Source organism: Citrus clementina, unplaced genomic scaffold (assembly GCF_000493195.1).
Source record: "Citrus clementina cultivar Clemenules unplaced genomic scaffold, Citrus_clementina_v1.0 scaffold_3, whole genome shotgun sequence".
Taxonomy (NCBI): Eukaryota; Viridiplantae; Streptophyta; class Magnoliopsida; order Sapindales; family Rutaceae; genus Citrus; species Citrus x clementina.
Genome location: NW_006262339.1, coordinates 20,723,064 through 20,791,218, shown reverse-complemented (window position 1 = coordinate 20,791,218; position 68,155 = coordinate 20,723,064). Strand labels below are relative to the sequence as shown.

Below are 68,155 nucleotides of genomic sequence, written 5' to 3'. Positions count from 1 at the left end.
GCGAGGGCGAAGCAATGTGTCGTCATCGTTGATATGCCATGCTCTTTCTTGCCTCCTGTTGCCCTTGTTTACTTTCGCTTTCATTTCGTTATTTTTTTCGCTTAATATAGTTTTGTTAGCTTTGATTCAGGTTGATGGATGCCGATGATGAAGGAGAAAGAGCTGATCCCAGATGCTTATGCGTATTTTGATCATATATTTACGATATAACCTATCTTTTGTTGATCAAATTATTAAATTCTTTAAAAAAGAACTCAAAATATTTTCCCCCTAACCAAATACCTCCATAAAGACATAGAGTAATGGTGTATGGAGCTCTTTAACCACTTAATCTTCTGACTTCTTGTATATGTTTTTCATCCTTCCATATGCATTCCATCCATGTCAGTAACGTCAAGTTCTTTTAATCATTAATTGGGCATGTAAACGATTTTCTTTTTGTTCGACATGCCTTTCTTTGTTAGCTGGAATTAATGATGGAAAAAACTAAGTCACAGCCTTACTCAAACGCAAGGATGGATGAAAAAATTTTACTTGCAGGATCAATTAATGTTTATCCTGGCACATGGATCTTTGGTTTGGTATCATATTGTGTACTCAATTTAATTATGAAAATAGGTTTCGAATGCGAAGATAAGGATCTTTGAACTTCTAAATTCTGTTGGAATTAGGATTTCTCTCCCTTGGGTGCGGAAATCAAAATTTTTATTATCAATACTTTTTATTATTTATATATTAATAAGAATATATTATTAAAATTAGTTAATATTTAAAAAAAAATAAAGAAAGGGAGATTTTTTTTCCCATACTAAAAATGAAAAATCAATATACACCACTTAGAATGGCAAATTGTGGGCTTGAGTTGGGTTTCAACTTTCCATTAAGTCTAAACAAAATTTTTAATAAAGTAAAAAAATTAAATTAAAGATAATTATCCAATACATAATAAAATAATAGTCTAATACATAAAATATTAGTAATATAACATAATAAATCACAAATACTAATATATAAAAAAATCCAATATTTTGAGTTTTTTAATTTGATTTATTTTTTATTTATAAATTAAAAAGATTGGGCCAAGCCCGAGCTTTTTCCTAGTCCCATAACATGCCCAATTTATGAGGGTTTTTATATTTTTTCGGCCCATAGCAGACCCAATCATGCAGGCCGAGCTTTTTTTTTTTTTTTTTTGCCAACCCTATTACCACTTTCCTCCTTTAGTTTTCATAATAGCTAATAATTTCCTGGCAAAATATTTTTTCATTATTACATTTATTTTTTAATGCACTTTTATTCATATTTGTTATAAATTAAATAAATAATAAAAATAAAAATAAAAATGAAAATAAAAATATTAAGTACTAAAAATGATAAATATATGTTTCGATGTGAATAAAAAGTTAATAATAAAATATTTTTCTTGTACTTTTCTTTATTTTTAAATATTTTTCTTAAAATAAATATATATTGGGTGGAGCTATTTGAATCCGCAAAAATTCTCAACTGTGTCATTTTTTGAATTAAAAATTTTGTTGTGAAAATATAATTTGATCAATTACTTATTTACCTCACTCTTTTCCCTCATCTCCTTATCAAAATTTATCATGATACATGAAGTAAACATTGCATTCAACAAATGAAATTGTTCAAAATTAACAAATTTAGCCCATATTGTAATGTATACAAAATGGCATTATCAATACTCATCATGTAAAAATAAAATAATAAAAGTTTCTATACTATTTTGAATCTATTAGATTTTTTTTTTGGGCCAAATCTCTGTAGCATAAACTCTAAATGATAAAAGAAAGTAAATTTAACGATGTTATAGTGAAAACTAAAAGGAAGATAAAATTGATTTAGCAAAAAAGAACGAAGAAAAAAATTGAAAGAGAGAAAAAATATATTAGTTTTTAATCATTGTACAGAGAGAAAGTAATTAATTAAGGGTAATTTTGAGATTTTTGGGAATTAATAAATTAAAATAATAATTCAAAATTTGATGTTTATTTTATTTAAAAAGTGGATGTTAAAAGGAAATTAGTGGGTTCACATAACCTCACCCATATATATTTTATATTATCAAGATAAATTATTAAACAAATAATTTATTTATCCATTTCTTCCTTTAAATTTTTTGATTTAGGAGGTGTTTGAATTTTATAAAAAAAAATGGTATATATAACTTCAATTAGGAGAAAATCAGTGATCTCCCAAAAGAGAATATTACAAAAGAAAGATCTTGGCAGCAATCATCAAATTGTGCAGCGGTTGCTGCAGCAGCAGGCAACGAAAAGATGAGAGAATTATCACAATTTCCATCACTCTCACAAATACTCCACCAATGATATGTCGTCACGACAGCCTGGACTTTCACGTGCAGAGAACAAACTCGACTTCATCCTCTGCGACAACAACGCGAAACATGTCCTCGTCGAGAAAATTCCCGACAAGAAGAACGTCCCCTTCAGGCACAAGAAGTTTCTGGCCACTTCATCCTAAACTGCATGCATAACAACCTCCACTTGTCTTTCCACCATCACCATGTGGCCAAGTCTTTGCTAGACGTCCTGGTGTCATTTTTCGCGAAACCCTCGATTCCCAAGTGGATGCAACCGTATGAATCACTAGGTTTTCCTTGCTTACCTCTATGAAGCCTTCTGGTTGCGTCATATAAATCTCTTCCTCTAAATTTCCACGAAGAAAGGTTGTCTTTATATGTAATTACGTAAGATATAAATTCTCTACATCTATAATTTTTAACACTAGTCTGTGAAATACTAGTTATACAACTTAAGAGGGGGTGAATTAGGTTTTAAAAATAAAGCTAATCAAACCAAACAATAATTTAATCTAATACCTAAGTGAAATAAAAAATAATAAAATTTAACAATACTAAAAAATAAAAGAGTAAGGGAAGAGAGAGCAAACACAAAGATTTTTACATGGTTCGGCAATCTCCGCCTACGTCCACGCCTTCAAGCAAACCAAGGTCAAGGGTTTCACTATCTAAGCCTCCAAAGGCTTCAAATGTTCACAATTGACTTTCAAGGTGTCAATGGATCTTTACAACAAGAGATTATCTCTAATCTCTTCACGCAAGTGTTTCTCACACATACAAACTCACAAATTTTACAATGACTTCAAGAATTACAACAAATACTCTCTTTTAGAGTAGATATACAAATAATAGCTCAATAAATATTTAATCTACGATGATTTGCGAATTGGAAGCTCAAAATATGTTGTTTACACTTGTTTATGCTTGCAAAAGTCTTTAAAAATGAATTGAATTTAAGTTTATATAGTTTGACATAAAAAATAGCCGTTATGCATAAAATTAGTAAGCAAGCGGCTAGCCTTTTAATTAGTCGACTCACCGCTTAGTACAGTACAAGTTACCATTGCAATTTGAATTTTTCTACAGTAAAACTATTTTCTAAAATTATGTTTTTGCCCAAAATGTTCTGTAATTTGATTATTACCCAAAACGTTATAAAAGTTTACAAACATATCCAATTTCAGAGTTTTTAAATAATGCTCGTTAGTTCATAAAACTTTTTGAAATTATGTTGTGTCCCAAAACTTTATAATACTTTACAAAGAGGATCTTTTTCATAATTCTTACTAATTTCAAAGTTCTCAAAACATTTTAAATTTAATCCAAAATTTGAAAAATACTCAAATCCACAAAATACTTCTCTTATAAATATAATATAATACCTTTTGGTTTATGAAAAGTAATAATTTATTAAACAAAATCTTGAGCTTCTCAAATGCTAAACTATGCATATATTAAATCATACCGGCTTTACAAGAATTTGTCGCAATAATGATTCCGTTAAGCTAAACTTTGTTCTTGATCAAGCCGTTGTCCGTTGAGTGTCTTGAGCTTGATTCACTTGCATAAATATTTTCCTTCAAGAACTAGTGAAAATGTGAAATACAATATTTATTATATCATTTAAGAGACATATTTGTTATCATCAAAATTACAATGTGTGTAGCCCTTGAGGCTAATAGTCTAATTGTAGTCAGGTTTATGACTAGAGAGAAAACTCATTGTAGTTAATACCTTCTTCTTGTTGAAAATCTCTAACCAATTTGAAGGTTCTTGCCTTCTTCAAAATGTTAAAGAAGAATAAAAAAGAACTGGTGGCTCAATTGCGGCAACAACTTTTTTTTTCTGGGTTATTAGAGGATGAAAATCCGGGTGCTGGTATTCCAAATGTTAGCCTCAACTTCAGAAGTAAAAGACTTAGCCGTCGGAAGATTATAATTGCTTTTGATGATGTTACCTATTCCAAACAAATAGAATTCAACATCGTAATCTCTTATGTTGCACTAATGTTGAGAGATTGCTAGACGAATTTGGAAACTTAGACGCTTTGAAGGGATTGCAAGCTGATGGAACGTCTTTAAGAGAGGGACCGCTGTCATTGTACACTTGCACAACCTCGATTCGTTAACTTTTGATAGATGTAGGGGTTTGCAACTACCAATTTTCTTAAGTTTTCACAATTTGATAAATCTATGTCTTACTGATTGTGGTATCATGGAGTTACCCGAAAGTCCTGAGCAGTTATCCTCGCTAAGGTGTTTGGTTCTAGATAAAAGCAATTAGGAGAGAATCCCAACAAGCATCATACAACTTTCAAAGTTAAGCTGCCTCGAGCTAAGCTATTACGAGAGGCTTTACTCCATCCCAGAGCTTCCATACAAACTAAGCGACATCGCAGCACATTGTTGCACGTCACTGAAAGCATTACCAAGTTTATCTATTCTATTCAAACCAACATTATTGATCATAAAAACATTTAGCTTAATAAATTATTTCAAATTGGATGGAAATAAGCTGAAAGAAATTATCGATGATGCCCTGCTGAAAACTCAGCTTAAGATGTCTCGCCCTCACTGTCTCTTTTCGTATTACTATTGTATTCCCTTGGTACAGTTGGCAGAATTCCCTAAATCTCAATTGCAATTTAGGGTCCTGGCTCATTTGACACGGAATTTGGGACAAAATTTTATCCTAATTTACTATTTGGGTAGGGGATTTGTGATCTCGACTTATTTGGGATAGAATTCGGCACAAAATTTTATCGTAATTTACTATTTGGACAGGGATTCAAGACATTTGAAAATCCTAGTTAGAATCTCGAATGCCTTGAAATCTGAGTTTTCAAAAATATATGACAAGTCAATTTAATGAATAATTAGATAGATATGGCATGTGAGTATTTGCATATGACATCTTATTTAGAAAAAATGACATGTCGATTATATGCAAATGACATGTTGGTTATAGGAGTATGATATGTTAGTTGTATGAGTAAGACATATCGTTTATGAAAAAAGCTATAGCATATGATAGGAAAATGTCATTCTGGACAATTCGGGATCTCAATTGACGAGGGATAAAGGCATATTTTTGTCCCGATTTATTGTTCGAGACGGGATAAGGATTGGCGAATCTTGACCCATTTTGTCCCATTGCCTACCTTGTCCCTTGGGTTTGTGCAATGGGCACAAATGGTGCATTGCAATGAGTTCCCAAATTTTGCCAAAAACATCCTCGGCAATAAATTAATGAGAACAATGGTTAAATACCGTATTATGCTACGATCCAAACACACTTTATGGAATTAAGGGCTCGAGTGGAAGCTATTAAGAATAAGTGACCATATTGTTGTTGCTTTTGTAAGCTGAAAATGATGATCTATTTTTTCTTGAATCCAAGGACACTTGCTTATTATGATAATTTCATTTATAAATTGCTAATCAGTACATTTTTTTCTTTTTTTTGTTTAGGATATTTGATCGATGAGCTTTATTGATGAAGAGAACCAGCAGAGACCATTCCCAGGATAACATGCTTAGCTCTTTCTACGTACATGAAGATTTTTTTTTTCCTTTTTCAATCATATCATTTAATTTATATTTAGGTGTCCATTAGTTTCAATGTTTTACAAATTACATTGGTCTTAATAGGTATGGATGCTTAGTAATTAATTTGCAGCTTGGCCTACAATTTTTCTGGTAATATGAAATGATGCTTCTCGATGCTATTCAATTTTTGTTTATTTTGTCTTTTATCATTGATCTAATTGTAGCGGCACAAACTTTGGCTTTGAACAGGTCTTTAACTTATTGAATGCAAACACACGACGGTCACTTGGATGACAAAAGATTGATCACCTTCAATTCCTAATACTCTCAAAGAAGCCTGAATTTGAAATGTATAGGCAGCGTTTACTTCTCGGATTATATTGGAAATCTTGAGGAGTATTAATTTTGGGATTAGGAGAGTAGAGTGGAAGTGGGAGTATATTACTTACTTAAATTGAATAAGAGTGTGAAATAAGAATCGGAATCTCATTTATGTGTTTACATTATCTTGTATTGGGAGTGGTTTATTTCAAATTATAGTTTTTCTTGGATTGGGAGTAGTTTATTTCAAATTACAGTTTTACTCTTATTTAAAAAATTCTAGTTTTTAATTACAAAATGAATAAAAAATATATTTGTAAAATAAACTATTTATTTATTATTAATTTTAATTATTAATAATAATTATTAATATTCTTAATTATGTAAATCATAATTTTTTATTAATTTTAATTTTAATTTTAATTATGTAAATACAAAATATTAATAAGAGCAATATAAATGAAACATTATTGTTAATAATATAGTACAAAATTATATTTTCTTAGAATAAAGTATTTATTTAATATTAAATAAATATAATAATATTATATTTTCAAATAAAGATAGTATAGAGTAATATTATCAATTCTTTACAAATACGATAATATTATTTTTAGATAATTCTAACTTAGATTACATAAGTTATTATTTTTAACTAAATATAATAATATTATATTTAAATAGTTTAATATTATTATTTTAATAAATGTAATATTATTAAATAATATAATAATTTTAATTCAAAAAAATATAAGATTATTATTTTTAAGTAAATATAATATTATATTATTTTAATAAATATAAATTATATTATATTTAATAAAATAAGGATAATAAAGGAAGAGGTTGGAGTGGATTCCCATAGGAATAGGAATCCCACTTCTCACTTTAAAAATGAATAGGATCTACAAAGTGAAACTTCCACCTCCCTCTTTAAATAAGTAAGAAAATAATGAAATGAAAGGAATCTACACTCCCAATTTCCATTCCAACAAATAAACACTACAATGATGGACTTTTTATGAGTTATCATTTTCCATTTTTCTAATTACTTTTTGCTGAAATTTCCTTGTTCTTTAAGATTTTTCATTTTGCAATTTTCATATTTGTAAGGCCTGAATAGAGATGGCAAAACCCCGGGCCGGGTCCGGGTATTGCCATGACCGGACCCTGCCCGGATGCAACCGGTCCGGGTCCGGGTCCGGGCCGGGTTTTAATCCGGGTACCTGGATTTTATATTTTTTAATATTTTATGTGTATATATTTTTTATTTTTTGATAATTTTATAAGTTTTAAATTTATTTCAATAAAATTTGACATGAAAATATAAACTTTAAGTGTTTAAAACTTTATATATGTATAATAAATAAGTCAAATAAATATAAAATATTTAAAATAATATATATTTTATAATTTTTTTTAATAAAATCCGGGTTCCGGGTTTATCAAGTGATGCCCAAGACCGACCCGGCTTCATACCCGGGCCGGGTAATACCCGGCCCGCAACACCCGGGTACGGTCCGGGTCCGGACCGGGCGGGTATTTTTGCCACCTCTAGGCCTGAATCTCTACTAATAGAGAAAATTGTCGGAGAAATTTTGAAGAGACTGAATGATATGTATCCAACTGATAACAAAGACCTGATTGGAGTAGAATCAAGCATACGGCAAATTGAATCATTATTAAGCACAGGATCCAAAGATGTTTACACTTTAGGAATTTGGGGAATCGGTGGTATAGGAAAGACAACACTTGCTGGTGCCATTTTCAACAGAATCTCTAACCAATTTGAAGGTTCTTACTTTCTTCAAAATGTTAGAGAAGAATCCGAAAAAACTGGTGGCCTGTCTCAGTTGCGACAAAAACTTTTTTCTGGGTTATTAGAGGATGAAAGTCCAATTGTTGGCGTTCCAAATGTTGGCCTCAACTTTAGAGGTAAAAGGTTTAGCCGCAAGAAGATTATAATTGTTTTTGATGATGTTACTTGTTCCGAACAAATAACATTCTTGATCGGAAGCCTTGATTGGTTCGCTTCAGGGAGTCGAATAATAATAACAACAAGAGATAAACAGGTGCTTAAAAACTGTAGAGTGGATGGAATATATGAAGTTGAGGCATTGCTTGATTATTATGCTCTTCAGCTTTTTAGTCGACATGCCTTTGGACAAAACCAGAACGCTGATCCAAGTTATAAGGAGCTGTCAGATAGGATAATAAAATTTGCTCAAGGTGTTCCATTAGCACTTAAAGTTTTGGGTTGTTTTTTGTTCGGAAGGAAAATGGAAGATTGGGAAAGTGCTGCAAATAAGCTGAAAAAAGTTCCTCATTTGGATATCCAAAAGGTGCTAAAAGCAAGTTATGATGGGTTGGATGATGAAGAGCAGAATATATTTCTAGATATTGCGTGTTTTTTCAAAGGAGAAGATAAAGATCTTGTAGTAGAGTTCCTAGATGCTAGTGGCTTCTCAGCAGAAATAGGCATAAGTGTTCTTGTTGATAAGTCTCTCATAATCATATTAAAGAACAAGATAACAATGCATGATTTGCTACAAAGGATGGGTAGAGAAATTGTTCGACAAGAATCTATCAAAGATCCTGGAAAACGTAGCCGATTGTGGAATCATGAGGATATTTATCATGTTTTGACAAGAAATAAGGTAACACATCCAAATTTACAAACTGTTAGACAAACTAATGTGTCACAAATGCAGTGCTAACTTGTGTTCTTTTCAGGGGACTGAAACAATTGAAGGCATCTCCTTGGATATGTCAAAAGTCAAAGACATAAACTTAAATCCACAAACTTTCATAAAGATGCATAAATTGAGATTCCTCAAATTCTATAACTCAGTTGATGGAGAGCACAAGAATAAGGTGCATCATTTTCAAGGCCTGGATTATGTTTTCAGTGAGTTGAAGTACTTTCATTGGAATGGATACCCATTGAAAGCAATGCCATCGTATATTCATCAAGAGAATCTTATTGCACTTGAAATGCCTCACAGTAGTGTTGAAAAACTATGGGGTGGTGCTCAGGTACTGTTAATTTCTGAATTTGGGTAAAATTTCGATGAGGTCCTTAAAGTTACTGATTAATATTATCTTATTTCGTTCCTTCTTGCAGCAACTTCTTAACTTGAAATATATGGATCTGAGCCACTCCAAGCAGCTAACTGAAATCCCAGACCTTTCACTGGCCTCAAATATTGAGAAGTTGAATTTAGATGGTTGTTCGAGCTTGCTTGAGATTCACCCATCGATTAAATATTTGAATAAGCTTGCTATCCTGAGTCTAAGGCACTGCAAATGCATTAAGAGTCTTCCTACAAGCATTCACTTGGAATCTCTGAAACAGCTTTTTCTCTCTGGCTGCTCAAATCTGAACACGTTTCCAGAGATCGCTTGTACGATAGAAGAATTGTTTCTAGATGGAACTGCAATTGAAGAGCTACCCTTGTCAATCGAGTGTCTGTCAAGACTAATTACATTGAATCTTGAAAACTGTTCAAGGCTCGAGTGTCTCTCAAGCAGCTTCTGTAAGTTGAAATCTCTTCAGCATCTTAATCTCTCTGGTTGCACTAAAGTTGAGAGATTGCCTGACGAATTTGGAAATTTAGAGGCTTTGAGGGAAATGAAAGCTGAGCGAAGTTCTATAAGAGAAGTACCATCATCTATTGTACAATTGAACAACCTTTACAGATTATCTTTTGAGGGATATCAGAGTAAGTCACACATGGGTTTGCGACTGCCTACTATGTCAGGCTTGCGCATTCTGACAAATCTAGATCTCTCCGATTGCGGCATCACGGAATTACCCAACAGTCTTGGCCAGTTATCCTCATTATATATACTGTTTCTAAATAGAAACAATTTTGAGAGAATTCCGACAAGCATCATACACCTTACAAATTTATTATGGCTCGATTTAACCTATTGTGAGAGGCTTCAATCCTTACCAGAACTTCCATGCAATATAAGCTACATGGATGCAAATTGTTGCACATCACTAAAGGAATTATCAGGTTTCTCTATTCTATTCACACCAACAATATGGAATTCACAGGCACTCAACTTCATCAATTGTTTCAATTTGGATGGAGATGAGCTCAAAGAAATTGCCAAAGATGCCCAGCTGAAAATTCAGCTTATGGCAACGGCTTGGTGGAATGAATATCATAAGGTGTCTCCCTTGCAGTGACTCTTTTTGTATAATCTTAATTTTTCTTTTTTGGTATATTTTTACTAAATTATTTGTTATCGACAGGAATCATATGAAACACCTTTGGGTTGCATCAGTTTCCCTGGTAGTGAAGTTCCAGACTGGTTTAGCTTTCAGAGTGCAGGATCTTCCACTATTCTCAAGCTGCCACCAGTTTCCTTCAGTGATAAATTTGTTGGCATTGCTTTGTGCGTTGTTGTAGCGTTTCGAGACCATCAAGATGTAGGGATGGGTCTTAGAATTGTCTATGAATGCAAACTCAAAGCCAGAGATGATACCTGGCACGTCGCAGAAGGCTCTTTGTTTGACTGGGGCGATGGTTATAGCAGACCTCGTTATGTGTTGTCCGATCATGTATTTTTGGGGTATGATTTTGCTGTGCTTTCTAACAATTTTGGTGAATATTGTCACCATAACAAGGAGGCCATCATCGAGTTCTATCTCTTGAATACTCATGATTTTGGACGTAGCGACTGGTGTGAGATAAAAAGGTATGCAGTTCATTTACTGTATGCCCGAGATTTTGGGGAATCAATGGAATACCCTAGTGAAAGTTTCAGATCCAGCGAGGGAGACGAGCCACACCCAAAGAGAATGAAATTTTTCAAAGCTCCACAAGCAGATGTTCATTGGGTAGTGCCGATGTTTATATAGGCCTTGTTTTGCTTGTACCTGTGTTTATATTACTCCTTACCTCAGATTTACAAACTAGTACATTGGAAAATTTGCAATGCATCCATTCCATTGAAAATTTGAGGTTACAGAAGTTAGTACACTTAACTTTGATACTAATGGATGCTGCATTTGTGCAGTATATGAATAGTACCTTTCATTTTTCATATCTTTTCCCATTCATTATAATCTCCACACCATTGGCTGAAATCCTAGCTAAATTTTTTAAAAGATAACACCCAAAAATGAGTACCCATATTAAAACTATCATGTTCATATATATATATATATATATATTTATAGAACTAATAGAGACAAAAGATCAGCTATAGAAATTAGCAGAGAAGATTTCACATGCCAAAGACTAGCCTCAGCTATTATTGTGGAGTTCAAGGCAGCGTCAGAAGAATTTTATTTTATATACATTTTGTCCTAATTTTATTTGTAGATTATAAACCTATAATGTTGTGAGCAAATTTTTGAATTATTGCATTCAACATAATATGTGTTTATAATTTCTCCTTTAATTACAATGAAAAATCATTCATCCTTTCGCAGCTAAAACTATTATGTTATACAACAAATATATACATTTGCAAACAAATGATAATATAGGAGGTTCCAGGAGCTTACTTGATGATTCGGAAGATAAGAAAAATGTCTCTGTTATGACAATGACGAACTCATTTCTCTAAATCTGTGAGCCTCTTCAATGCGACCAAAACGTGTAAGAATTTCAATCATTATCAAGTAATGTTCTTCCAATGCCTCAATTTTATACCCACGTGACATTACATTGAATATCCGGCAAGCTTCATCTGCAAATCCAGCTTGGTTACAAATTGATAGAAGAACTTTGAAAGTGAAATGGTTTGGTGTAAAACCACCATTTCTCATCTTAACAAAAAGACTAAGTGCTTCTTGACATAAGTCATTATATCCATATGCTTCTATAATGGCAGTCCAAGTTATAGAACCTTTGACAGGGACTGCATCAAACACCAGCTTTGCACATTCAAGAAATCCACACATCCCATACATTTTGATATTTTCAGCAGCAACAAAAGGAACCGACGCAAAATCTTTCTTCAAAACTTGTCCGTGAATTTCCTTCCCAAGCTTCAAAGCTTTAAGTTGACCAGAAACACTCAACATTCTTGCCATTGCAACAGAATCAGGCCTGTGCTTTGACAACTGCATTGACCTAAACACACCAAGTGCATTATCCAAACGTCCATTTTCAATGCATGAATCAATCATGGCAGTCCATGAAATCACATTCCTCACCTCCATCTCATCAAACAATTTGAGAGAATAGTCCAAGACACCACACTTAGAGTACATTATCATCAAAGATGTAATTATTGACACATTGGGGAGGAACTGATTCTTGACAGCATAAGCATGAATCTCCTTCCCGTGATTCAAAGCCTTCAACTGAGAACAAACCGGGATAACAGTAGCAACTGTGACAACATCAGGCCTGAACCCTTCCTGCTGCATCCAAGCTATTGATCTCAAGGCCTGCCCGAGCCTCCCATTGGAGACATAACCCGACATCAAAGCAGTCCATAAAATTTCATTCCTCTCCTCCGTTTCATAAAACACCCGCCTAGCAGAATTCATATCTCTACACTTACAATACATATCAACCAAGCTAGACCGAACAAACAACTCCTCTGAATATCTCTCATTTTTCAACACATAAGCATGAACCTCTTGTCCTAGTTTCCGCACCCAAGCTTCCCCAATCACAGGGAGTAATATAGTTAACACAACAGAATTTGGATATATCCCTTCACGAATCATCCACCTGGCACAATCCAAAGCTTCCCAGCGCAATCTATTATGGGCAAAACCCGCAATCATGGACCCCCACATAACTATATCTCTGTCATCAGTTTCATCAAACACCCTCCTAGCGAGCTTAATTTTGCCACATTTGAAATACATATCAATCAAACTGGTCCTAAGAATCGAATAATCAAGAAAACCATTCTTGATCAACAACGCGTGTGTCTTCAAACCTTGCATAAGCGCAGACGCACCCGCGAAACTCTTAATCACACAAGAGAAAGTATAAACATTCAATTGAACACCCAACTCACGCATTTTCATATAATTGAAAAGAACATCGCGATACCTCTTTTTCCCGGCAATGACAGCACCTCTAAGCAAAGCATTCCAAGGATAAACACTCTCACTAGAACTTTCATCAAACACTTTCTCTGCATCCTCAAAGGACCCACAAGAGGTATACATTTTCACAAGTTTCGTTCGCAGAAACCCATTATTCTCCAACCCATTAATCCAAATATGGGTATGAATTAGTCTCCCTTCCACTAACGATCTAGTTCGAACACAAGCAGTAATAAGAGCATTGAACGTGGTGACGTTAACAGGGATACCTTGCTGGTCCATGTAGTCCAAGATGACAAGGGCCTCCTTGAGCTTGTTTTGCCTCGCGAATCTTTGAATGTCCTTGTAAATGGCACGTGGGTTCTTTTCGTGGAGCGGTAACGACGATGGAAATGCATCTTTTTCAGCGGATTTTTTGGTGTGGTACTTCTTACGTTTTTGGAAGTACGTTGATTCGGGTTTTGTTGCTGAAGCTTTGAGTTTGAAGAATTGGTGGTTGTTGCTGATAGGATTTGGAGGGAAACTGTGAACACAAAGAGACAGAGAGAGAGCTAGCGCCTGTGTGCTTTCCATGACTGACTTTCTTGATTAGTAAGAATAAAGCTAATGTGAAATTCAAATTACCAACTTCTTGAGATATTTTTTTTTTTTACATATTTTTTTTAATTTAGCTATTAATTTTTAAATTTGGAGAAATTATTTTAAGAGAACGCATGAGATTTTTTTTAAAAATTTTTTTAATTTAGACACTAATTTTTTAAAATTCTAATAAATATTTCATTTCATGATATTAGGTATTGAGTAGTTGTCTGCTAAATATAATACTTAAAGTTTATAATTAGTAGAGGCTAAATAGTGTATAATGAATGAATTAATGAAATAAATTTGTGATTCTACTCACAAGAACAATAGATTTTTTTTCCTTTATAATTGCAAAAAATATGATAATGTTTTTTTATTACTTTCTTTTAATATTTAGGATTGGAATTTTTTTACAACTGAATTTTATGAAATTAATGACTTCAAATTTTTCTAATTTAAAATTAACTTGGAAACTCATAAAATACAACAGTGCAATTCCAATGCATTAGTTTTAAACTTTTTAACAGTTTCCATTTTTCATCTCATACAATCACTCAATCAGCACTTCGGCAGCATTATCGACCATGCTGATGACGTCCAGCATATCATCATCCTCCCTCCGCACTTCTCCTTCTTCCCTTCTCCCTTGCTTAAATCAGACAACGTTTTCATATTCAAATTCAACAATCTCCAGTCACTTTATCTCAACACCTACAACAAGAAAGCGTTTGGCCCCACTGAGCAAGCTGAGGATCTCCTCATCAGAAAATAATCGGACCGCTGTCGACGTTGCATCTCCACTGCCGACGACCAGCAACGTCGATGGCGATGACGGTGGTGGAGCGGTTGTTGTTAGGAGATTCTATGCTGGTATCAACGGCCGTGATCTTGCCTCTGTGGAGGAACTCATTGCTGACGACTGTGTCTACGAAGACCTTATCTTTCCACGTCCATTCCTTGGCCGTAAGGTAACCAACGCATGTGCGTGTCACGTGCGCTGCCCAAACTGATCATGTTATTACTTCTATTATCACTTTTTCACGGCGATTCGCAATTTAGTCCTTAAAATACCATTTCAGTCCTTGATAAATTTGTAATGTGTTACTTCATCTCAGCCGTCAAAAGCAATAACAAATACACACACACACAGGGTTATAATACAAATATAAAAACAATTAATTTGTCTGGTAAATGTTACATTTATACTTTAACGGTACGTGTATTCTCCACTAATGTTTTAACATTAAGAATGAAAATATTAAAAAAATTTATCAAGATCAAAGTGGTAAAATAATTCATATGAAGGACTAAAGGGTCATTTTTGTTCTTAACATTGATAAAGGTTTAAAATTTATTTTGGCGCTTCTCTATAGCTTGAGTTCCAAGAAAATTTAGATAATTTTTGACTAATTTGTTGAAAAAATATGTAATGAATCCACTATATAAATATGCAACATTGAAAAATTGAAAGTAGTTTGAGACTTTTTATAGGATTGATGAATTCTAGAAAGATTATTACATATTTTCCAGCTAATTGGCACAAATGTTTGTGTAAGAGGAATTTTCAGTACTAAACTAGAAGATCATAGCAAAGACAAAGATAATATTGAAGTTGGAATAAAAGAAAATCAATTTCTGAGCTCAAAGAGATCACAGGAACTCGATCTTTTATCTGCAATTTATTCTGCTTTTTGACCTTCAATCTAGGTATCAATTTTTGATCTCTCGGTCTAAACTCAATTTGTCTTCAATCTGTCTGTAGGCAACTCTAGACTTCTTCAAGAAGTTCAGTGATTCTATCAGCTCTGACTTGCAATTTGTTATTGATGACATTTCTGCTGAAGATTCTTCAGCCGTTGGTGTTACATGGCATTTAGGTATTTTAGAGAATATATTTTGTTATATAAATCTTGATTGATGGTGCATTTTAACTTCTTTAAATGTTACTTTTTTCCTTGATGAATTTAATAACCAAAGGAAATATTGACAGAATGGAAAGGAAAGCCATTTCCTTTCAGCAAAGGTTGCAGCTTTTATAAACTGGAGGTTGTGAATGGCAAGAGACAGATAACGTGAGTCAAAGCTTTTGTGTTCAATTAATTATAGTTTTTGGTCTCCTATTTTTGGTTTCTTAGCAAAAGGTAAAGACATTTTTCAGTTGCCTGTTTTCTGGAGTTGCAAATCCAGTAGCCTCTTATTCAAGCCTTGAGATATATGGCCAAGGGATTTCTTTTCATTTGAAAATTATGATCAGTTAAAACATGTAGTTTCTACTTTCAAGCTTTAACAAATTGAAATTACGAATTGTTACTGGCGATACTCACGTTGTCATCTAAAATCAGCTATGGACGAGACATTGTTGAACCTGCATTCAAGCCTGGGGAGACAGCTTTGGTATGTACATACATCAGCCTTCATTCTATAACACAATCTCAAAATGCTTTTAGTCCTAATTCACCAGCTATTGGAGAATATGTACCAAATCCTTTAACTATCTGGTTTGTTATTTTTTTTCCTTGTAAAATATGGATAAATGAATTATTGTATCTATCTCAAGGTTTCCCAGAAATTAACTACAATGATCACCTGATCGATTATCAGATTTTTGTCAGAGATTGTATATAGTTAATGAGACAGGTATCAAATGTATGGTAGTCATCTGATGAGAATTGGTTTATCATGTTCCCCTTGGATTGAAAGTTGTAAAATTTGGCAAGTTACTTTTCCATTTTTCTCAAGTCTGTCAAGATGCTAGTGAAAGTTGAGTTGCAAAGAGTAATACTAGAAGTGGATGAATTATGTATTCACTTTTATGCTTATACAGAGTATTGATCCTCCTCAAACTCTTTTTTCTGAGTGCAGGCTGCTATCGGGGCTGTAACTTGGCTGCTGCAACAATTTCCCCAGCTAGCGGACCGGCTGTAATTGAAAACACTATTTCACTTCAGTCAAATTAGTAGGTCCAGTTGTATACATTACTACCTATATCAGCATGAAGAAAAAACTAAATCTCTGATCCATATTTTGTAAGTACCACCAAATGGTCTTTAACAACGTTAGCTATTTTTTATGTGTATAAAGTACATCTTTCCCATGTAATTCAAGTTAGCTGAATGAAATGAGCAAGTATCAATGTATCATATTTTCACCTGCCAATATATTTCTACATTTACAGTTGCATAATGTATTGAGCCATATGATACATCACAAAGGAGAAAGAAAATCATAACGGATATCGACTACATGTGGCATAATCAGTATAAAAATACTCTTCTTCATCTTTTGCAAATCATATCGTTCTATAATTGTTGTTCAATTATACATTATGAATACAAATGCAATATTGAGCCTGATCAGAGATGCACCTGTTTTCATAAAGGAGTGCCATTATCATTTCCTCTCCGCGCATGGCAAAAGCAGCGAGAAAAAACTGAGCTGCCAAAAGAATTTGAGATTCAGAGGGATGGAATTTCGATAGTTCTATTTGACAAAAGCTCTCCCATGTTGAGCTCCAATGGTAATAAGTTGCTTCAAATAGGAAAATAAACAAGACTCCAGGATTTTAACAAAATTATCTACTTTCATCCAATTTCTTCAACGATTTCTTCCTCTGAACAAAATTCCTCCTTAACAACATAACCAGCATCTTTCATTAGCTCCGTTAATCCACCCAATAAAGGGTAAATCTCTTGTGCCTGAACGTTTGAAGTATCGTCCACCAAAAATGGAGAAAATACACTGCCCGCATCAACCCAAGCGCAACCAGGAATCTTCCTTACGCCCAAGTCTCTCATGCATGTCCTCACCTTCGCTAGCTTATCCCAACAACCAGCAGCAGCATACATATTTGCAATCAGCACATAGTAACCTGAATTTTCAGGTCTTGTTTCCAATAATTTCTCAGCTGCCCATTCCCCAATACCTGTATTTCTATGTATTTGGCAGGCACCTAAGAGAGTAGCCCACATGGCAGAGGTTGGAGTGTAAGGCATTTTTGTGATGATCTCCTTTGCTTTATTTAACAAACCAGCCCTTCCATAGAGATCGACCATGCAAGCAAAGTGTTCCAATTGGGGGAATATACCATAGATGCTAGTCATCCTTTCAAACTGCTTCTGACCTTCAACCACTAGACCTGAATGGCTGCAAGCTGATAGAACTGCAACCATGGTAACATGGTCTGGTTTGATTTGATTCTTGTTCATCTCTTCAAATAGTTTCAGAGCTACTCGCCCCTCTCCCTGGATTCCATATCCAGCAATCAACGAAGTATAAGTCACTTCATCCCGTCTGCTCATCAAATCAAACACGCTTTTTGCTTCTGGAACTTTTCCCGATCTTGCATACATCTCCACAAGAGAATTCCATAATAACAAATGTTCGTTAAACATCGCACGCCTTAGAATGTAGCAATGGAACTCTTTACCATGTTGTAGATTAGCTACTCTAGCACAAAGAGGCAGAATGCTCGCAATTGTCACATAATTTGGTTCCACCCCAGAACGAAACATCTCTCTAAAAAGGAATGCAGATTCCTCAGCACGATCCAAGTGAGTGTAACCAGAAAGCATGGAGTTCCAGGTGATTATACTTTTTTCTGCTGTCATCTTAAACAAAATACAGGCATGCCTAAGGTCCTTGCATCTTGCATACATAGTGATCAATGCATTCCGAACATTCTCATACTCACCATAACAGCCACGAACAGCAGAACCATGAATCTCTTTACCCAATTTTAAGGCCCCAATATGGGAACAAGCTCCTAAACCAATAACAGTTGCAACTGAATCCAAATAGGTTTCCTGTGTTCTCATCCGTGATAACAACTCAAGGACACCCTTGAAATTGCCTGTTCGCAAGCAACCTCCGGCTATGGTGTTCCAAGTTATGACATTAACTTCAACACCTTCCTCCTGCATTTCGACAAACAGCTGAAAAGCCTCCTTCCACAATCCCTTGGAAGCATAAGCAGAGATCATCGTGTTCCAAGAAACAGCATCTCTCTCGAGCATTTTATCAAACAACCTCCGCGCAACATCCACTTGCCCGAACTTCCCATACATCGAAACCAGTGCATTATGCACAAACAAGCTCCATTCATGACAAGCATCAATACAACTATGAACCACCCTTCCAAAATCCACATCCATCATTTCACCACATGCCTTAAGCACAGACGGGTATGTAAAATTATCCCCTCTAATCCTCCTACTCTGCATTTGTTTATAAACACACAACGCCTCTGCGTAAAACCCATCTCTAACATACAAAGATATAAGCAAATTCCAAGGCAAAGCGTACCGGATATTAGAATTTTCAACAAGAAAACAAGCATTATTATAAAGACTAAAGCTTGCGTAAAAAGTTACAAGCTTGGGAACCAAAACGGGATTTTTTTCCAAACCCAAAGCTATTGCACAAGCATGAAGCTGCTTCCCCTGCGCCAATGCTTTAACCTTACCACAACAAAAAATAATATGAGCAAATGAGTCTAACACAACATCATGAGAGGCTGCAGTAATCCTGATTCGAGTAAAAGCTTCGAATGCTTTCGATAAATTGCCTCGGCCTGCAAAATCTTTGAGAGTTTCAAGAAGATTAATTCTCATAATATGTTCATTATTGATGGGCTGTTTCCATTTCTTGGGTATAAATTTCTGAAGTTGAGACACAGAGAGGCCATTGAGAATGAGACGAGATGAAGATGGCGGCATACACTAACATGGTAAGTGGCAAGTGAGAACATCGCTGACAATTCACCCTCATTTGCTGGTTTGTGAAATTTTGATCAAATGGGTAGTTTCGATTTTTGATTATTGAGCTTTTAGTTCGATGAATGAGTGATAGTCATCGGCGCCGGCGGCTTTAATCGGGTGGCCTTGCCACCTCCGTCAGGAAAAACCGAGGGTTTATGCGGGGCTTAGGCGACTTGCAAAAGAAAGTCATGCAATTTTGCTTTGAACATTACATTTGAATCCTTATAATTTATCATAATATATGTGTAGAACCTTATGTTTCTAAAAATCTCATTTCACCGTCCACGTGGTTGTACCTTTTTTTAATTTTTTATTTTGTTCCCAAGTCTTTTCAATTTACTATTCTTGAATGGCAAACATTGCAAAAGGGTAATTTTTAAAAACCTCCCCTGAGGTTTGGGCTTGTTGCAAGTAGATGGCGAGAATTGATTTATTTGTAAAAAATCCCCTACCGTCAGTTAATTTTAACATTGACCGTTAGTTGACTGTGTAAAGACAATATTACCCTTAACAATAATTTGTAGACGAAAATAACTAAAAAAAAAATTAAAATTGTTGGTTATTTTACCCTCTTTAAATTATTGATATTTTCTTAAAGTTCCTATAAGAAAGATAAAATTAAAAATTTTAAAAATTCTTTTTAAATTATTGATATTTTCTTAAAGTTTCTACAAAAAAGATAAAATTAAAAACTTGAAAATGAAATAGTCATGATCTTTACCTATGATATTGTAAATTTTTGGAATTGACAAAGATAAAATTATTAAAAAATAGGATTTGTGCTTTTCACGCCAACAATTTTAATTTTTTTTTAGTTATTTCCGTCTATAAATTGTTGTTGAGGGTAATATTGTCTTTGCACAGTCAACTAACGGTCAATGTTAAAGTTAACTGACGGTAGGGGGTTTTTTACAAATAAACAGATTCTCGCCATTTAGTTACAATAAGTCCAAACCTCAGGGGAGGTTTTTAAAAATTACCCCATTGCAAAATTTAGCAAACCCTTCATACTCTATGTTTCATTTTGACTTAAGATGAGTAATGTATTCCTATATTTAGGAAAAGGGCTGAACTACGAGAAATTTTAATTATACTACAAATAAATAAAGTTATGATATCTATATATTTATTTTAAAGAACCAGCACGTAATTAATAATTATATAAAATTTAATTAGATATATCATTCTTATAGTAATTAGTCATGTTATCTCAAGATTTATTCTAAAATTCCTTCTAGTTACGCGCGTTTAAATTATACTTCCAAGTCCCAACTATAAACATGATTGCAAAGTAATGTTTGTTGCAGTAGTTTTAAATATAACTAAGGCTAGTTTGAGAATGTTGTAATTTCTAAAATAATTGTTATTAGTTGTATTGTAAAAATAATTAATTGTGAAGAGAATCAGTTAAGTGTTTAATAAATTTTATTTTTAGAAGTACTATGAGTTTCGAAAGCAATTATGGACGTTTGATAAATTTTACTATTAAACTGCTGAGAGAAAATAAATGACTAATATATATATAATGTAGGATAAAATTTACTTATACATATAAAAACATGTACATATAATATTTCTAATTGTGTATTATAATCATCTTTTACTAAAAATAAAATTTATAATATATTGGTTTTTTATCTTTAAGCAATTGATAATTAAATTTATAATATAGTGAAACAAATTTCATAATAATTAGACCAACAAATTGATATTAATAAATTTATATTGATGAATTATAATAAAATTTATTAAAATATAGATTTTGTTTCCAATTTGAATAAGGATAATTTTGGATTTAGATAATAGTTTTAAGGAGATTTATGGAATTGTATTAAATGATAAAATTGATTTTCAAAATCAAAATCTAAAAGTTACCCCTTCCTTACTTTTCAAATTCAGTTGTAAAAGGAACTGATTTTGACAAGAGTGGTTTTGATTTTTTTTTTTATCAAACACTAAAATTAAGTTTTAGATTTTTAAAATTACTTTTAATCCTCCAAAAACAATCCCAAACGGGCCCTAAGTCACAAATTTTATTACATCCTTTCATTAACCAGATCAGTTTTAATTACAAACTTATTATCCTTGATCAGCCTAATGACTTATACAATTATATATTGATCTAAAAAAGGCTTAAATGAATGATCATCGCCGATATGTCCTCCAAATTGGCAAGATTTGGAAGCACCCTGCAGGCCAGGCAGCCATAAGCTCGGCAGCATCAGCACTTTTCTTGGATGCTCGTAAGGCGAGAACAAGCCATAAGCAGTGCATGCCATAAGTGACTGATTAAGCTTTAAATCAATTAGATTTATGACATAAGTTGAGAACCCAAGGCCCAAGCCACTTTCATCTTCTTTTTTCAACGTTTTGTAAATTAAGAAAAAAAAAAAAAAAGTTGCCACATGTATGCACATATACCATACCATATCATCAACTTGAATAAAAAACCGTGGGGTATTTGTTAATGCAAACAGACGACACATAAAAAAATGTGTTGAACAAAAGAAGATCGAACCGTCTTCAGCACAGCAGAGCACCTGTAACGCCTCCAAATTCCTACATATATATATATATATATATATATGACCAGGTAATATAAATTGCCAATACCGTTTCAAGCAGCACTAATTTGTTTTCAAATATGCAGCTTTAACTAATTATTTTTAGAACTAATATGCTCATGAGCACATTAAAAATATTAAATTAATCATTTGTATACTTTTATACTAACATCACGCGTGAATTTTTTTTAAAATTTTTATAAAAATATCTGAATTATATATGTTTATTGCCTTTTATTTCGAATGGGCATTTATTACATTCTCAATGTAGTATTTAATTAGAATACTCATTAATAAAAAAATATTATTGGATATAATTTTTTTATTAATTTTAATATTAGGATTATTATTGTTTCGCTATTTATAGAAATTGTATAATACTAAATGACAACAAAAAGTATTATTGTATATCATTTTAATAATTTTTTATATTTTTTTAATTATTAAATGTAAATTTAATAATTTTCTATATTTTTTTGTTAATCGATATAAAATTACTTATTACTTAATTATCTATATTAATAGTAATATTTATTGTGTTAATTGAATTAATTCTTGAGAATTAAAAGAATAAAAGAAGAATATTTTTTTTAGTGTAAATGGATTAAAAATAAAATAATAATTTAGTATAAAAATAAATATATTTTTAATGTTGGTGTTACACTAAAATAATGTTATGCATTGGAGATCGCCTTAACTTTCGTAAAGTCGTTTTGTCCTTTTAGTGTCAGCATTGCATTAACAGTGTCAGCATTAGATTAACGGTTATTATGTAGTTATTTAATATTTTATAATTTTTTAAAGTTGTGAAACGACTTTAACCGTTAATATTATAAAAAAAAAAAAAAATTTGATTGATTTAGACTTTCAGTTGATGGGTGACCGTTGAACCACTTGACTCGACGAATGTCCAGGAGTGACACAGTTGCACCGCGAACCACATGTGCAAGTCACGTGGCAAAAGCAATAAATAGGCGACAATATTCTACGCGCTAAAGACCACAAAACGGGCGAGGTAAGGTGTCGTTTTGTCCCTTGATTGCGCCGCCACGGAGGTTCTGAGGCACCGCTAACCCATCCTCGGTGTCTCCGCCCTCTGTTTTCTCACTGCGTCGAGTAGAGCAAAACGATCCGGAGCTCTTTCAAGTCCTCCTACGGCGTCGTTTTGCCCGGTCGATCACAATGTCGGCGATTTCAAACTTTGTCGCGTCTCCGTTGAGCCAGGGCGCCGTCCATTTCGCCGACAGGAAGCTAAAATTCGAGTCCGTTTTCGGTGTAAATTTGAGAATTTCGAGATCTTACGAGGTAAAAATTTTCAGCATTGCTGTGCTGAGAATTCAAATATCTTCACTTGTTGCAGGCTGAATTTGAATGCAAATGTGTAATTGTTAGAAAATTACAGGCCAAGAAAATAAAAATTGTATGATTAGTGGAAACTTTTTTGCAATATGAATTTGGTAAAACCGTAATTATATTATTTTTGTTTTGCCCTTGTAGAATGATGCATTACGTGTCTCTCGGTTAGCTCTTGGTCAATCAAGCAGTGTTGCTAAACGTATAAATGTACGTATGGCATTAGTAGATGAGAGGCTTGCTCGAGTTGGCAAAGATGTGGCTGAGCCTTCTGGAGTCTTGGTAATAGAAAGCTGATGTTTGAAATATGCTTATGTTTGTTTACTTACCTTTCATTATTAGTTCTTCTTTTACAATATATGGTAAATAGTCTGATTTTTGTTTGCAGGCGTATGATCTTATTCAAGGAACACTTGTAAGTTTTCTGAGTCCCTCAATTTACAGTTTTATAAAAGTTTTTTTTTTTTTTTAAAAAAAAAGAGATGTGCTAGTAGAGATGCTGACATTTTTGTTTGATCATTCTCACTGTATATAATGCGTGTAAACTATTTGGTCATGCAGGTAAGATGGAGCTCAATGATGGACAAATCAATACCGGATCCACCAACAGCTGTTCTCTTGCATGGCATTCTTGGGAGTAGGAAAAACTGGGGTATTTATTGTTAATTGTTTTAGTCTATTGGTATAGTTCTACTTGCCAAAATGGCTCAGAAACATAAATCGCATGGCTAAGAGAAATGGTTTATACAAGCAACATGAACAGACTAACAATGAGTTCTCCCATCTGATGTAAACGACTTGATAATATTTAGACATGTAATTGCAGTTTCTTGTCATTCTGTATGCACCTGTTTTTTGCATATGCTTGGCAATGTGATAAGTATGGTTAATGGGCTAAAATGAATCTTCTATTGAGCTCCCTTTCTTGAATTTAAAGCACCTATTCATTTTAATTACTGGGGAAGAAAAAAATTATATTAGAGTGTGATCTCTGAAACTTAACCCAATTGTATGTGACTTTGGCAACAAAAATAAGGATTGGCTTATTGTTTTGAGGTTTAAGCAGTGGTTTTTGGATGATAAGTCCTAAAGTAATATATGGATGTGTGTGGGTGTTCAGAGATGACAGTCACAAAATGTGGAGTTCAATTGGTATAAATTAATGCATGTCTTTTGTACTTCTGGGCTCCAGTTGTTACTTAAACACAAACTATTATTTATTTGCCACTGTCTTTCTGAAATATATGTTTCATGTCCTGCTGTATTCATGGTTTTCTGGCCATAGTGCGGGCGATGCCAATAGTTATATCCTGAAAGGTCTAAATTAGTTAAAAACTGAATGTGCCACTTTTATTTTGTTTTATTTCTTTCATTAAAATGTTGTGGGCAAAGGGTTCCATTTCTCTCCTTTCTTCAGGATCATTTATCATAAATTGTAATAAAAAATGTTCCTCCTTGTAGCTGTTGCTTATAAAATAGTTGGTTTGAAATGTTTCTGATTAATGTTGAATAGTGCAGGAACTTTTGCCCGAAGACTGGCTCGAGCATATCCGACGTGGCAGGTATTCTTAAATAAACTTATGCTTGCTAGATTATGCTATTTTGTACCTGTAGATGTGTTGTTGAGTGTGTGTATGCATGTGACGTGTGTACGGAAAAAGTCACTGGAGTTGTAGCACTCTGTGCCTTGTACTACAGCATTCTTCACAAAATTCCCGTGGCAGTGATGTATCTTTTCATTGTTTCATTATTAATTCAGATAATATGCAATTTTTTTTTTATCTGTAATATTGTTTTATTGTTTCATTATTTAATTCAGATAATTTGTTACATGAGCTCTAATGTAATTGCTAATTTTGTGACTTTTTGAGAATCATGAGAAACTTACTTGTTCCTTGTGGTCCTGTTGATCCAGTTTCTCCTTGTAGACCTGCGATGTCATGGTGATTCCACATCAATCAAGAAAAGGGGGCCTCATACTGTTGCCTCAACCGCCCTTGATGTCTTGAAACTGGTGCGCAGTTCTCAAGTGTTGGTTATGACTCTTTTGCAAACATTATGCCTTTACTCATTCTGCATTTTCTGAAACTGAGATCTAATACATCTTCAATTCTGCATTAGCTAGAACACTTCTCCTGCCATTTGCATTGTTTTGTATGGTTTCTGTATCATTTAATATGATCCATCTGCTTATGCACCAATGAATGCTATAATATTACCCACCAGTTACTCATATACTTCCTTGTAACTTCTGGTAAAATGGCTTTAACTGGATTAGCCACCTCAATATGAAATATATATCAGATTTAAGTTTGTTGGTCATTAGATGACTCCTGGATTTGGTAGTTAAATTTCATAATTTGTTTTGTAGATCTATAATGTCATCGAGTATTGGATGAATGATTATGAAATTAACTTAAGATTCTATAGTCTAATGTGTTTAGGAATAATGTAAATCCATTTCATTTAGTTAGATAATTTGTTGATCCTATAAAGCGTTAATGGTTGTTCTGCCTTGTTCTTGCACCATCGAAAATAACATAATACGCTTTCTTAATCTAGAATTGGGGTTTGTAGCTTTCCTTTTCACCTGGCATATTATCTAGCACATTAGTAGTCTGACATGCCAGTGTTTTGGTGATTTATTTAGATAAAGTTAAGAGTTAATTCTTTTAGCTTTAGTTGGAATCCGCCATAGATGTTATCATTCTGTCATTCGTGGCTTTGTTTTCTCTTATACTGACAAAAGACAGCCAAGTTAGAAAATTTAAAATGCATATGCCTTTAATATGTTTATATTTAGTTCATATAATAGTAAGGTACTTGAAGATTTTTGTTTGATCCTGTGTTTATTTTAAGGATAGTTCCATCAGGCCCATGCTCAATTTTTTTTTAAAATACTTGTTTAATTCTCTTTTTTCTCTTTTCCCCTTCATAATTTGTGTGGAAATAAGTAAATAGATTAACGAATTAAAAAAAATGAAATGTTTAGTTTTTCAGCTTAGGATGAGATGCATTCTTTTTTATCTTGTTGAAGTAAAAATATAATAGAATCCTATTGTTTAAAAGGGAAAAAAAATACATTTAGATGCTGCTTGATTGAGATTTTTTTGGCTTTTATTTTTGTTTTTCTAAGTATTTATTTCATTTTTCTGATTGGGTTAGGTTGCTCAACTCAGAATAACACCCAGAGTTTTAGTTGGTCACAGCTTTGGAGGAAAAGGTATTTTAGATTTTTTCGCATTTAATTTCCTCAATGACAAACAATTGAATATGATAGTTAAATTACATAATTTTTCAGGTGGTTCAAGTGCTTAATATGCTTCATAATTATCTCTGCAGTTGTCTTGAGCATGGTGGAACAAGCTGCCAAACCACTTGCACGCCCAGTCACAGTAAATTCTCTCGCTAGAAATTTCAACTTTGATTTTAGCCTCTGAACTACAGATGCAGATTTTGACTTTAATTGTTATTGAAACTTTTACAGTGGTGCAAACTTTAACACAGTGGTAGAATTCAAGGTCTTAGAGGTGTTAACTGCTTTTGTTTGCCACAGAGCTAGAATAATGAGGGTTTAATACCAAAAGGAAAAATGAGGGTTTAACCAATTCAGACAAATATCAAATTTTATTCTTGTGCTACTAAATACTCTCATGTCTGTTTTAAAAAATAAGAGTCCCAAGACTTTAGTGTTTTTCATCATCCGTCCTGCCTTGATTATCAATCGAGGCAAAAAATGTGTCCCGAATTCTGCCCTGAACAGTCAATCGGGACCAAAAAAAGTGTCCCTATCCCGTCCCGATTAAAATCACGATTCCAGATTGGGATCTCGAATTGTCCTGGATGGCATGAGTTTGTTGTCATACGCTGCAAATTCTGTCATAAACGACATGTCATATGCCTATGACCAACACGCCATATATCTTTTATTTATCAAACAGACTAGCCATACACACAAGACCGGCATGTCAAATCTATGTGATTCATCAAACCGACTTGTCATACAGGATTGGCAAATCCCGGCCTGTCTCATCTTGTCTCTTTGCCAGCCCTAGTCATCCCTTCATGCTTTCCTTTTAAGATTTAATTTGCTTGCTATGTTTTGTAATGATGCTTTTATCTTTTTCCTCTTATAATTTATTTTTGACAGGTATGGGTTTTGGATGCTACTCCTGGAAAAGTCAGAGCTGGTGGAGATGGAGAGGATCATCCTGCTGAACTAATTCATTTTCTTAGTAAACTGCCAAAGCAGGTGAGCTTTTATTTCTTGTTGTACTATGGTAATTGGTAAGTTATGATTTGCTTAAAAAATGATAAGAGCTTTGATTTCATGTTGTACTATGGTAAGTTATCATTTGCTTAAAAAATGATAAACTAACATGTACAGGTTAAAAATATGATTCAAGTCCTAACATGCTTCCTCTTGTGCAAGCATGTGGGTCAAACATTATCAAAGCCAGAAACTTAACCACACAACTAATAAACTTATTATGACTTAGTTAAAATGATTGTGGATCTAATTACCAGATTGCATGGTTTCTCTGATAGCGGATAGCACGTATTTAAGTTCTAACATGTCCTTACTCAACCATGTTCATTTTTGGGTTATAGATTATTTGGCATAATTCATGCTGTACACTATTACATGATTCTTAAATTATACTGGATTAGAATTGGTGAGGATTTTGATGTATCTCTATCTGTTTACACTCAAGGGATCTGTTCACTAGCTTGCATTTTAGGAGGCCTTGGATTATATTGGCTCAAAATAATTTAATTATGAACTGGGTTATTTTAATGATGAGATGATAAATTCATTTGGTAAATGTGCGTCTATCAATGATGTACGATTTTCTGATATTTAAAAAAAATGAAAACAGAACGAGAACTAATAATCTAAGTAATTGTTATATTTCATGACTGCAGTAACTTATCCTTGCCATAAATGTTCTGTATCAGTAATTTGTGGTAATTCGTGCTTCTGTTATTGATATCTCATTCAGGCATGGCATAATTGATATTAGCATTATGGAAATATTTGAAATTAAGTTTTACATATTATTTAATGACTTAATTTCATTTCACATAATCACATTCTTTTAAGAAAGCATCTTTGGTCAGACCTCATAATCCTTGCTGTAATGTCCTTGAATGCTCTGTCTTCTATCTCTATCCCTCTGTTCCCAAGTCTCTTAATTTGTGTATAGAAAGATACATGTGAATACATGTAAAGTGACCATGTGGTTAAAAGGTCATCACAGTGTAAACATAAAGATGGTGCAAATCAAGTAGTTCTTAAGATATGACTGACCTATTGTAATGTGTTTTAATATATAATCTAGAAATGTAATGTGTTTTAATATATACTGACAGTATAGATATTCTAGTGCTTTCGGTTTTATCAAATTGTTGAAATAATTTTTTCCCTTATATTTTGTGTTTCTTATCATACTTTCGTCCATGATTGTAAGTATATTATGACCTTCCATTAAGACAGGTCATCTCAAAGCAGGAGGTTGTGAATGCTCTCATTCAACAAGGCTTTTCCAAAGATGTGGCACAGGTATATTTCCAATGCTAATACTAATCTTAAATTATTGTACAATTGTAATCAAAATTTGTAGAATTGAGGACCACTACGTGAATTTGCCATGTCACAAAAGATAATCTCCTTATCCATAGATTTCTGTTGAAGTTGGTTATCACCAGCGAGCAGACGCCTGTAAAGGCCATTCTGCACTCCAGCCTCTTTCAGAAAGGGTTATATGCTTAACAACTATCTCCGAAATTACATCACTTTAATTTCTGTTTTCTGTTAACTTACATTCTTGGTTTGTTAGCTCTCACTGGAAATCCCATTGTCAGAGTTTGTCCTTTCTATCTTCTTGGATTGCTTCATTCTTTCTTGTCTGTTCTCCTAAGTCTTAACCTTCTCCTACTCTATCGATTATAATCTATGTTGTTTACTCTAGAAACCCTCAAGACAATTGTAGAGATGTTGTGTTTGCAATCTTATATTTCATTTTTTTGGTTTGTGTCCAGTGGGTGGTAACCAACCTTAAACCAGCGGCGTCTTTTGGTTCGTCATCAAGTTTCTCATGGGTATTTGATCTTGAGGGAATCGCTGAAATGTATCAGTCCTACGATGAAACAAATTTATGGTTTGTGCCATTTTGACTTCTTTATTATCATCATAGATGGGATGCGTGTTATAAGTGTTTTAGATCCAAATAATGCCCTTATATTTGTTTGCCGTTAGATCAAGTCATAGCAGTATACATTATTGTTCTCAAAGTAGCTTGCAACTAGTTTTCTAATCTGACCAATAATGTAGGAAACTCGTGGAAAACTTGCCTCAAGGTGTGCATGTAAATTTTTTGAAAGCAGAGAGAAGTTTGCACAGATGGGCCCTTGAAGATATCCAGAGAATCCATGCTGCCGAGGAGCTGGCTGTTGATGGGGGAGGTGGAGTTGAAATGCACGTCTTAGAAGATGCTGGTCATTGGGTATGTTGTCTTCACGCACTTTATTTTCTCAATTTTCTCAAGTTTAGTAGTTATCAAAAGCATATATAGTGATGTTTAACTGTGTTTCTGCAGGTACATGCAGATAACCCTGATGGGTTGTTCAAGATTCTTGCATCGTCTTTCGAGGGATTCTAATCCTCATGGGAATTCATGCGCAATCCCACTTGAGCTGGCTTTCAGCTAAGTAACGCAAATCGTTACATTCTCCTGTATTTGTATTGTAACATAGTGTGTAGAATTTTCATTTTTTTCCACTTTAGTTGTCAAAGTTTGGTCAGAATTACTCTTTTAACATTTGATATCTTATGTTTTCGCCCCTCGACCCTTTTCATTACCTTCCATTTTGATTTGGTTATAGTTGATTATATGTTGTTCAAATGAAGTAATTTTTTTTAATTATTTTTTCATACAAATCCATGTTGTATATAATGTTCTATTTGATCATATACGTGGATGGTGCCACATTTGAATTTAGCCACGTGTTAGTGCGAATGTCTGCACTTGAAAATTGTTTATGGAACACAAAACATGTTAAGACATATCCATACTGTAAACAACTCTCTGTATATATGTATAGAATCATTATACATACAATGCCACTGCAATTTGCTACACAACTGACCCGCAAGTTACAACTAGCAGCATCCCAAAGAGAAGCTCTATGCTCTGGGGTCCCTCACACAATTGCCTATACAACTTTACTAGTAATCAGCCGCCCAAAAACCAACTATAAGTACTCCCTCGTCCTCGTCCTCGTCCTCTTTTGTTTCAGTCAGAAGACAAAAGCTTTGTCTAGGTGACAACAACCGCAAGAGAGGTAGATGAATGCATGCAAGACTCATGTCCTTTTACAGGTGAAGGCAAAGAAGATGTGCTCAAAGATTCATCAAAAGACTTGCCCTTCTCAAAAGACTTGGACCATTTCATTTCCATGAAACTTCTCTTTCTCCACGGTCCCATGTAGATTTTCTTCTCCTTCATCGATCGCTTGGCCGCGTTGCAGAGTACGCGAACGATGGCTCTGAGGTACTCGGGTTTACCGATGTAGAATTCAGGTAATTGGGACACGAGTTGTCGGTACTCGTCGCATGCTTTTGCCATCTCAAATTGATCTCTGAATTCAAGTTCAATGAGGAATGGTACCTGCTTCTTGCGTCCGGGCGTTACTGCCATTAGTTCAACGTACTCGTGTGTCCCTATAAATTTTAGAGCAAGGCAAAGCAAAGCAAATAAGGCGTGTAATATTTGGAGGAGCCAAAATATAGAAACAGTAAGTTTGGGGCGTCAAACAAAATTTGTATAGAATTGGCTCAAAGCCTAAAACTTTAGGGATGGTAAAATGCAGCTTGAGACAGGTTTTTTTAAGTCCATGTCCAAACCCATTAGAGTGGAAATAGAAAGGTTGAGTCCGTTGTATACCTAGGCCGGACTTGGGCTCTCACTTAATTTTTTATATTTTTTAAATTATTATAAATTTAAAATGAATTAATAATAATCAAGTTATTATAATCAATAATAAATTTAAAAAATATTTCAAAAATATAATAATAAATAAAGAAAATGAAACAAATAAAAGTTTAGATATTTAATTTTTTAGTACTACATTCTTTAATTCAAGTACCATCTTAATTAATTAACATTTAAAAGAAAGTTTGATATTATAATTTTAAGTTTTTTGATTCATTATTGATATATGAATTAGGGATCTAAACTTTCTTTTTATTTATTATTTTTAAATTTTAATTTATTGTTTTAATTTATAAATTCATTTAAAAAAAAAATAGGGGGTTTGAGACTAATCCAAGATTTTTCTCCTAAGCCTTTATCCAAAACCTCATGTGGGAGGCTCGGACCAAAGCCCATGAGAATAATTTAACACAGCCCGGACTTTTTTGTCATTCTTATAAAACTATGTACAAATCATTATTTTTCTAAAGTATTTTTGTAAGGAATCCTCAACATAATTCAGCTGCTGAAAATAATGATATCATCACGAAGAAATAATATAACCAACGATCAAGTTAAAAAAAAATAAAAAATAAAAAGTTAATGCAAGTAATTCAGAAATGGCGAGTAGCAAATGTTATAAATCCATATATGGCAAACAATGTGACACTATCAGAACGTGCCACAGAACAAGAAATACCTGGTGGTACGAGCTAACACGTCATTCGCCATTTATTTAGAAACAGAACAAATTTGGTATTCGAACTCTGTGAGTGAGTGAGTGAAGATATTTACCTCCAGGAATTTGCTTAGTGTGTTTCCATTTGGATGTACAGAGAGCCGCATTGAGACCTTTGTCACAAAGCCTGTCGACTAGAATTCTTCTTAGACAATGTGTACATAACCCGTTGGAACTTGGCTTGGGGCAGCTACAAAATTCTGTCTCTCTCACGGCATCAATAATTTTTTTCACTTCTTGCCTTAACTTTTGGCCCGTTATGCTTTGCCTCTCCATAATTTCCTGAAAAATATCACACCCCTTTATTTCTAACTTCTAACTTCTAAGTTAAGTGAATTTCTTTCTAAAATCTTTAAAAAAAAAAAATCAAAGTTGAGTAAATTTATTTACTAATTTTTCTTTATCATTTAAGTTCTTTTTTTCATCTTTTTTATTGATTTTTGGTTTAATGTTGAGCTGAATTTTATGCTGATCTTTCATAAAGATGTGATAAATAGTCACAGATAGGGGTGGGCAAAAAAACCGTAGTGTTAAAAAAACCGAACCGAACCGACTGTTTTTTCTAATTCGGTTCGGTTTTTATTTTTTAAAAAAACCGAATATACCGTTTGTAAAAAAAACCGAAATGTCGGTTCGGTATTCGGTTCACTTAGCTAAACCGAAAAACCGAACCGAAAAACCGAATTACTTTTTGATTTTATTCAAATCAAACATGATTTTATTCAAATCAAACATGTGTTATTTCTCTTTATAACATTATGATTATGTTTATATAGATGGAGTATTGGAGTTTGGTTATGTATTTTGAAATTTTAATATTTCATATTTTGGGAGTATCTTATTAATAGTTAGTAAGATATTAGTGATAAAATGTGTTTTGAATACTTTGTATTTATTGTTAATATTTGTAATAAAATTAGGATAAATTAATTGTTGAAAAAAATTATTACATTCATGAGGCTCAATGGGCTAAAAATTTAAAAATTCAAAATAGGCCCAATAGGCCTAGAACCGAAAAAACCGAACTGAACCGAACCAATCCAAAAAGAACCGTTTGAGTTCGGTTCTTATTGAGTTCGGTTCTTATTCGGTTCTTTTTATAAAATAACCGATTTAAATCGGTTCTACTTAATTTCGAACCGAACCGAACCGAACCGTGCCCACCCCTAGTCACAGAATAAGAATATATAGATCATTAAATCTTAATCATATATTACTATAAATACATAATAAAAAATTACAAAAAAAAAATTAACTCCACAAGTATATTTTAAGACCACTGCTACTTAACGCACACACAGCAACAATAATAAGTTCCATCAATAAAAATTATTATTGTGTGTGGGTGTATATTACGTTAAACCTAACATTGGGGATCTATATTCTAATTCTTTAACACCAGAAAAAATTTGGCAAGTAGTTAGAACATTAAATGAAGTAGTCATCAAATGGTCCAAAATATATAATAGTCATGGAATATCTTCAATGAGAGGCCCAAAATCCATATGTGGACCGTGCTTTTTTTACCTCATATGTCGAATAACCAAAATCAAATTTTTCTGTCGTGTTCTGACAAAGGTAATAATATCTGGATCTGCTGACAAAATAAGCTTTGCCCTATGGATATTATAGACCATAAATTTTGATATTTTATTTAGTTAAGACAAAAACAAAAAAAAAAAAACTAAAAACTAAATATTTCAGTTTAACGAGGGGGAAAAAAAATGCAAACACAACATATTACACACAGGATTTCATTATTGAACCACCAACAAACAAATGTACAGACAGAAAAAAAGAAAAATCATTACTACATATAAAACTTTTAAAAGGATTTATTGCTATAAGGTAGTAGTGTATTGCTTAAATTTGTATTTTACAAAATGCGAACTTGCATTTTAGGATATTGATGTATTATAATATATTTATAGAAAAACAATAGATACAAGTGTTAAACTATTTAATGAAATAAAATCTAATTATTATCCGAAATGCATCATGACATATTTGGCATTTTAACATGCAAGTAAATGTCAGAGACAAGACCTATCATTTATTGGGTCCCAAAACACTAACATTTATGGTTTCCTTCTCTTCTGCAGGAAGATTTTTAGAATATTGAGAGATAATACAATCAATTAATATATATAATTTATGTAGTTAAATTTAATATAACCATTACTTACATAATAATTTTAAAAAATAAGTATACACATATTGTAATATCATTTATTTATTATAGATATATTATATCTTATGTACTTAAAAATTTCTTCTCAGAGTTTCAAATTTCTGAATTCTTTCTTTCCTATTTCGTTTTTACAGCAACTGAATTAAAAAAGTAACTATAATAAACAGAAATATAGTTCTTGAAATTTAGTCAAACTAAACTATTTTTAAAAAAATTGAAGATATCTTAAAAAAGTTTTTCTCTTGCCTACGGTTCAAAAAGAATTAGAGAAGTTTAAACAATTGAAACAATCAAACAAAAATCTTCCCTTATCAAGGATTTGGAATGATAAATAAATTTAAATCCTAAATGTTATTAAGAAGTCAATTAGTTTCACAATCCGTTTCTCTGGCGTATCACATAATTGTAGAAATTATTAGAAGAAGTTAATTTTTTTTTTTAATTATGTTGAAAAATGATCTTCAAGAGGCTAGTGAATTTTAACCGAAGCTATCTTTCTATTTTCTTTTAAACATGATGAAGGAAATATTATGCAAAATAAATAATATAAAGCTTATGAGGGGTTTAAAAAAAAAAGGGGGGGAAGAAGAAGAACCTGGAGCAGGGCTTCTTGTGCTTCCCAGAATAAAATTCTCTCATTATGATACCCATGCAAATCATTGTTGCTACTGTTTTCAGAGCCATAATCATCACCAGAATCTTCATCAGAATGAATATTTTCAAAATCTTCGACAAACACCGAAACCTTCTCTTCAAGGCTGTCCATGCAGTGATGATTTTTTTGCTCATTATTATCATTTCCATGAGCCCTATCTTCAAGGATTAATTTACCCATCTTTTTTTTCCCCCCCGGAAATTTGATCTTTTTTTTTCCTTTTAAGAAATTAAGATATAAAGGATCAAAGAAAGAAAGGCAAGAATTGACGAGGAAAGAGAGATGGATAAATGAAGACATGAAGAAAATATATATAATAAATGAAATAGAGGATATTGCTAATTTTGAGTAAATTAAGGAAGAGAAAATCTTTGCAAGAAAAATGGGCACGATAGAAGATATTGTTTTTGCATCATAAATAGGGTTTTATAATTGAGAAAATCTTGGGTATAACGAGCGTACGTGCAACCAACTCGTGAAAAAGTCTCAGGTGAAACCGTATCAATGTAATAATTAATATCACTTGTTTTGTTTTCATCATGCGTGTACAGTATGTTTATGGTGATTTTATATTATTTAGGGATAAGAGTAAACACGATATTATTTTTACATGATTGGATAATCACTTCGTGACGCAATCAGAATTATATATGAATTAGTCAATGATTAATGACAAGGTTTAATGTATAGCATCATTTAGCTAGAATACAATACTAAAATATAACTATATATTAATTGTATAATCTCAAGTTTTATGTTTTCAATCGTGTCGGGGGGGGGGGGGGGGGGGCCTAAACCTTCCCCTTAAATTTGGGGAAAAGGTTAGGGGCAGGTTTAAAAGGTTAAGGGATATTAACAAAATTTTGGTTTTTCCCATATAATGACTAAAATAGATATAAGTTTAAATTTATTTTATTTGTATATTAGGGTTTATGAAAAAAAATAAGATGTGATTATTATTTTGTGAAAATATTAAGGTTAATAAAGACTTTAAAAATGTGTGATAACTTATTTAATAAGCTGTTTATAGAAAACAATCTTTTGAAAAAATCTTTCCGTACTATACCTCCATTTTTCCCCCTAATTAAGCATTATTAATTTATTAATTAACACTTAAGATTAACATTTAATAAGTAGAAAAGATTTGCTTTATATAAGCTTCAGCCTGCAGACAAGGCACATTTCCAATAGCTAGCTAGTAGATCATGTGGTCCATGCTGTAAATTAAATGAAGTTTGTGACTCGTGATTCTCAATCTACTTTTGCAAAATTTTCGAATTACACTTTTGAACGTGTTATAATTCTATCATATGCTAATATTAATTTCTTCTTTTAAGCAGTTTAATTACACACGTTGATGAATTGTCGTTTGTTTTGTGAATGGTTTTGGTTTTATTTGTAATAAAAAATATATTTGACATTCTTTTAATTAAGCATCATGTACTAAGATTGAAAAGCTCCAAGAACGTGGTCGGGTTGATTGCAGTGCAGCACTAATCTCTACCAAAATCCGGGTTTGATTTTTTGGGGTGGTAAGGAGGGTAAAAAAAATATATTTGGGCGCCCCCCCCACGGTTAAAAAAATTATTTTGTCTTTATTAAGTGAAAATACAATTACTTAAAGAAAAAGTGAAAAACACATCCTATTTAATAATACAAAATTCAAAAAATTATATGAACATATATATACAAAACCAACATTCATAACAATGTTTAATTAGACTTTAGAGTTTATTTTACCTTATGCGTCCTATACCATTCATTATTGGTGTATTGGTGTATCGTAATTTTTCTTGTAAAGTTGTCAATTGGCATTCTATAATAGCATTTTATAAAAAGAAAGCTACAATTAACTACTAAAAAATGTCATTATATTTTTTTGTTATAATTTACATTAAAGTTGCAGCACATTATAAATGTAATGTAAAATTTTAATAACATAATAATTTAGAAACCTATAAGTTATCTGCTATTTTTTAGTTAATTAATTATTTATCTATTATATTAAATAAATGACTAAGATTAAAACATTTAAAAAAAATTTTAGTGTTCTTTTAATTATATCTTCTTAGTTAAATATATCGTCCAAAACGGCTTAGTTATCATAATATTATAAGTTTAATTTATTGATTTTTTTTTCTTTACAAATCTTCTCTTATTAATGCATATACAATAAGAATTATATTAAATAAATATATAAATAAAATAAAAAGGATAAAGATATTTTTGCAAGATCTTTTCTCACCTCCTCTGAGGTAAGGAATATGTAGGAAAGATATGGAATATGCTTAGTTGGGACTTGTAGAAGAGTGACACGTGTTAATCATATAAAATAGTTTCCATTTTCCTATTTAATGCACATTATTTTCCATTATTTGGATAATAATTAATCAATAATGATAGGATTTTACTATTTGAGTCTTAACTTGAGTCTGAGGGCCAGTTTGGTAATGCTGCAGCTTTTAAAATAATTGTTGTTAGTTGTGCTGTAGAAATAATCAGCTGTGAAGAAAATCAGTTAAGTGTTTGGTAAATTTTATTTTCCAAAGTACTGTGAAATTTGAAAGCAGTTATGAGTATTTGGTAAATCTTATTGTTAAACTGGTGTAAGAAAATAAATGACTAAAATATACATAATGTAGGATGAAATTTACTTATACATATAAAAATGTACACGTACAATATCTCGTTGAATCAAACAAATTTTTTTTTTTATATATAAATGTGGAATTGGCATATTAATTTCTTGTCAAGCAGCATAAACGTAGCACTTTCTATAGATTTGTGCACTATATATTTAGTTACACAAACTATTCTTACGGAGAAAGCGAAGCGTCTTGATAGTTGAAGGAAAATCCAAATAAGACAAACAATTAATATTTTAATAAAAATTGCATAGGCATAGAATTGTTTATATATAAACAAACCCAAATAAGACAAATAATAAATATTATAATAAAAATTACATTGAATATGCATGAAAGGGGTGATGAATCACTTACTGTTATTGAATATGGTGATGGAACACGTACTGGATCTTGCTTTGTTGCACTAGAGAAGTTTTGATAGAACACAAAATATGAAGAAAGAGGGTAAACGAAAGGTGTACGTTAATTATAATAAAAAATTATTAAAATATTAATTTTATTTCCAATTTAAATAAGGATAATTTCGGGTTTAAGTAATAATTATAAGGATATTTATGGAATTATATTAAAGGATAAAATTGATTCTCAAAATCAGAATTTAAAAGTTACTCATTCCCTGCTTTTCAAAATCAGCTGTAGGAGGAGCTGATTCTAGCAAAAGTGATTTCAATTTTTTTTTTTACCAAACACCAAAATTAGCTTTTAGAGTTTTAAAATAACTTTTAACCCTCCCAAAAGCAATCTCAAACGGGGCCTTAATGCTATGTGTCACTCAAATATTAGATGATAGATTTTATTTTTATAACTAGTAAAATTACTTAATCACCTCATATTAGTTAGGACTCAAATTGAGACTTATATGTTAGGATACTTAGCGTTACTCTTAATTAATTGTACGGCAAGTATTATTTTCAGAGGTACGTGGATGTTCCTGCAAATCTATTTTTTTTAACAATTTTTTTTAATTCTCTTATAAATCTGCTAAATAAATGAATAATTTCAATTAAATAATAATTTTTATTAGTTCTAATTTGCAGCCATAAATCAATAAATAATACATTATTAATTATTATTCTTTTAAATCGTACACACTTTTCATGTAAATTAATAATGAACTGATTTTCAACAATTTGGAGGCTTCCATAAAAAAATATGGTTCTAATGTTGTTTGTCTATTTTCTTGAAACTTTATCATCTTGAATTTCATCTCTAATGTCCTTTTTCAATGTGTAAAGAAGTTTCAATGTCACATTGTCTTCCTAAAAATAATAAATTATTCAATATTTCTGTCGTTTTAATGCATTTTTGCGTAAGGATTATTATTTTTATTTATTGAGGGATAATAATATATTTGCGTAAGGATTATTACAATAATAATATATTTGTATTTATTGAGGGATTATTATTTTTTATTTATTTCTGATTCTGTTAATAAAAAATTTAATATACATTGAACTAATGTATGCAAAGAAATCAAATCAATCGATAGGTATTTGATAAATTTAAAACTAACCTTTATTTCTTCATAATTCATGAATCGGTAGTGACGCGAGTGAAAGAGAAAAGAGTGATGGGTAATGTGTCTCTGTCTCACTGGCTGAGGGTGAAAATGAGAGAAAATTATGAATTAAGTAGCACGTGGTTCGTTACACACAATAACACGTGCAACGGCATGCACCTAATCGCATCTCATGTATCATCATATATATTTGGACAAATACATTATTACTTTTATATCATAAAGGGTCCAGATCCTCTCCTGTGCGACACCGTCTTGCGAAAGATTCTATCTTCTTTACACGCCCAATATTTTCACCAAGCTTTAAATATTTAATTGTTGTGACCACGAGCAAACATGAGGAGCTAATAAGATCTTATCAAGCCAATATTTTCACCAAGTTTTATTTATGTTGAAATTTTTCATCTCATAAAATCATCTTTTTCTATGATGTGTTTTTAACTTTTTATCATCAAAATAATCATTATTGTGAATTCAGACCATTTGATTCACATTTAATTTACTTATTATGTTATAAATTAATATTTTAAAAAATAAAATTTATCATTCCGCCGAAAAGTGCTCAAGTGAAGTGAGCATGCAGGTCAAGAAGTGAAATATTTGCTTAATTTTAATGACGAGGAGGGTAAGTGCCCATCAAATAAAAATCTGCTACGTAAGTGACAATACGATAAAGTACAGGGGAGCTAAATGTTAGATACCCATTAATAATTAAGAAAAAAAATTGTGGCTGAAACTAGAACACAGTGCTTCTTCTTCTTCGTTATCCGCTTTCTGTGGCAACAATGAAACGTTCTTCTTCTTCTTCTTCACTTACCCTCTGTTGATTCTTCCACAAAACTACTATCCGCTGCAGCATCAACAATGGCTTCAACACCCTCACCGTTTCCTCAAAATTACACTTTTGCCCGTCCACAAACCGGCTCCATTTCCCGCCGAAAACCACCACCTACACGACAGCCTCTTCCCTCCTCCCCAAGTAGCCGTTGTTGTGGCCACGCATTGTCCCTCAACTACCCTTTTTCCCCACGTGAAATACCCACGTGCGGAAGGAAGTTGACGTGCAAGGCGGCGGAAGTTTCGGTGACGGAGGAGGAGTCGTCGGCGTCGGGAGGAGGCGGCGGAGGTGAGAGCTGGGTGCCGGTGGTGCCGCTGTCGGCACTGCCGAAAGGAGAAAGGCGGGTGATTATTCAAGATGGAGAGACGATATTGCTGTTGTGGTATAAAGATGAAGTATTTGCAATTGAGAATCGATCTCCTGCTGAAGGTGCTTATAGTGAAGGCTTGATCAATGCCAAGCTCACCCAGGTTTCAAAGTCTATTTTTTTCCCTTTCTATTTTTCATTTTTATACAATTTGATTCTATGATGTTTTTGAAAATTTTGCATTGTGTAGAATTAAAATGGTTGATTGAATGATGTGTAATAGTGATTGTATCATTGTTTGAACTAGGCGATAGCCCGTAGTCCCCCGTTTAGAACTCGGTGGACATAGAAAGGTCGACGGATGTTTAGGTATAGAAAGAGAAAAAAAATATATATATATTGCTTAGGGCTTTATGTTTTGTGCTTGCTGAATTATAGTCTATCTTAGAGGCATTTGTGATTAGCAATTTTTTTGTTAGTTACTCGGGCTGGGTGGTTTTTTTTTTTTTTTTGGTTGGTATTGGGCTATATTCCTGAGAAGCTTGAACTGAGGGTTATGTCACATTGTGGGATTGGCATATGCTAGCTGAAGTAATTCTTGTTTTGGGTCGAAGTATTTGGTGTTGCTCGTTGAATTGTTCGTAGCTCGGTGTTTGTGGATACAGGTTGGGGGGAAGGTCCGTCTGTCTTTGAAGGACCTGCATTTCTCCATTGGAAGAGTGAGATTTTTCTGATGAAAAGAAAAATCTGAATTTTTGTGTTTCAACTTTTTAGAAAGGGACTTAAATGGTGTAAGCACTTTTGTTTAGTAAACACGCGCCACTGTAGTTTAGAAGCTAAGTTGATTTTATCCCATACTTTTATGAAAAACTTATAATATCTTTTATTATTTTTATCAATTATTAGTTAAAAGTTTGTATTTACTGCATAATATCAACTTTTATCACTAGCCATTCATTAAAAAGTTGATAGTGTTTGCTAATGTAAGCTCTAGCTATGAGATGATTTTGACGAAAATAGTAATGGTAATCTAATTTCGTCAGGCAATTGTGGGGTAAATCATCTTAATATCCAAATTATAGTTGCAAGTGTTTACCATACACTTTTGCATAGCTAAAGGCCACTGCTGCTATAAAATAACATCAAATGGAGCCTAAGTCTTAAGAGTCCTAAAGATGGCCCCAAGTTGTTCTTTGAACTGATCCCTGCTTTCATGATCATAGAATTTGGGGCCAAACTGAAGTTCATCCAAATTTCTCTTATTGACCACATATTCTTGGACCAAGAATTCTTTCTTCTTTTCATCTGTTTTTTCTTTAAGTTAGATGACAAACTTAAAAGTATGGCTATCTTTTTTATCTTGTAGAGGCTATCTTTTTTAATGTTTTCTTCCGAATCATACTACTTTTAGGTCTAATTATTTTGTCTTATATCTCCAGTAAAGACTTAATTTTTCATGCCTGTATTTGTTTTTAACATGGCTAAAGCTTGAGGATATCTGTTTCTCTCTTCTATAGGATGGTTGTATAGTTTGCCCAACAACAGAGAGCACATTTGATCTTCGTACAGGAGCGGTCAGGGATTGGTATCCGAACAACCCTGTGTTAAGAGCCCTCACACCTGCTTTATCGACATTGTATATTTTTCCTGTAAAAACCGACGAGAAAAATATTTATATCAGAATGGAAGGAGGTGCAAGTTCCGATGCTTCTGCAGAGATTGTCTTTAGCGGGAAAGCTCAACCTGGTGTAACAGCAACGGATGTTAATATCGAAGAGGTAACTGCATGACCTAGTTTCGCTCGATATTGTCCTCTTTACTTTGTCAAAAGTAAGAAATATTGAAGGTCTCTACAATTTTACAGGTGAGAATGGTGGTCGATGAGGATCTAGAGGGGTTCGGTTTCAACGTAACGAGTGAACTGATAAATGGAAAGGCAGCTGCAATCGGCTTCCTTTTGTTGTTAGATTTTGAGCTCTTAACTGGAAAAGGTCTGCTCAAAGGAACAGGTTTCTTGGACTTTATTTATTCTGTTGCAGGGGCTTTAAACAAGTAGATTGCAACATTTTTGGTCGGCCACGGGACGAATTTCTCTGCACAAAATGATTCAGCGTAAAGAATTACTCCTAATTCATAGGAAGAATAATTATTGTGTTTAGTCATCACACTTTTTTGATGTATAAAATCTCTCTGTACCTTCGAAATATTGAGATTCTGTGTTGTATATTTGCCGAAAAATAGAGCTGTTTGATCTTTGTTTATGTTCGGAATTTGGTATGGATGCTCAATTGTTACTATAAAACATTTTGGTTAGGAATCTTTCCTATTCTGGCATTTTTCTTTCTTAGGACTGTAAATTTGGGTGACATAATGGATGATAACCTTATATCTGTTTACCACTGAAAAAGGTTTTACTAATTAAATTAGGTCGTAGATCGTACTCATTCATGCATGTGTCCCTAATTCATATGTTGAAAAGTTTTAAAAAATAGAAAGTATAAAATATTGATTAAGAAATGGAGTCAAATTTTTATATGATAAATTCTCATTTGCTATTTTTATCTTTTAACCTTTGTTTTAATGATATTTCATAAGAAACCACCTACAAGTTGATTGGTATTTCACATACATTTGAAAATAAGAGGTTCAAGTCTAAAGAGTTTTTTTTTTTTTTTTCAAGAATATTTAGAAATACATCTAAGATCTGCGCATAGGTATTCGAGTTGTATCATAACAAAACTGATCTAGGTAGGTTGGAATCAAATTTTAAAGCAAAATGTCTTGCCAAGACTATTTTATCTCAAAACTCATAATAACAATGAAAGTATGAGTTTTTAAACTGAATGATTTACTATTGAGTAATGATACAATAATAAGAATCAGGTTACGGTGTAACTGTGGTACCGTATTAAAGTTACATCCAGCCATTGGATGCACTTGGATTGATGAGGTTCACTGGCATCTAACGGTTGGATGCAACTGTAGTACGGTACTACAATTGTACCTAAGGTTTCCCTCAATAATAAATATTATTTTTGAACAAATAATTTTATATAAATCGATGGGGTATATTATCATTAATCAAATTAAAGATATAATTAAAAATAAAATTATTATAAATTTAAAAAGAAATCTAAGAAAAATAAATCATAAGATTGTGTTGTAACAATAAACAAAAGTAATAACTTCGGAAGACCGAAACTTAAAGCGTGATGAATAGCAGTCGTTTGCAAAAGCTCGGGTGCGGTCCGAGTTTGGATCTGCCCGGCACCGACTCGAATTGATTCAACAGATTCCCGAACTTGGGTTCATACCTGACTTTTTCACAAACGGGCCTAGTCAAGCCAGCATCTCCGGGACATGGGTTTTTGTTTCGGATTTCTATTATCTGAAAAAGTGAATTTAAAAAAAAAAGAAAGAAATTGTATCACTGCAAATAAAATTTTAGAGAAATGAAAAATAAAATTAAAAAATTATTTGAAACTTATTTTATGTAATTTTTAAATTTACTTATTAAAATTAAAAAAATTAACCCACACGGAAAATCAATGCCCAAAAACGATTTTTATATTAGTAAGGAGCGAAAGACTGCATAGGTCAATTCGGGTCCGATCCGGGTCGGGCGGGTATTCTTACCAAGCCTGCGTATGTGTCTAATTAAGTTTGATCCTCCTTCAAATTAACAAAAAAAACAGAAGTACGTTTGATCCGGTCTTATGTCTATTTGTCGCACGTGATATGGATTGATCCAAAATCGTCATTTTCAATTTTCAATTGGACATGTGGCCAAAATAAATAAATAAAATTGAAGATGTGGCCGACATGAGTTTGAAAGAGGCCGTACCCTTCTCAAAACTTCTCGAGGAAGTGCTTTCTCCGTCCATCTTTCGAGAGCTTTTTTTTTTTATTATTTTTTTTTATATTAACCACGAAATATTTTGAGAAGGATCTCAACTATAAGAGACACATTTAAACTCATACCACAATTAAGATTAGAAGTTTCTACTTGAATCGGGAGGCACAAGTTCTTTTAACAAAGGTTCTCCATTCATTTTTTGAGAGAGCTTTTTAATTTATGATCGCGATCAATCAACGTTCATAAAAGGAAAAAAAATAAAAGAGCACTAACAACAATATAATTACCATAAAATTTAATTATGGAGTAGGATTTTTTTTATTTAAGTTTTTTTCTTTCCAATTTTTAAAAATTTTATGCCACTTATTGTTTATTGTAATGTATAATTAAAATTTAATTATTTTTATTTTTAGTTTTAATTAACCAATAATTATATAAATGAATTTTGAAAATCTTGATTTATAAATAACGTTGCATATGATTAACGCTAGAATGGCCATAATTTTTTAATTGATATTATAACCTCGATCAGATATAATGTTTTTCTATTCGTACTCTTAATAAAATTTATTTTTTTTGAAAAAAAAATAAAAGGGTAACATTTACATTCATGAATTGTGCTTTTATTTTATACAATAAAAGCATCTCAACATTTAAGTCTTAAGTTGAATCCTAATTAATGTAGTATTTACTCAAAATCTCAATATTTGAATTCTAATTTAACTTTTCATAAAAAAAAAATAGTTCAAAGGTAAAATTATAATTATATTGGTCAAATTGAATCAACCATTAAGAAATGAGTAATGATATAACCACAAACTCTTGTACAAACTGATGTGGCGTTAATTCATTGGTTGAATTAAATATCTTTTGGCCCACATGATTTGTTTATATTATTTTATATTTTCATTCAACTAATGAATTAATACCACATCAGTTTGTACAATATAAATTTGTACAAGAGTTTGTGGCTGTATCATTACTCTTAAGAAATTCCTGTTAATGATTTAAGAATGCCTTTATGGAATTTCCTACAAATCCTAACTTTAAGTTTGAAAAAATGACAATTTCTAGTCAATTGGTTCATCAGCTATATTCATGAAGCATTGATATAGCCATATAGGGAACTAACATCCTTATTCCTTAGTTACCAAAATAGATTTATCTTTTTCTACCCTTTTTAGTTTGTTTATTTATTTATTTCTTCTTTCCTTACTCTTAAGTTGACCAATTAAAGTATATTCTCTTTGTGATTCATTCTTTTAACCTGGTGCAGAAGTTGCTCCATGACCTCATGGATTAGCCCATCAAAATTAATTTTTGACATTGACCCAGCAAATATCTTATGGCCTATTCATCATTTAATTTCCTCAACACAATTTTGCGTACGCTAGATGACGAATGACCTTTTCACACACACAGCCAATTTGCACATCCGCTCTTCAAATAATTTTTAAAAGTTGTGGCTCGTTTTTCTCTCTTCACCCATTAATTATTCCTCCAACTTGCACTTGCCTACCTAAATCTCCGTCCAAATTTTCATTGGATAAGAGCTTCTATCTTCTCTTACTTTGACCATTGAAAATTTTGACCTGGCCCCCATGAGCACTTCTTCATGCATGCAGCTGTTATTATAATCCGCTGACTTTCCAAAATCTTCAACCTATATAAGGAAAGTATCACCTCCCTACAGCGATTCAAAATCACAACCTCGTTACACAGTACATCATTTTATTTTATTTTTACTCTCTCAGGAAGCACTTCTTCACAAAAGCACTTCCGGCGAAGGGATGGGAAGCAACATAGAAGAGAATGCAGCCCATCAAAGGAAATACAAAGGAATAAGAAGGCGGAAATGGGGCAAATGGGTGTCGGAAATTCGAGTTCCCGGCTCACAAGAACGGCTCTGGTTAGGCTCTTACGCGACCCAGGAGGCGGCCGCGATGGCCCACGACGTCGCTTTCTACTGCCTGCGGAGGCCGCGGTCGCTTGACGGCCTTAACTTTCCGTCAATGTTGCCGGCGAGCGTCGTCCATGCAGAGCTGTCGCCGAAATCCGTACAGAAAGCAGCTTCGGACGCTGGCATGGGAGTTGATGCTCAGATGGTTTTAAACAAAGACAAGACTGATGAAAATGAAAATGAAAATAGTGGAGCGACGCAAGTGCTTGATGAGAAGCAGTTTTGGGAATACGACTACGAGTTTGAAGATTGTGGGACATCGGAAGAGGGAGAGTTGAACATTTCTGTTGAAGATTATCTCAAGACTCAAGTAGATCATTAGGTCTTTTCTCTTTTTCTTTTTCTTTTTCTTTTTTTTGGATAGTAATAAATATATAGTTTGAGAATAAGATTTGTAAACAACCAAATGTTGTCTTAAAAACAAACGTGCAGTTTGAAATTTTTTGCCAATAGTTAAATTGCTGGGGCCACTTGTTCGAGTCTTTATGTGAATTTCTTTTCAGTTTTCACAAAGACGTAGAATATGAGAAATTTTAAAATGCCTCAAATATACTACAATTAATTAATGCATGTATGACATGTATAGTTGAATTTAATATAATTATCACTTATATAATAGTAGTTTCAAATAAATACACACATGTCATGATATTATTGCTTGTTGTATTAATAACATAATACTTTAGATGTATTCTAAAATTTCTCATAGAATAGAGCTAAAGTTCTCTCATAAATTATTAGTGGGAGTAAATTTTAATTTAGAGCTAAAAATTTCTAGATATTATCCAGAATCTCGATAGACCCTAATATTGCAGAAAAAGTATTGTTTTCAATTCTGAATCCATTTTGTAAATATACGATCAAACACTCTCGTTCACAATTTATCAAGTGGATCTTTTCTTTTTTTTCGACAACTTTGTAAAACACATGTACTAGAATTCCAGCCTGCTCCATGCAAGTGGTCTGAGACTTTTGAGTGGTAGTCGTGGCAAGTAATGTTGACTAGATTCAGGTCCAAAATCCACCGATCTCTCAAGATTCTGCTGAAGCTTCAATATTATAATATTTACATTATGTGCATGCCAGTCAAAAAAGTGGAAACATGTCCAGTCAATTGCTTTGAAGTAGTAGGATCTTCTTCCAATCTAAATTTACCCTTTCAAAAAAACTGTTGACATTTCTACAGAACCTTGTTATTTTTGAATTTTTTTTTTCTTTCAACAACAAATAATCTATTTAATCACTCCCATCTCTTAAACTATTGTCTATTTGCATTTAGAAGTATCATTAACAAATTTATGTACACATGTATCATGGTTCAAATGGAATTGTTCTTGTTAGTTAGAAGGGACTAATTAGGCAAACTGATGAAGTTCTTTATCATCGCTGAACAGGTTACAGAAGCAAGTCTTATTTATTCGAAGCAAAATCAAATGTTACAAAAATCCAAAGCTATGACCAAAAAGCTAATTGTAAATTAAACAAAGAGAGGATAACTAAACGATGATAAACGAAGAGGCCTCTTCACGCCATTTTTGTCGATGCTAGGGACTATATTGGGAGAAGGATGAAGAGGGACTATATTGGGAGAAGAATGAAGAGGGACTGCTGAGAACTTGCCGCGGAGATGTGCCCTCCAATCGAGGCCTCGCTGGTGGACCTTCCAAAAGCGGTCTTCCCGTCCCTATCAAAGAAGTTCTTCTTGCGCCTTCTGATGAAATAAGCAGCCGGAAAGTCCAGTTGAGAACATGGGGAGCGAAAACACGGTAAAGCAGGAACACGTCGTACCAGCTCGGGAACTTTACATATGTATCTCCTCGGCAAGCTCCAGATACAATTAGCCTTGCAAAATCCTCCACAGGACCACCTGCCACGTGTACCTAAAACAAAAAATTCAAGGGAGCATCATGACTTCATATATCCTGAACATACAAGGTTCTACATTGATTGCAGCATCTTGCAAAGCTAACAAGTACAATGGTGACAGAGAAAATCAAGAACTTACTTCTCTTTCTTCTTTCCATTGCATCTCTGCGCCGTCCTCCAGCATGAACTTGCCTTTGGTCATTTCGCTTCCAATCCAACCATGAGTTGCAATCGTTATGCCAACCTCATCATTCAATTCAAATCTCAATGACTCATAGAAGGTTACGAGGGCCGCTTTTGCGGACTTGGGAAAGAAGGAAAGCACCAGTGAGTCAAACACCCTGATTTATGTTGTATACTTTTGTGACATAAATAAAGAAAGAAGAAACTAAAGTTTAAAACAACTGCATATTCATTATTATAGTTGCTGTCATGCAGGCAATGAGAATGGCACAGGCACTTCACTGATATCACCACATATTTATTATCATTTCCAGTAAGAATTGCAGAGCAGTGTGTTTCACTGTATACAGACAATGAATGTGGACTTTGTTCGCGACAAAAACTTTGGTAGTTCCATTAATGCTGTCATTAGTGTTTTTTGCGGATTATATTGAAACTGGACTCAGTCAGGCAAATGAGTCCTAATCATTTTATTTCCCTACAGCATTATAATTGAACCTGTTTTTGAATTTTAATATCCATATCCTTTAGGCTCTTAATTGCAATTAGAGGCTCCATTAAAGGAAGCAGAAGAAGAATTCAACTGAATGAATATCAATGACAAGACGAAAATTAAGCATGCAATGCTTATATATACTCACAGCATATAAGCTCATTCTTGGCAAAGGTAACCAGTTCTCCACCGATGCATTCACAACGACTCGACCATTGCTCTCATGAAGATAAGGGAGAGCAACAAATGTTGGATAAACATTTCCCCAAAAATTTATGTCCTGTATGAATTGACAAATTACACAAAACACATTTGGCACTATTAACTTACAACAGACTTTAATATATTAGCCAAATTCAAAACAACTCTATGTATGAGATAATTCTTAAGAGTTTGCTAATTCAGCCTGTACACCTTACCAACAAACGGGGAAAAATAGAGGTATCTGTCACTTCCTCGAAGAAAAATGTATGTCCCAAACTTGCTGTGTTTACGAGATGGTCCACTGCAAGGTTGGAGATTAAGTTGAAGAAGAGGAAAAAGTAAAGGGATAGATAACTAGAAATTCACTAGAATTCCCATTTGGTAACTGACATGACACTACTTTATTAACCAAAGTATCATCTAGCAAGCAAATGCATATGATGCAATGTTGCCTTTAGAGCATAGGAGCAGCAAGGAATCTTTGAATGATGCTAAGATTAACTGAAGAGACTTCAAAGACCAAATTTCATTAACAAGTAATTACTATTAACAACAAAGACAATGATAAGATTGTCAGAAAATCTCTCAGGTTTCCATGAATAAGCACTGAGCAATTGGGTTCAATCGAGAAAAATATAATAAGCTTGCGACAACAGATAAAATCTGCTAGAAATCGGGTAAAATTTTACAACGGGAAATGCTACAATGTTAAAAGAAACATTAAGATTTTTCATTCAGCAGAGGCAACATTGCGACCGGCTTTTGATTCTTTACTATTGAGGGAAACTAAAGTAACTTCATTGATTGGATTGTATTCATCTATGGTCTTTGTTATCAAATGATTGTGTACTGATTACTACCAATTCCAAGTAATGTTCATTCATCAATCTAATGAAGGTGAGATGACAGACCGCGTCCAAAGACATTTATGGTCTCAGAAACAAATCTCCTGCAATCTTCTTCCTTCACAACATCTGCAGCTATGGTTATAATATGCCCGGCGCCCATAAATCTTGCGTTCTGACTGATCCCTCGAAGTCGGTTCTCTCTCCGTGCCACCAGCACAAGGTTGGCCTTCCTCTTTGCATATTCATATGCAATTTGCTGCAATCACAAAGACTTGTTCTATAATATAATGGTTTGCAGTTGCCCAAGTTTGAGGGACAAATGATACACAAAAAATAATAATAATAATAATAATAAAAATGGTATTTTTGTAGCAATTTCACTCTCCTTTTATCCATTATAGGTGCTACCTTTTCATACCATCATGTATTGCAAATGCAACTCTAAAATCTTGTACTTCTTGATTCATGATAAGGACGAAACAGCGATTCATTATAAATATAAGTCGCATCCTCAAACTAGCTACAACCAATTAAAAAATTATGAAAAAATATATATTATTTATATAATCACATATTAATGAATTAAAGTATGAGATGAAAAGGTTTCTTCCCCAAACCACATATAAATAAATAAACGGCTAATTGAACAATTGTGCTAAATTTTAAAAGGAAAATGGTGATAAATAAGCCAACCCATTTTGAACTTCTGTTAAATGATTATTATTTCAAAATTCCGACAACCAAGTACTTTAGTAATTAAAAGTGAACAATTGAGGAGAAATTAAGGGAAAAAAAGAATAATTATCAACAAATGAACTTGCCTCTCCAATGTCAGAAGAAGCTCCTGTGATGATGACAACTTTATCTTCCATATTTTCACTGTAAAAATTGTTATAAAGCCACTCGCATCCATTGACAAAGCACAAAGCCGGCCATGCAAAAGCCATCATCACCAAGCTGGCCGGCGGAACCACCAAATTCAAGAAAGAGTTCAGCAGATCCATTGTTTTTACCAAATGATCAAATTTATAATTATTATCTTACTGAGCTAGCAAGATTTTGCAGAAACTGGAACATAATAGAAAAAATATTATCCATTTATACTAAAGGGAAAGGGCAAAATTTAGTGAAGTGATAAGGAGAGAGAGCTTAGTTTGGCGTTTATGGATGGGTGGCTTAATGAACGATGATGATCTTACATGCATGAGATTTTGTGTTAACACGTGGTTTAGTAGGAGAGCTGCTATCGTGACGAATGTAAAGAGTTTTTGGATGTTCTTGCATGAAATTAAAAACTGCTCAGCTTGAGCTAACCCATGAAACCAACATTTATATATATACTAAAAAATAGAACCGCGCTTCACGCGGTTTTGAAAAAAGAATTTAGTATTATCTTTTTATTTTTACTTTACACTTGATGAAACTGATAAAAAATATGAATTGATTTTTTTTTAAGATGAGGTAGCCTTATAAAAAACAAAAAAAGCTATTAGCCAGCAATACAAATAAAGAAGCAACGCAAGATAAAAAATAAAATGAGAGAATATATTATAAAGTGATTTTATTCATTCTAATTGTGTGTGTACAAAACAAAAAAGATGAACTCTCTTTTTATAGTTACATAATTACTCCATGAAATTAATGAAAAATTATGGATCATAATTCATTGTGAGATAGTGGGAGTTATAGGGAAGCTAAATGTTGCTAATGAGAGATAGTGGGGAGACTAAGAGATATATGTTATGAACATCTACATTTATTTTAATAAATTCATAACACTCCCCCTTGGATGTTCATTACAAAGAATATATCTCGTTAAAATCTTTACATAATTATTATTGTGTAATAACAATCAAATTAATTATGAGAAGATGAAAAGCCAAATCTAAAATTTTTTTTATCTATTTATTAGATAATAGAGAATATACAAAGATAAGAAATGGTGATGTCACATCACCTCCTCAAGTCCCAACTTTATATATATACTAGAAAATTTGAAAAAAGAATTTAGTATTATCTTTTTTTCTTACTTTACACTTGATGAAACTGATAAAAAATATAAATTGATTTTTTTTTTAAGATGAGGCAGCCTTATAAAAAATAAAAAAACTATTTGCCAGCAATACAAATAAAGAAGCAACGCAAGATAAAGAATAAAATGAGAGAATATATTATAGAGTGATTTTATTCATTCCAATTGTGTATGTACAAAACAAAAAGATGAGCTCTCATTTTATAGTTACATAATCACTCCATGAAATTAATGAAAAATTATGGATCATAATTCATTGTGTGATAGTGAGAGTTATAGGGAAGTTAAAGGTTGCTAATGAGAGATAGTTGGGAGACTAAGAGATATATGTTATGAACATCTACATTTATTTTAATAAATTCATAACACTTCTCCTTGGATGTTCATTACAAAGAATATGTCTCATTAAAACCTTTACATAATTGTTATTGTGTAATAACAATCAAATTAATTGTGAGAAGATGAAAAGCTAAATGTAAAAGAAAATTTTCTTTATTTATTAGATAATAGAGAATATATAAAGATGAGAAATGGTGATGCCACATCACCTGCTCAAGTCCCAACTTTATATATATATAGATTAATTCATGTATTTTATGCCACTAAAGTTTAATTGCTAGCATAATAAAATAAATAAATGTTTCAAATGACTTATAATTAATATTATTAATGATTACATATTGTTGAATTTAAATAGAAAGAGAAAAAAATTACAAAGAATATCCACCAATATTTTAGATATTTTAGATAATAGAAAATATAAAAAGATGAGGAATGATATATATTAATAAAGTTACTATTTATTAAATGAGTTAAATACAATCAAATTAATTATGAGAAGATGAAAAATCAAATTAAAAAAAAAACTCTATTTATTAGGTAATAGAGAATATACAAAGAAGCAAAATGGTGATACCACATCACCTCCTCAAGTCATAACTTTATATATACATATATAGATATATAGATAGATATATGTAGGATAGGTTCCTGTTCTTATCAGAATTAATTTTAAGGGGGAATTAAAAATTATATAATTTGTTTTTTTGTCCTTGAAAATTTAAATAATGAGTTTTTTTTTTTTGTAAAGAGAAAATCTGATTTAATCACGACCACACTCTCAAAGTTAACCACACATAATAATCCAAATAATGCAAAGAATATTTTATTAATACATTCGCTGCTATATTATAGACCCTTGAGATACGACGAGTCCCAAAAAAAAAATATTTTAGTGGTAGTAATTACTTCACTTTAGAAATAAATTATAACAGCTCAGTGCGAATGCTAAGCTTATCCAAACTTAATTAAACAAGTGAAATCGGATTCAACTATTAGTATTAATTTAATAATTTATTGATATATCATATACAATATCTCTAAAACAAATTTTTCTCCTTTCAAAAACGATAAAAACGATGTACCGGTAATATCAAATACAATGTATATACAATTGAATTATTTTTTATTTAATTAACCAATCATCTCTCATTCAATTTGGCAATCGATTCTTCATAAAATTCATGTTTCAAATAATTCTCTCGGTATATATAGTAGCTGTGGCAATAAGTAGAACCAATTTTAATTTGATCAAGAAATGAACATAGTAGAACCAAAAGCTTGCTCAAGAGTCAAAACCACACTGATCCTTTCCAAGCAATTTCAAAGTTTTTTCCTAAAGGCTGGTTTTTCAAACCATGGGATTTAACAAAACCCCAGCCTTACTATCAAAGCATTTTATATATATATATATATATATATATATATATATGTATGTATGTATAACCTAGCTCATCTTTCATAGATTTAAATCATTCTAGCTATTTGGAAGATAACCAATTCTAAAAACTGATCAATTTAAAGCGGAGTAGTATTCTTCATTTAAATCACAATCTCAAGTGCCATTAATTACATGCATCGGAAAAATTTTGTTTTTTTAATGAGATTTCAATTATGTGTAACAAATTTTGTTTATTGAATGGGACAAAAAGAATCATTGAGATAGAAGCAACTATATTTATCTTATTAAAATAAAATAACAAATCGTAATTATTCGACAATATTAACCGAAATTATTTTAATGTTGTATCGATACGTAATTTGTACAAATTTTGAAGTCAATTTTTAGGTTAATGAATTTTAAAATTTATATAGTAATTTTCAAACACAGATTGACAATCTTTTAATATTAAAAATAATTTTTATAATATAAATGCTATTTGTTAATTATATTTATTTTAATATACTCTTTTATATTTATTTTATTTATTATTTTTATCTTGACATTATATTTGTATTCATTACAAAAGTTTTGACTATAGTCAAGTAGTATGATGGTTTAAATTTTAGAAGGATTTTGTGTGATCATTTCTGAAACTAAAGGAGTCTATTTGATCATTTACGCAAACCCAGGGAGTTTTACTACCTTTATATCATGCTATATTTTAATTAATTATAGAATGATATATTTCCAGCATTCAATTTCTATATATCTACCTATTCCAAAAAATTATTTACAAAAAATTCATATTATTTTTTTAAATTAAAAGTTAAAAAATTTAAATAGTTAATCAATTAGATAATTTTCTTTATTTACATCTCTTAATCATTGTTGATCATCTATATTAGTTTATTGTGATTTTAAACAATTATTCTACCTTTATAATATAAAAAGACAAATTGTCCAAAAGATGTGCTTTTGTGCCACAAGTTTAAATGAATAATGAGGATTTAATTGGTTAATTGTTCAAATCTCCTTTACTTGAAATTATTAAAAATAACATGAATTTTTGTAGTTATTTTTTTAAGGGGTTGATATTAGACAATTTCAAGGGTAAAAATATCATGGTTATTATTATTTTACGCAATTTGATCAATTAGTTCTGATAACATGTTTGAGAAAGTTATAATTTATATGTATATTCTTATTTAATATTTAAACAAATTATGTACTACTCAAGTATTATAACCAAAGGCTGCTCAATTATATTTAAGGCATCTTACGCGAATGGTTTTAATCAAATCTTCTTAAAATTTGAGGCAAAAAATATACAGTAGTTATATTAAAAAAATTATTTATCTAAAGTCAATTCTTCTAACTTTCTAAGACGTAAAATTAATTAACAAATTTTTTTATTCTAATATTGCTAATATATGTTTCAAAATAGACAATAGAATTTTATTAATTGTTTCATGGTCTTTAGTTCAATTGTAACATTTTCACTTACTGATTCTTCACTCAAATTACATTCTCTTACTGCTCCTTTTTGGATAAATACTTTCTATTCTTCTATTTTGTTCTAAATACTTTTTTTTTCTATTCAAATAGATAAAATGAGCACATAAAAAATAATATTTGAAAACAAGAATATTTGAAAAGAAGTAAGAACAAGTAAATAACACAACTAAGAGAAGAATAAAAACCTAAATTTGAGATGAAATCACAAATTAACTTTAATTATTTGAGGATTTGAGCAGTGATCAATAACCATAAAGAATAAAGAAAACTATTATATTTTTTTTCCCTTAAGTAGAAAGTAGAGCAAGTAATTTTTTTATTTTCTTTTTTCTTAAGTACCAAGAGCATATCATGTTCTGGTTCTTGGAGGAAAAATTTTAATGGGTAAGTAAAAAACAATTGGCGCTTTTATGCAGTTTTAAAAGCAAATATAACTTTTAACATGCTACCATTTTTTGGTACTAGATAACTACTTTTAGATTGCTATAAGTAGCTACCTTAATTATAACATATTGATTCGAACAATAACATAGAGATTTATACAATTGAACTATTAATTTTAATGGCATAAAATTTATAGGAATTTGATAGTTCATTTAGAAAAAGATAATTAAAAAATAATAATAAATTAAACGAATGATAATAACTTTAGAATTTATGTTCATTTTTTTATCTATAAAATAATAGTTTAACACAAATGTAGGGCCTTCATTCATGGGAGGCCCTAAGTAACCGCCTAAATTGCCTAATGATCAAGCATCTCCTAATTATAAACAACTATACTTAATAATGTTTTTATTAGAAATTATAATATAACGAGAGGAGTCGAGGTCTCTGAACCAACCTAACTAAGTGGTTGTTAGGTTAATAATATATAATTAATAATATTAAAAATAAGATTAAATTAAACTATAACTTGTAATATGGGGACCATAATTTGGTAGAGGTTTAATACATGTCACATTTTTTTAATTCATTTAATATTTAGTTTAATCTTAACCTTTGGATTTTATAAAATTGAATCCAATGGTTATTATAACCCTCAGCAACAGGTGAGTCTCTTTCTGATTTATTGTTCATCTAATCAAGTATTCAATTCATACAAAAATTGAAAGCATATACAAAAGAAAAAATAATACAACTAAGATTGAGATATATTACAAAACCCTTTGAAAGATAAATTCAAAAATGCTTGGAATATTATTGCTAGTTTTCTTATTCATTACACTTGTCGTCATAATTTTCTAGGTTTGAAAAACTATGTACACAAGTATTCAATTTATACAAAAATTGAAAATATATACAAAAGAAAAAATGATACAACTAAGATTGAGATATCTTACAAAACCCTTTGAAAGATAAATTAAAAAATGCTTGGAATATTATTGATAGTTTTCTTATTCATTATAGCTGTCGTCGAAATTTTCCAAATATGAAAAATTATGTGTCGTCGTTAATTCACAGGAAATTATCATTCGTATATTCTTAATTTGCTCCGTTATCAAACATACTACAATACTTTGAGGGTATATCAGTCGTCCACCTCAAGATGACAGAATATATTTGCTGACCACTAATCCGTTAGCTCCCGTTTGCAAGTGCTAGCATCATAAGGCTGATATGGTCTTTCATAATAAAAAATGATATGTCGTCCTATTTAAGTGAAACGACAATGTTTACCAGAGGACGACGTCGTTTCACTGGACAAAGATGTCATTTCATATATGTCAAATGGCATCGTCTAAAAAAAAAAAAGTGGAACAACGTCATTTCACTATAAATTAGACGAAAAAAGTGAAAGGTGAACCACACTCCGGTATCTTTACCTCCATCTAGAGAAAGTTTCCATACATACAAGAAGATCTATAAGCCAAACAAACAACCACTTCGACCCATTTTTCACTGGCGTTTGACCAAATATCTTTAATATTTAATTGTGAAACAAGTGTATCTAATATATGTGGAGTTTGATATGAAGGATAAGCTGATTTCTCTCAAAGATAGCAAGTGAGCCGTTAGGTTGGTAAGTATGTTCATATATCAAACTTGTTTCATGCAATGTATCTCTCATTTAATCGACAGATGTAAGAAATTGTAAGAAATTATCTCAATTTGTGTTAATTTAATTTCTATTACAAACACTATAATGTAGAATATGGCAAAATGGGTTATGCTTTATGTGGGTAATGTTTTTGCATGTTAATTGAAATGAAGTGCATTTAAATGATAAATTATATTTGTTGTAGGTTTTGTACATTAAGGGGTTGTTTGTGTATGTTAATCGAAATCCTTGTTTGCTATTTTATTTATTTGGTTGAATAAATCGAGCTTTTTTAAAAACATGACTAATGTGTGCTTACTTGAGTTTAATATGGTGTTTATTTGCTGTTTTGTTTTTTAAAAGCTTGAGTTTGCCTTTGAGTATGCTCTGTGGTGTCACAGTGGAAATGTCTCCAATGGACTTAGTGATTTATTTCAAGGAAGAAAAACATAATGCTGGTTTGATTCACCCTAAAGATTGTATTGTTGATAGAATAAGGGTTGATGCATTGAAGATAACTGGTGTATATAGATTAAACAAAGTTGAAAAAATCCTATTAAATTTTATAAATCCAAGGAATAAGTCAGGGTTATGTTAGATTCTAATTTTAGGCTGAAATTTTTATTTGGAATATATAACTCAATGGGTTTAACTACATTTAAAGTTAAGTTAAAGTTGTGCTAGTTTTATTCCTTCAATATGTAGAGGCTCCATTAATATAATAATTGCTGCTTAACTTAGGAATGCAACTACCTTTAAAAGTTATAAATATGTTGAATGATCTTTCAATAGAGCAATACACCAAGGTACACCAAAAGTTAGCCATTCAATTGAAGATAAAGCTGAATTATTATCAAATTGGTCAACAAAAGGATTGACAGTGATGATGATGGTAAAGGACATACCATGTAACCGTCACCTACTATGCATGTTAAAGATGATCTGTTATCAGACTAGTCAAATAAAGAAATTGACAATGATGATGATGGTGGTGAAAAACTTATTGTGCAACTACCACTTACAATGTCTATTGATGATATTGTGCTTGTTGAGGACAATGATGATAGTGAGGGCAATAAGGGCAGTCAATGTGACAATGATAGTGATGCAAATAATTTACTGGATGATGATACCGGGGAGGTCCAAATGGTAGTAAACTCTTCTAATGATGCCATAAATATTAGTAGTGTGCAGTTTAGAAACTAGTTAGAGAAATATGAGCATAAATTAGATGTTGATAGGATACATAGGCTGAGAGTGGGTGATGTGTTTAGGAATATGAGTCATTTTAAACAAGTGTTGCATGAGGTGATAGTTAGGAAAAAGTTTAAGATTAACATAAAATACTATGAACCAAGGAGATATTATGTAACTTGTAAGGAGCTTGGCCATCCATGGTTTGTTAATGGTGCAAGACTAAATAATAGAAATGGCTTTTGATTGCGAGGATATCACAAAAAGCAAAAGTATAGGCTTACTGAGAAATATGTGAAAGTGACATCTACATGGATTGTTGAAATGATAAAAGGACATGTTATTATTGATCCTAATGTGAAGTACCTCTTCTCAGGACTTATATGTAAGAAAAATTTAGATTGAAGATTGAAAGACTGACAATGTATAAGGCTAGAGAAAAAGTAAGGATTCTAGGGTATGGTGATTGGTGTGTGCAATCTCTAATACTATGGGTGCCAAAGTGCAACTATACACCATAATTAATATACTGATGAGAATTCAGATCGTTTCCACAGGGATTGATGTTATTAAATTTGTCACAGTAATTTTAACAGTACAATTTTATTTTAATTGAAAATAAAGCAACTAATAAAACTAATAAACTAATTAAAATAAAAATGCAGTAAAGAAAATTCACACGTCAAACATAAGGATAAAACCAATGGGAAAAGAATAGTTAAGTGAATAAACTCACTTAATGGCATTTACTATTTTTTCAATTACAGTACCGTTGCTACAACATCTACTACAACACTAGGCAGAATCCCTCATGCATCCTCAATTATCACCTATTGGATATTTTATATCTAATACAATCTAATAGTGACCAATTGTCACGTCAACATTAAATATAGCATTGAACGATCTATGTTTCAATTACCCTTCAAGACGAATTCCTATATCTAGTTAATCGCTAATTTTAGATCAAACATGACCCTATTCAAATTGAGATTAACTCTACTTGGGAAACCCAATCTAAAACCAAGTATTGTCTTAATGAGATCCACTAAGTCAGACTTCTTTGAGGTTTTTTCTTAGCGAGTATTCCTAAATGGGTGGTCAGCCAAAATAGAGAATAAAATAAATACAATTAAGACAAAATGTTGTAGTAAACCATTATAGTGATGTTTTGCATAAACATCATTTCAAGGAAGGATTACGGCTATAGCAGACTTGTGAAGATAGGGAAAGAATATGGTTAAAAAAGAATTGAAGCAAGTTTGGAACAGTGTAGGTGTTAAAGTCAATGTTGTAGCAATGATGCTGTAGCACCCGTTGCTGTAGTAATCTTGAAACATTAACAACGAAATGAGGGATACTTAACATATTTCGATCTGGAGTTTCATAATCTAGAAGATACGCGCCCTAGACCTCCAGTAGCCCTAATTCTCAATTATAAAACGAGCACACATGCAAAGGAAAAAGAAGAGTCATCAACCAAGGAGAAACACCGAAAAGAAACAAAAGAAAAAAAGAACTCAAGAGGGAGATTGAGGGCTATCACAAAGCAGAAATCGCAAGAGATCAATTAGAATTCAGTCATTCTTTCTATTTTCTTGTTTTCTATTTTCTTATAGGGATGTATTTGATGCTGCATGTTTGTTATAACGCTTTGTTTTGATAATACTTATTTCTATTAATTATTTCGGCTAAACATTCATTTAATGATACTAACTAAGAAAGAGCCACATAAGTCCTTATCTTAGTTGAACATATTAGAGCAATACTTGGTTTTAGCGTGGGTTTCCTAAGTTGAGTTTTGCTTGATTCCAAAAGAGCTATGCTTAATCTAAAATTAGTAATGAACTAGAAATAAGGATTCACCTTGTAGAGTAATTAGAACATAAGCGTATAATGCTATATCTTATATTGGCATAACAATTAGTCACTGTTAGGTTGCATATAGATATAAGACATCCAACTTGCGACAGCTGAGAATACTTAAGGATTCTGTCCAGTGATGTAGCAGATATTGCAGCAACTAACTCTAAAATTGGAAGAAATAATCAAAATCATTAAAAGAGTTTAATTACTCAATTACTCTATTTCCATTGGCTTGACCCTTGTGTGTGACTTGAGAATTTACTTTATTGCATTTTTATTTATTGCACTTTATTTTAATTAATTAAGTTATCAGTTTTATTATTTGTTTTAGTATTAATTAAAGCAAAACTGCATTGTTGAGATTGTTGTAGCAAATCTAATAATATCAATCCATGTGGAGACGATCTTGAATGCTCATCATTATATTACTTGTTGTGTACACTTGTACATTGACGCTAATAGTATTAGAGATTGCACACACCAGACATGCACAAAAAGAGGTTTATTTTGGTTGAATTTCATTTCTTATGGTTTATGGTTCATAATTGTATATATAGGAGTTTAATTTATTTTGTCTTTTGTGATATGGAAAGGACTTCAGAGTTCAGATGTAAACCTATGCCAAGTGAACTAATCGCAAAATCTATCACAAGCATGGACTGTAACAAGTGTTTTGTAATGAGTTTGATGCTAATTTTGGATGGCATAATTTTGTTGGGAACAATTTATGAACTTCAGCTTCCTAAACTATTATGTTCATTATCAAATCCAAACCATATTTTAGATTTTTTGAAACATGTATTTAAAGAAGATATGTTATTTGCATATTTTGAATGCTTTGTTTGGATTATCATTATTTCAACTAATGATTATTACTATTAAAGATTTAAAGACATATTATTATTGTTCAATTCTTCTTAAGTACAAATTTTGAAGGCTACATTACTTTCTCAAAAAGACAGTTACAAATACACACTAGCATAATTAAGGTATATTTAAGCTTTCCTTCAATGAGTTTTACTCTCTTCTTTATTTTCACCATATCGTCATTCAGCTTCGAGTTTTGCTTATATGGCATCTCATTATTAGTATTAGGATATATGAGAGATTCAGTAGTGAACTATTCCAAAAAATCACAATGCTTTAATCAACAATGCTTCCATTCACACAACCGAAATATTACATTAGGATTTTGTAATGTAATTGACACCATAGCCATTGCTTGCATGCCACACTTACAATATTTGGGCTAGCATTTCTGTTTTTTATATATTTTGAATCTAGAGACAACAGAACTTGATACTTCACTAAAGGCTATTTGTAAATGAATGTTTGTTGTAATAGCACAATGGGAGTACTTTTTGTTGTATTTGAAGCGATTGTTAGGTGTGATATGGATCCATGAACAGGAATGTGTTGTTGGTTTTTAGTTGTTAAAGGTTAGTAGAGTTTTTGTTTGTTGTAAGGAAATGTGTTGCTAATTTAGGTCATTATATAGCCAAAAATATTGCCTCCAATGGTTATGTTTGGCTTTGCTTCATTTTGGGGCAATTTTACCTTTTTACCTTAGTTTGAGTTTTGAGGACAAATTCATCATTTTGCTACAATTTTGTCATCTCGCCAGTGACAGCTAATGGATTAGTGGTCAGTAGATACATTTTTTCAACTTAAGATGGACGACTGATACACCATCAAATTTTGTAGTATGTTTGATAGTGGAGCAACTTAAGGGTATGTTTACCAAAACCAGCTAATATAATGTGTACAATTAAAATATTATTTAACTATTCATCTGATTTGATTTGGCAATCGATTGAGTGAATTGCTAATGAATTAACACGATACATTGTTTTTCATACAGTGACTAATATTAGTAGTATATACAATGACTGATATAAGTAGTATATACAATGTTTGGGGGATGAAATAAGGTGACCACTACAAGGTGTTTGGTTAAACTTTATCGTGCTCTCCTCAAAGTAAAACAAAGGCAACAAGTTTCGAGGATATGAAGTTGTGAGGAGATACTTAGAGGTTATTTGATGACCTCAAGCATATCATCTCAACAGAGAGGTAAGTATAGTGATTTTAAACAGATAATCTCGACCAAGAGATAATTATAATGACCTCAAGCAAATGGGTCGGGAGGAGATATTTCACGAAGTCACTAGGAAGCAAAAATTATTCAAAACAAGCGCTTATCTTGTCCTACATATATAAGAGGATACCACTGTATCCTAACTCGAAATATAGGGAATTTAGAAATCACAATCTATAACAATTAACACTTAAAACTCTATAAAAATTGCTAAGGGAATTAATAAAGAAGAAAATTCAACTCTCCTTCTCAATTTTTATTTTATTATCTTTCGTTCACGATTTAACCTTGAGATTATTCCTCCATTACTAAAGGTCAGATTTTACTATATATTTTTCAATGAAAATCTAAAATTTAACTTGAATATTGGAGGGTTAATATAGAAAAATTTCTTAGTGCCTTTCATTATTCTTCGTGATTTCAGGCGTTTGTAAATTATTTGTTTGACGTCGTAGGATATCCTTAAAGATTGACAAACCTTTTTCTTACAAAAACAAATTTAATGCTGAAGTTGAGGTAAGGTATCAAGATGTTAACCAACTCAAGCTGATTTCGGAATCATCATTAAATTCATTTTTTTAATGTTGGAATTGAAGGCAAGTTTATTTTTATTTTTCGATGAAAGGGGGCTCGTTAAAAGGAGCTAAACAGGAACAAAACGGGGTTGAGTAACCCCAAACAAGTCTTGCGAAATAATGGGATTGATACCCACAGGAGGTTTAGAGAAAAAGTGCAAACCAAGAGGGGCTGAATGAGCCATATTGGCCATGAAATCCGCAGCTGAGTTTGCTTCACGATATATATGGGAGATGGTAGCCTGCCAATTTCTACTTAGTAAATCCTGGATGGCTGCTATTAAGGCATAGAACCCATTAGTAACGACCACTTGCTTAGAAATCATCTGCGTAATACAAAGACTATCCACTTCTACCAACAGCCTTTTTATGCCTACCTCCCATGCAAGATTTAGACCCTGATACAGAGCCCACAGCTCAGCCATAAGCACTGAACTCTTCCTAATTTTCATACAAAATCCGGAAATCCAATGGCCAACGAAGTTTCGAATTACACCTCCTGCTCCTGCTTCCCAATCATTTTTGCAAGATCCATATGTATTTAATTTGCACCATGGCCATGGCGGGGTCGTCCATCGAATGAAAATTTCTTTTTTCCGCGGCTGTTGGCTTATAAAGGAGTTGTTAATTCTGGAAATTTCAGTAGCTCTCGCCATAACATCCATGTACACTGTTAAGCTATCCACCAGCTTCCCCGCAAATAAAAAGTGGTTCCTCCAAAACCACAACCTCCAAACTATCACACCAAAGATACATTCCCAAGGGGGAGAAGATATAATCTTCCATTTATTCTGTAAGTTTCCAGCAATCCAATCACGAAGATTCAAGTTGAAGAAAGAGCTATGATTTGCCATTGGGACAAGCTTCCGCCAAACTTGAATAATACAGCGACAATCTCGCAACACATGAAGGATATCTTCAACCGCACCCCCACACCTATCACATCCTACAGGGACATGAATATGACGCCTAGCAAGCTCGTCGTTAGTCTTCAACTTCTCATGCATGAGCTGCCAAAGGAATAAGCGGATGGATTGAGCTCCCTTCCAACTCCATGGAAGCTTCCAGTGACTGTCATGAGTAGCAGAATGATAATAGCAGAGGGAGTCATAGGCTGAAGGCACCGTAAATATACCTCGTGAATCAAATCCCCAAAAAATCAGCTCCAAGATGAGGTGACGGAGGCAAGGTTGAAGCAATTTGCATGAGGGTGTAGTGTGGCAGTACATGTTCAAATCTCGACCAGTTCCAACCCCCATTTCCATTCGTAAAATCACCCACTGAGGCGCTGATAGATTCATGAGGAACCGGCTGTAGAGCAAGGCTGATCAGGGGATTATTTCTCGTAGCCCAACAGTCTAACCAGAAGCGAGTTCTAGCTCCATCACAAATAGACCAACGCGCACCATGCACCGTGGCATCCCACGTGCTTCGGACGGCCTGCCAAATCCGAGACCCTGGTTTATTTGGAAGGGATCTTGGTAAGTTTCGAGGCTCCAGACCATATTTGGAACAGAAAACTTTCACCCACAACTTGTCCGAGTTAGAAACAACTTCCCAACTCAGCTTCATCAGCAGCGCCTGGTTCATCTCATTGATCTTCTTAAACCCCAGACCCCCATGAGATTTCGACATGCAGATTTTATCCCACCCCACCATACTCATCTTGTGACTCTTGGAATTTCCATCCTAAATGAATCGCCTGCAAGATTTGTCTATCTTATGCCGGACCGGAGGAGGGAGTAAGGTCGTTTGCATGGCAACAGGCATTGCTTGCAGCACTGATTGAGCCAGGGTGACACGTCCAGCCAAGGAAAGATGAGCTGCATTCCAACCAGTAAACTGCCTATCCACTTTATCGAGAATGGATTTATACGTGTCTTTATTTACCCGCGAGTGGATTAAGGGCATTCCAAGATAATCACCCAAGTTGTTTGTGACCGAAACTCCCAATGTATTACCTATGAGGCTGGCATCCCGCGCGGTAACATTCTTTGAGAAGTACACTTTAGATTTCATTTTATTGACCTTAGCTTCCGAAGACCTACAATAATTATCCAATAAAGATTCAACAACACAAGCTTGATCAATCGAAGCTTCTGCAAACAAAAGCAAATCGTCTGCAAAAAAGAGATGAGTTAGAGGGGTTCCATTTTTGGACAAACGAATAGGCCTCCATTTTCCATCCATCACCACATTAGTTATACCATGACTCAACCGCTCGATGCAGAGAACAAAAAGATAAGGCGAGAGAGGGTCTCCCTGACGGATACCTTTCCCCGGGGCGAAAGCCTCCGTAACCTCACCATTCCACAAAATGCTCATACTAACTGAAGTAATGCATTCCATGATTAGTCTAGATACTTGAATGGGTACACCAGACTGTTGAAGAGTATCAAAAATGAAATCCCAATTGTGCCGGTCATAAGCTTTCTCTAAGTAAACCTTAATGGCCATAAAACCATTCTTACCCGTTTTTCTGCGCATGGAGTGAACTACTTCTTGAGCCACAACAATATTATCAATTATATGTCTCCCAGGAACAAAGCTTGTTTGATGGGGGCCTATTAGATTGGGCAACAGCGATTGCAAGCGATTCGCTATAATTTTAGCCACCGTCTTATAGGCCACTGTGCATAGACTGATGGGCCGAAACATCTTCAAGCTAGTAGGGTGATCCTCTTTGGGAATCAAGACCAGGAGGGTAGTATTGATCTCTTGCGGGACCTTACCCGAGGTAAAAATCTCTTCAATAAGCCTGCAAAAAGACGGACCAACAACATGCCATTGGGATTGATAAAAAATAGCATGCAAACCATCCGTACCTGGTGCTTTTAGCGGTTTCATACTAAACATGGTGCTTTTAATTTCCTCCCTCAAGATTGGGGCTGCAGCATCATCAACGTCATTAGCTTCCAAGGCTGGAAAGAGATTTGGAACATGGTAATTCTGGTAGGTTGCAAAATCACTTTTAAATAAATCAGAAAAATAGTCCATTGCGTGCCTCCTTATATCATCTTCATCATAAAGCCAATTCCCCGAAGTTTCTCGGATAGCCTCAATTCTATTTCGCCGCCTGCGAGCAATAGTTTTTTGGTGTAAAAAATTCGTATTTCTATCTGCATGGAGAAGCCAATCCTTTCGAGATTTCTGAAGCCAAAGAATTTCCTCCTGGCTCATCACCGTTTCAAGATCATTTCGCAAGCGAGCCTCCAAGCGCTTCAAACTGCGGGAGCTATACTGTTCAAGAGTAGCTTGAATGCCATTAATCCGAGCCAAGAGCCGGCGTTTTCTCTGAAATATATTCCCAAATACATCACGATTCCAAGCTTGAACCTCCTGAACAAAATGAGAAGATGCTATACTATAGTGGGTCTGCGGATTCCACACCCGCTGAACAAAATTGTTAAATTGATCGTGCGTTAACCAAGCAGCCAAAAAGCGGAAAGGCCTATTCCTCTTCTGACCAGCCCCATCTCTAGTAAACCGAACCAAAACCGGCCTGTGATCCGAGGCTACCTTTGGGAGGTGAAGAACTGAATTCTCTGTGTACTTTAGCAGCCAATCGTTGTTACATAAAGCTCTATCAAGCCGTTTAAAGAGCAATCCACGTGACCAAGTAAATCGTGGACCTTTGAAATTTAAATCAAAGATTTGATGCCCATCATACCACTTCTGGAATAAGTTACACACTCCTGAGTTCCTACCCACGCCCTCCTGCTTTTCCGAAGCATATAAAATAGAGTTGAAATCCCCTCCAATCAACCAGGGGCCTTGAATTGAAGAAGCAATATTCTCCATACGACACCACAACTGTCTTCGCAACATTGGATTGGGACTGGTATAAACTGCTGTTACCCACGACATAAAGACCTTGTTCTTACAAATTTTAAAGTGAATAAACTGCCTATGATTGATTGAAACCTCCACCTCTATGAAGCTTCTCCAAAGGAGCCAAATACCTCCAGAGAATCCCTCAGCTTCCACTCGGTGCGAGCAAGCAAAACCACTTTTCTTTATAAAATCATCTGCTTTAATCCCACTAATACGAGGCTCCATTAAAATCACCATCGAGGGATTATAGTTTTTAATGATCGTCCTAAACGAACGCCTGAATTCCCCAGACGCTGCCCCTTGGACATTCCAGAACATGATACTTTTTGACATAAAAAACTTACGAAGAGAGGACAGGAGCCTGCTACTGTTGTCCATTGACTTCCTCTAACAACGCCAAAGGCGTTTCCTGAACCATCGAGACTTATCCATCAGCCATCCCATCCCCATCATCATCAAACATAGGTACGGCAGGTAAGGTATGAGCATTTCCCCCTTCCGTCATCCGAAGGGTGATTTGGAGATCGGCCAAGTGTTGTGGGTCTGGTCCATGTCTCTCGATATGATCCGTGGCCACTTCCCTAGTATCCCCATTAGGAATGTTTTGGGAGGAGCAAAATACCACTGTATGTTTAATGGGATCTAAAGTAGTTTCGAGGGGGGGAAACATTTGGTTGTTATAACCTGTCTGGGGGAGAGTGTGTGGGTTGGAATTTTGGTTTGCATGGGGTAAGGGAGTCATATTCTCCTCTCTAGTATTGAAAGCACTAGGCTGGAAAGGGTTAAAGGTGGAAGACGTTGGGGCATTCGGTTTTCTGTTAAGAGATCTTGTTGCTACATTCTTATTATACGACTTACGGCGAGCCAAGGTCTTAGCTGTATTCCCTGTGTTGGAGGTAAATATGGGGTTTGTGACGAGTGTGAAAGGCTGACGTGAGGTGGAAGGGAGGTCTGTGCAAGCTGCATGCCCATCGTTTCCATCTTCATCCGAGACTTAAGTTAAAATTTGAAACCGTGAGATACCAGTTCCGGCAAACTCCCTATTACGATTTGAGCCACCGGCGATTTCCTTACCACTAATGGGCTTCCTTCCTCTCTTGGTGGCAATCATCCAAGGACCAAAAGGCTCCATATTACTATCGTCTTTCCTGCCAACTTCCTGTTGGCCAGAAAACTCATTCCCCGGCTTAGCCTGTGGGGGATGGCCAGCATCATCAGGGCTTGTCGAGTTCCCAGCCTCATTGCAGTTGTTACTGCTATGCCCATAACGTCCACACTTGTAACATATAACTGGCAAACCCTCGTACTCCACCTTCTGGAGCTTCCCATCCAACTCAAATTGAGACACCAGCGGTCTAGTTAATGAGATACTCACTGCAAGACGGGCAAATCTTCCACGAGTTGAGGAGGCTGTATTTGAGTCGATTTTTATTACATTGCCCACTAACTGACCCAACTTCTGAAGTATTTTCCGGTCATAGAGATGAACAGCCAGACCA

General features: G+C 33.0%; 10 protein-coding genes across 10 annotated transcripts; 6 read left to right on the top strand and 4 right to left on the bottom strand.

The window, feature by feature from the left end:
* Nucleotides 1-7,829: 7,829 nt before the first annotated feature.
* Nucleotides 7,830-9,276, top strand: LOC112099678 (disease resistance-like protein DSC1). Its single transcript, XM_024187099.1, has 2 exons — nt 7,830-8,870; nt 8,947-9,276. Exons 1-2 carry the CDS (start codon nt 7,830-7,832, stop codon nt 9,274-9,276), a joined length of 1,371 nt encoding a protein of 456 aa, XP_024042867.1.
* A 74-nt stretch (nt 9,277-9,350) lies between these two features.
* Nucleotides 9,351-11,101, top strand: LOC18046194 (disease resistance-like protein DSC1). The gene is made up of 2 exons (XM_024189989.1): nt 9,351-10,393; nt 10,478-11,101. The coding sequence occupies exons 1-2, from the start codon at nt 9,359-9,361 to the stop codon at nt 11,084-11,086; spliced, it is 1,644 nt and encodes a 547-aa protein (XP_024045757.1). The 5' UTR covers nt 9,351-9,358; the 3' UTR covers nt 11,087-11,101.
* Nucleotides 11,063-13,852, bottom strand: LOC18046193 (pentatricopeptide repeat-containing protein At1g71460, chloroplastic). The gene is made up of 2 exons (XM_024189988.1): nt 11,738-13,852; nt 11,063-11,104 (listed from the first exon to the last, which is right to left on the bottom strand). The coding sequence occupies exon 1, from the start codon at nt 13,814-13,816 to the stop codon at nt 11,771-11,773; it is 2,046 nt and encodes a 681-aa protein (XP_024045756.1). The 5' UTR covers nt 13,817-13,852; the 3' UTR covers nt 11,063-11,104; nt 11,738-11,770.
* Nucleotides 13,853-14,276: 424 nt separating this feature from the next.
* LOC18046192 lies at nt 14,277-16,974 on the top strand. Its single transcript, XM_006441577.2, has 5 exons — nt 14,277-14,793; nt 15,588-15,702; nt 15,816-15,897; nt 16,168-16,219; nt 16,688-16,974. Exons 1-5 carry the CDS (start codon nt 14,410-14,412, stop codon nt 16,748-16,750), a joined length of 696 nt encoding a protein of 231 aa, XP_006441640.1. The 5' UTR covers nt 14,277-14,409; the 3' UTR covers nt 16,751-16,974.
* Nucleotides 16,975-17,060: 86 nt separating this feature from the next.
* Nucleotides 17,061-19,738, bottom strand: LOC18046191 (pentatricopeptide repeat-containing protein At1g71490). Its single transcript, XM_024189160.1, has one exon. It carries the CDS (start codon nt 19,537-19,539, stop codon nt 17,407-17,409), a length of 2,133 nt encoding a protein of 710 aa, XP_024044928.1. The 5' UTR covers nt 19,540-19,738; the 3' UTR covers nt 17,061-17,406.
* Nucleotides 19,739-23,008: 3,270 nt separating this feature from the next.
* Nucleotides 23,009-30,387, top strand: LOC18046190 (protein ABHD11). Its single transcript, XM_006441575.2, has 13 exons — nt 23,009-23,450; nt 23,643-23,780; nt 23,887-23,913; nt 24,060-24,150; nt 25,017-25,060; nt 25,414-25,512; nt 26,664-26,721; nt 26,841-26,893; nt 27,649-27,750; nt 28,996-29,061; nt 29,541-29,659; nt 29,833-30,004; nt 30,098-30,387. Exons 1-13 carry the CDS (start codon nt 23,328-23,330, stop codon nt 30,158-30,160), a joined length of 1,155 nt encoding a protein of 384 aa, XP_006441638.1. The 5' UTR covers nt 23,009-23,327; the 3' UTR covers nt 30,161-30,387.
* A 220-nt stretch (nt 30,388-30,607) lies between these two features.
* LOC18046189 lies at nt 30,608-35,252 on the bottom strand. The gene is made up of 3 exons (XM_024188486.1): nt 34,997-35,252; nt 32,267-32,492; nt 30,608-31,221 (listed from the first exon to the last, which is right to left on the bottom strand). Exons 1-3 carry the CDS (start codon nt 35,234-35,236, stop codon nt 30,818-30,820), a joined length of 870 nt encoding a protein of 289 aa, XP_024044254.1. The 5' UTR covers nt 35,237-35,252; the 3' UTR covers nt 30,608-30,817.
* Nucleotides 35,253-39,967: 4,715 nt separating this feature from the next.
* Nucleotides 39,968-42,695, top strand: LOC18046188. Its single transcript, XM_006441573.2, has 3 exons — nt 39,968-40,531; nt 41,886-42,146; nt 42,233-42,695. Exons 1-3 carry the CDS (start codon nt 40,088-40,090, stop codon nt 42,422-42,424), a joined length of 897 nt encoding a protein of 298 aa, XP_006441636.1. The 5' UTR covers nt 39,968-40,087; the 3' UTR covers nt 42,425-42,695.
* A 3,251-nt stretch (nt 42,696-45,946) lies between these two features.
* On the top strand, nt 45,947-46,646 carry LOC18046187 (ethylene-responsive transcription factor ERF020). The gene has a single exon (XM_006441572.2). The coding sequence runs from the start codon at nt 46,015-46,017 to the stop codon at nt 46,504-46,506; it is 492 nt and encodes a 163-aa protein (XP_006441635.1). The 5' UTR covers nt 45,947-46,014; the 3' UTR covers nt 46,507-46,646.
* Nucleotides 46,647-47,718: 1,072 nt separating this feature from the next.
* LOC18049644 (11-beta-hydroxysteroid dehydrogenase-like 5) lies at nt 47,719-50,782 on the bottom strand. The gene is made up of 6 exons (XM_006441571.2): nt 50,600-50,782; nt 49,842-50,034; nt 49,146-49,231; nt 48,875-49,006; nt 48,190-48,354; nt 47,719-48,064 (listed from the first exon to the last, which is right to left on the bottom strand). The coding sequence occupies exons 1-6, from the start codon at nt 50,780-50,782 to the stop codon at nt 47,729-47,731; spliced, it is 1,095 nt and encodes a 364-aa protein (XP_006441634.1). The 3' UTR covers nt 47,719-47,728.
* Nucleotides 50,783-68,155: the final 17,373 nt, after the last annotated feature.

What these genes read in the sequence shown, in the direction of transcription:
- LOC112099678 (XM_024187099.1), top strand. Translation starts at nt 7,830, where the DNA reads ATGTATCCAACTGATAACAAAGACCTGATTGGAGTAGAATCAAGCATA. An exon ending in ATGTTTTGACAAGAAATAAG is followed by an intron (nt 8,871 to 8,946) that starts GTAACACATCCA and finishes TGTTCTTTTCAG; the next exon opens with GGGACTGAAACAATTGAAGG.
- LOC18046194 (XM_024189989.1), top strand. Translation starts at nt 9,359, where the DNA reads ATGGATCTGAGCCACTCCAAGCAGCTAACTGAAATCCCAGACCTTTCA. An exon ending in GGTGGAATGAATATCATAAG is followed by an intron (nt 10,394 to 10,477) that starts GTGTCTCCCTTG and finishes TGTTATCGACAG; the next exon opens with GAATCATATGAAACACCTTT.
- LOC18046193 (XM_024189988.1), bottom strand. Translation starts at nt 13,816, where the DNA reads ATGGAAAGCACACAGGCGCTAGCTCTCTCTCTGTCTCTTTGTGTTCAC.
- LOC18046192 (XM_006441577.2), top strand. Translation starts at nt 14,410, where the DNA reads ATGCTGATGACGTCCAGCATATCATCATCCTCCCTCCGCACTTCTCCT. An exon ending in TGGTGTTACATGGCATTTAG is followed by an intron (nt 15,703 to 15,815) that starts GTATTTTAGAGA and finishes AAATATTGACAG; the next exon opens with AATGGAAAGGAAAGCCATTT. An exon ending in AGCCTGGGGAGACAGCTTTG is followed by an intron (nt 16,220 to 16,687) that starts GTATGTACATAC and finishes TTCTGAGTGCAG; the next exon opens with GCTGCTATCGGGGCTGTAAC.
- LOC18046191 (XM_024189160.1), bottom strand. Translation starts at nt 19,539, where the DNA reads ATGCCGCCATCTTCATCTCGTCTCATTCTCAATGGCCTCTCTGTGTCT.
- LOC18046190 (XM_006441575.2), top strand. Translation starts at nt 23,328, where the DNA reads ATGTCGGCGATTTCAAACTTTGTCGCGTCTCCGTTGAGCCAGGGCGCC. An exon ending in CTGAGCCTTCTGGAGTCTTG is followed by an intron (nt 23,781 to 23,886) that starts GTAATAGAAAGC and finishes TTTTGTTTGCAG; the next exon opens with GCGTATGATCTTATTCAAGG. An exon ending in ATCTTATTCAAGGAACACTT is followed by an intron (nt 23,914 to 24,059) that starts GTAAGTTTTCTG and finishes TTGGTCATGCAG; the next exon opens with GTAAGATGGAGCTCAATGAT.
- LOC18046189 (XM_024188486.1), bottom strand. Translation starts at nt 35,236, where the DNA reads ATGGGTAAATTAATCCTTGAAGATAGGGCTCATGGAAATGATAATAAT. An exon ending in CACAAGAAGCCCTGCTCCAG is followed by an intron (nt 32,493 to 34,996) that starts GTTCTTCTTCTT and finishes GATATTTTTCAG; the next exon opens with GAAATTATGGAGAGGCAAAG. An exon ending in CACTAAGCAAATTCCTGGAG is followed by an intron (nt 31,222 to 32,266) that starts GTAAATATCTTC and finishes TAAAATTTATAG; the next exon opens with GGACACACGAGTACGTTGAA.
- LOC18046188 (XM_006441573.2), top strand. Translation starts at nt 40,088, where the DNA reads ATGGCTTCAACACCCTCACCGTTTCCTCAAAATTACACTTTTGCCCGT. An exon ending in TCAATGCCAAGCTCACCCAG is followed by an intron (nt 40,532 to 41,885) that starts GTTTCAAAGTCT and finishes TCTCTTCTATAG; the next exon opens with GATGGTTGTATAGTTTGCCC. An exon ending in CGGATGTTAATATCGAAGAG is followed by an intron (nt 42,147 to 42,232) that starts GTAACTGCATGA and finishes ACAATTTTACAG; the next exon opens with GTGAGAATGGTGGTCGATGA.
- LOC18046187 (XM_006441572.2), top strand. Translation starts at nt 46,015, where the DNA reads ATGGGAAGCAACATAGAAGAGAATGCAGCCCATCAAAGGAAATACAAA.
- LOC18049644 (XM_006441571.2), bottom strand. Translation starts at nt 50,782, where the DNA reads ATGGATCTGCTGAACTCTTTCTTGAATTTGGTGGTTCCGCCGGCCAGC. An exon ending in CATAAATGTCTTTGGACGCG is followed by an intron (nt 49,232 to 49,841) that starts GTCTGTCATCTC and finishes CCAACCTTGCAG; the next exon opens with TGGACCATCTCGTAAACACA. An exon ending in CAAGAATGAGCTTATATGCT is followed by an intron (nt 48,355 to 48,874) that starts GTGAGTATATAT and finishes TTCTTTCCCAAG; the next exon opens with TCCGCAAAAGCGGCCCTCGT.